This window comes from Triticum urartu, chromosome 5A (assembly GCF_056163025.1).
Source record: "Triticum urartu cultivar PI428250 chromosome 5A, HENAU_Tu73, whole genome shotgun sequence".
Classification (NCBI taxonomy): domain Eukaryota; kingdom Viridiplantae; phylum Streptophyta; class Magnoliopsida; order Poales; family Poaceae; genus Triticum; species Triticum urartu.
The window spans coordinates 579875956-579948044 of record NC_141877.1 but is presented as its reverse complement, the minus strand read 5'-3'; the positions used below and the strand labels follow the sequence as shown (position 1 = coordinate 579948044).

Sequence of the window (72089 nt, the reverse complement as noted above, 5' to 3'; positions counted from 1 at the left end):
AATTAAGGCACGAGAAATGCGCCAGACCCGCGAGACGTACTGGAGGACAAGGCAAGACAAACAAGATCGATCTACGGATCGCGTAGGCGCCCTACGGCACGTGACGATGATCTTCACTCCGGATACAACAAATCCGGCCGGGCCGAACACAACAGACATAGCTCTTCCGAGCTGCGTCGTGATATAGCCCCGTACAGAGGCGCCGCACACCCGCTATGCTTCATGAATGAAGTAATGGAGCATAAAATCCCAGAGGGTTTCAAACCCGTAAACATCGAATCATACGATGGCACAACAGATCCGGCGGTATGGATCGAGGATTATCTCCTTCACATCCACATGGCACGCGGCGATGATCTACACGCCATCAAATACCTCCCGCTCAAACTTAAAGGACCGGCCCGGCATTGGCTTAACAGCTTGCCAGCAGACTCAATCGGTTCTTGGGAGGACCTGGAAGCCGCATTCCTCGACAACTTCCAGGGCACTTACGTGTGGCCACCGGACGCCGACGACTTAAGCCACATAATTCAGCAGCCAGAGGAATCGGCCAGACAATTCTGGACACGGTTCCTAACAAAGAAAAACCAGATAGTCTCCTGTCCGGACGTAGAGGCCCTAGCAGCCTTCAAGCATAACATCCGCGACGAGTGGCTCGCCCAGCACCTGGGACAGGAAAAGCCAAAATCTATGGCAGCCCTCACGACACTCATGACCCGCTTTTGCGCGGGAGAAGACAGCTGGCTAGCTCGCAGTAACAACTTATCAAAGAAACCTGGTAATTCGGATACCAAGGACAAAAGTGGCAGGACACGTCGGAATAAGCAAAAACGCCGCGTTAGCAGCGACAGCAATGAAGACACGGCAGTCAATGCCGGATTCAAAGGCTATAAATCCGGTCAGTGGAAAAAGCCATTGAAAAAGAATACTCAGGGCCCGTCCAGTTTGGACTGAATACTCGACCGCTTGTGCCAGATATATGGCACCCCCGAAAGGCCAGCCAATCACACTAACAGAGATTGTTGGGTGTTCAAGCAGGCAGGCAAGTTAAGAGCCAAAAACAAAGACAAGGGGCTGCACAATGACGACGAGGAGGAGCCCAAGCCGCCGAACAACAATGGACAGAAAGGTTTTCCCCCACAAGTGCGGACGGTGAACATGATATACGCAACCCACATTCCCAAGAGGGAGCGGAAGCGTGCGCTACGGGACGTATACGCGATGGAGCCAGTCGCCCCAAAGTTCAACCCATGGTCCTCCTGCCCGATCACTTTTGATCGAAGGGACCATCCCACTAGCATCCGTCATGGCGGCTTCGCCGCATTGGTTCTCGACCCAATCATCGACGGATTTCATCTCACAAGAGTCCTCATGGATGGCGGCAGTAGCCTGAACCTGCTTTATCAGGATACAGTGCGGAAAATGGGCATAGATCCCTCAAGGATTAAGCCCACAAAACGACCTTTAAAGGCGTTATACCAGGTGTAGAAGCCAACTGTACAGGCTCAGTAACACTTGACGTGGTCTTCAGATCCCCGGACAATTTCCGAAGCGAAGAGTTAATCTTCGATATAGTCCCGTTTCGCAGTGGCTATCATGCCCTGCTCGGACGAACCGCATTCGCAAAGTTCAATGCGGTGCCGCACTACGCATATCTCAAGCTCAAGATGCCAGGCCCTCGAGGAGTAATCACGGTCAACGGAAACACCGAACGCTCCCTCCGTACGGAGGAGCACACGGCGGCTCTCGCAGCGGAAGTACAAAGTAGCCTTCTTAGGCAATTCTCCATTCCGGCCGTTAAAAAGCCAGACACTGCCAAGCGCGCTCGGAGTAACCCAAAACAGAACCGCCTGGCACACTATGAGCAAGCGTAGCAATGCGGCCCCAACCCCAGCTCTCACGACATAGCGAAACCAGTACCTCGCGTACATAACTACGCCCTTGAGATACCATGGGCACAGGGGAAGGGGCACAATAACGGCATGCCCAAAATACGGCTTAAAACGTACTAGGGGCTGCTGGATTCTTTTTTTAATTTTTTCTTACTTTCAGGACTCCATACTTCGGACGACCTGTTCGGCAATTCGACTGCCGCACAAACGATGCAAGCTCCAGGGAGGCAGACAAGCCATGCCGCATTATGGAACTCCTAGGTGGTCTCTGTTACGAGCGGTATACCTGTTTTAAATACAATTCCGCGGCCTGCCCCTGGTCAGGACATACTAAATAGTCCAATATCTTTTGCTTATCGCACCACTTGTATCGTTCGGCTTTGATAAATAGCCTCTTTATAAACAATGCATAGCTTTCTGTCTATTTTTTGCATTATCATCTTTTCATATATATGTTTATGACATGCTGCACCCGTACACTGTGGTACGGCAAAATACGCCAGGGGCTTTAGTACCCATTAATATGGCATGAGAAGTCTGTACACTTTCACAAGTGCAGCACCCCGAACTTATAGCACTATATGCATCGGCTCCGAATCATGATTTGGGTCAATAGTTGGGTTTGCCCGGCTCCTATGTTTTGGTGCCTTATGTTCCGCTATATCGGCTAAGGTAGCACTAGGAGAACCACTGCGATTGTGCCCCGGTTGAGCTGGGCTAAGCACCTCAGTGGAGAAAGCTAAAACTGACTGTCATGATGTGGCGAGAGACCGGTCGCTGTTCGAGAGGTTTTTCGAGTCCCTAAAGGCTTATGCCGCTTCGAGCGAGGAGCTGGATTTGTCCGGGCAAGGCGTGGATAGCGCCCCGAACTCGGTCTTCCGAACTAGGGGCTTCGCCGAAATTTAAAATTATAGAGTTCTATGGCTAAGTGAGAGTGTTCAAGCATTATAGTCCGATTGCCTGGTTCGTTGTGCTGAGCGCCTCCCTCGAAGGACCCAACTATGGGAAAAAGAGCGCTCAGGTTTATCCCGAACACCCCAGCACTAGTGGCACGGGGGCAGAAGCCGACAACTGGCCATCTCTCAATTTTTGATAAACGGCCGCACAGAAAGTAATATTTTAAATTCAATAAGCATTGCTTAGCGCATATGAACAAGTTTTCAGCGCACAAGATAAACATGAGCGAGTTCATTCAAAAATTACATCCTTGGTACATTCATCCGCCACAAGGCGGGCACCCGCAAGAACATCCTTATAGTAGTTCTCGGGCTTGCGATGCTCCTTCCCCGGCGGCGGCCCGTCCCTCACAAGCTTCTCACCGTCCAGCTTACCCCAGTGCACCTTTGCACGGGCAAGGGCCCTACGGGCACCTTCGATGCAGACGGAGCGCTTGATGACCTCGAGCCTTGGACAGGCCTCCACCAGTCGCCGCACCAGCCCGAAGTAGCTCCCAGGCAGGGCCTCTCTGGGCCACAGCCGAACTATGAAGCCCTTCATGGCCCGTTCGGCCGCCTTGTGGAGCTCGACCAGCTGTTTCAGCTGGTCGCTCAAGGGCACAGGGTGTCCAGCCTCAGCATACTGAGACCAGAACACCTTCTCCGTCGAGCTGCGCTCTTCGGCTCAGTAGAATGCGGCGGCGGCGGATACGTTGCGGGGAAGATCTGCGAATGCCCCTGGAGAGCTCCGGATTCGGGTAAGTAACAAGTACTTTACTTTTATACTTCTGCTTTGCATAAAGAATGCCTTACCCGCCGCTATCTTTTTCATCTCCTCCAACTCTTGGAGGGCCTTTTGGGCTTCGGCCTTGGCGGACTTGGCAGTCTCAAGGGCCACCGCGAGCTCGGACGCTTGCGTCCTGGACTCAAGCTCCAAACCCTCATGTTTCTTCATGAGAGCCTGAAGCTCCTACTACACCTCGCCGACCTGGGACTCAAGTTTCTCTCGCTCGGTGCACTCCACGGCCGTTTTCTTTTTGGCCTCGGACAGTGCCTGCTTGAGGGTCGCCACCTCAGTCGTGGCCCCTACAATAAGCAGTACAATCCTGTTATTTTTTGCAATCACGTCTTTCTATAGTCACTTTTCCTGTAAGGTATTTCTTACCTTCTTTCTCCTCGAGCTGCCGTTTGGCAAGGCCGAGCTCTTGCTCGGTCCGCTCGAGGCCCTGTTTCAGGGCACCCACCTCCGCAGTCAGTGCGGCGGTGGCTAGCAGCGAAGCCTGCATAAGCATATTGACTCTTTGTTGTTAGACTCCTGCGAAATTTAGTAGATCCTATATTCGGCTTTTCTTTCCGAACGCCAAACAGAGCATCAGGGGCTACTGTCTATGCGGTTATATTTTTACATATTTTTACTTACCTCGAAGCCTGTTAGAAGGCTAGCGCAAGCTTCAGTCAGTCCGCTCTTGGCGGACTAAACCTTCCGGATCACCGTACTCATAATAGTACGGTGCTCCTCGTCGATGGAGGCGCCGTCAAGCACCTCCAGCAGATTGTCCGGCACCTCCGGTTGGACGGAGGCTGCCGGCTCAGAAGGCTTACTCCTCTTGGAAGGAGTTCGCCTACCGCGGTCCGGAACTGCTGAAGATTCCGGTGCGGTGTCCGGCTCAAAGCCGGACTTGGAGCCCTGGGGGGTCTTGTCCCCTTTACGCCTGGGGTCCGGGAGGTCGCCTTGCGGCTCCTCCAGGACCACCTCCTCCTGCCCCGGAGCTCGTCGCGACGCCACTTCGGCGTCGTCCGCAGTGCAGGGGGAGACAGCGGGCGGAACTGAGTTCACGTCCGATGAATTCAGGGAGCCGCTCGACGACTCGTCGAGTTCGGCCCGGGGCGGGCTGCATAATTATATTCGACATTAGGGAAAGCTATGCAACAAAGGACATCATGAGTTACTCTGATATCCGAACTTACGATTTCGCCGGACGCTTGGCCCTGTCTGGCCACTCCTCTTCGTCCTCTTTGGCGTCGGGGAGGTAGTCCGGCGGAGGGGTCTTCCTCTTCCTGGACCCTTCGGCCTCCCCCGTTGGGGCGACCTTCCTCTTCTCTCCTCCCTCCGCTGGGGGGAGAGTTTCCTTCTTCCTCCTCCTCGTTTTCACGGGCGGAGGGCGTCTCGGACTCGTCGGATGACGAGTCCGACACCACCATATTACGGGCACTCTTTCGAGTCCCCGTGGTCTTCTTCTTCTTGGCCTTATTCTCCGGCACCACATAAGGCGCCGGAGCCAGCATCTTCACTAGGAGAGCTGGGGCTGGGTCTTTGGGCAGCGGAGCCGGACAGTTAATCGGTCCGGATATCGCCCGCCAAGCCTGTCAAAGGTAAGGGAGTTTAGATCCCGCATAGAGTCAAACTATGGAAAAAGCTTAACATCATGTAAAAGGTGTAGATGGCTTACCTCGTTAGCATGACGCTGCGAGCTGTATCCGCGGTCCTCGGAAGCGGATGCAGGAGCCTCGGCGCCCTTAAATAGCAGCCTCCAGGCGTCTTCGTACGTCGTGTCGAAGAGCCTGCTGAGGGTTTGATGCTGCGCCGGGTTGAACTCCCACAGATTAAAATCCCGTTGTTGGCACGGGAGGATCCGGCGGACGAGCATAACCTGGATTACATTAACAAGCCGGACTGGCTTGTTCACCAGGGACTGGATGCATGTTTGCAATCCGGTCACCTCTTTTTCGTCACCCCACGACAGGCCCGTCTCTTTCCAGGACATAAGCCGCGTGGGGGTCCGGATCGGAACTCGGGGGCTGCGGTCCATTTCGGATCGCGCGGCTCGGTGATATAAAACCACCCGGCTTGCCATCCCTTTAGGGTCTCCACAAAAGAGCCCTCGAACCATAGGACGTTGGCCATCTTGCCCGCCATGGCGCCTCCGCACTCCGCCTGGCTGCCGCGCACCACCTTGGGCTTGACGTTGAAGGTCTTGAGCCAGAGGCCGAAATGGGGGCAGACGCGGAGAAAAGCCTCGCACACGACGATAAACGCCGAGATGTTGAGGATAAAGTTCAGGGCCAGATCGTGGAAATCCAGGCCGTAGTAGAACATGAGCCCCCGGACAAATGGCTGAAGTGGAAAACCCAGTCCGCGGAGGAAGTGGGGAAGGAATACTACCCTCTCATGGGGCCTTGGGGTGGGGAGAAGCTGCCCCTTCTCGGGAAGCCGGTGCTCGATGTCCTTGGACAGGTATCCGGCCTTCCTTAGCTTCTTAAATTGGCCCTCCGTAACGGAGGAGACCTTCCACTTGCCTCCCGCTCCGGACATTGCTGGAGAAGGTTGAGGTGGGAAGTGCGGGCTTGGGCGCTGGAGCTCGAGTGCGCAGGAGATGGATAGGCAAAGGAGGAAGAGGGCATAGGTAAAAAGGTGGATCCTTATCCCCTTATATGGGCGGATGCGGTTGTGCGTCCCCACCAGCCTAGTAAAACTCGCTTGCCTCCCAAGCGCCGTGATAAGTGGCGCGATTGGGTTACCCACGTCCGTATTGATGAGAATCCCGTAAAAGGGGGTACATGATCTCTACTTTGACAAGACGTGCCAAGGAAACCGCCTGCAAAACGTGCTGAGGTGGAAAAGTAAAAACGTAAAGGACTTGGCCGTAGTATGTTGACACACTGTGGAATACATCAGCAGATTTGATTTGTGTTAATATTATTCTCTCTATGGCAATATGTGGAAGCTTATTTTGCAGAGCCGGACACTACTCTTGGTGTTTACAAATCTTCTATGAAGGACTTGGAGGAGGAACCCGCCTTGCAATGCCGAAGACAATTTGCGCGCCGGACTCGTCGTCATTGAAGCCTGGTTCAGGGGCTACTGAGGGAGTCCTGGATTAGGGGGTGTTCGGGTAGCCGGACTATACCCTCATCCGGACTCCAGGACTATGAAGATACAAGATTGAAGACTACGTCCCGTGTCCGGATGGGACTTTCCTTGGCGTGGAAGGCAAGCTTGGCGATGCGGATATTCAAGATCTCCTACCATTGTAACCGACTCTATGTAACCCTAACCCTATCCGGTGTCTATATAAACCGGAGGGTTTTAATACGTAGGACAACATCATCATACAACAATCATACCATAGGCTAGCTTCTAGGGTTTAGCCTCCTCGATCTCGTGGTAGATCTACTCTTGTACTACCCATATCATCAATATTAATCAAGCAGGACGTAGGGTTTTACCTCCATTGAGAGGGCCCGAACCTGGGTAAAACATCGTGTTCCCTGCCTCCTGTTACCATCCGACCTAGATGCACAGTTCGGGACCCCCTACCCGAGATCCGCCAGTTTTGACACCGACATGAGTGATGAGACCTTCTAGGTTGTAGAAGGGCCCAACCAGATTGGGTTCAGCTTCTCGTGTGCCATCAGCACGTGGCGCAGAGGGGCCTGGGTTGAAGTCTAATCCCAATGACTTCTTGTTTTCCTTGGCAGAGTTCTGTGCAAACTGATAGTTGCGCTTGAAGAGATTGTCTTCACGACACCATAACAGAGAGGATGGGTCGGCATTAGCAGGCTGAGGTCCACGAAGCATGCAGGGGTAAAAGCCTTGAGCAATAGCTTCGGACTGTGATTTGGGCTGAAGACCTTTGTATATGATATCTCCCTAAGGGCCCTTGATGGCACTCTTCTCAGCATATTCGTCGGTGATGGATCTGTACTTGAACCATTCCTCTGCCCAATGTCTTAGAACCCATTGGATTCGGTTCTTGCGTTCTCCATAGGTCTCTTCTGAATCTGACTTGTATAGCTCATAGAGATCTGGTGGCAGGTCCTTAGCAGTGTTTCCACGGCGCTGTCTGCCTCCCTTCCTTGCAGATTTTTCTGATGCCATGAAGTTTAAACTGAAAGGCTTCAAAACTGTCAAAGTCTTCCATCTACTGGTCAGACAAGAATTGGCTTCAGGAGAATTTATATGATGCTGTAAGAATTCTGCAAATGAATGCAGACTATGAGAACCAAGGGATTCTCCCACGGACATGTACCTGTGACAGCATTAAGGTGCGAGGGAAGGGGAAGAGGTCATATGCATTCTCATAAGATTTTGAAGATAAATCAATTTAGAAGACATTGACCTCATAGTGCGAAGACATTCACTCATAGATAGAGAGTTGGTTCCAGATTTGTACGAATCCACGAATACGTACAAGTGAGGAATCTAACTACTTTGTGAAGCATAAGTGAACATACTAGGCATATTATGAGATGCAGTATGAAATAGATCCAACTTGTGTGAACAGAAACTGCTTGTGGTAGAAAGTGATGAATCTATAGGATCAAAGGGGCCGTAAAAAGGAGTTTTATTTACCACACGAAGAACTTATAGACGGAGTGGGTGAGGAGGCTGAGCAGTTAGATCGTCCGTGCCCTAACTTGGCGACGAAGGACACCTACGGCGACGGCGGAGAAGACGATGTCCGCGGCCGGCATGAAGACGGCGTCGGTGAGGTTGCGGCAGCTAAGTGCTTCGTCGCCGGCGTCGTCGAGGGCTAGAGTTGGCGCTAGGGTTTGTGCGAGAGTGGAAGAAGGGATAATGACTGTGGTGAGGCGTGTATTTATAGGGATAGGGACGGCATAGTGTTATTACATAGGTGCCCCTGGCGATTCACATCTGAAGGACACGTGGCTATCATGCAACACATCGGAGGTTGTTCCACATTCTCACGCACGCCTGGATTGTCGGGTGGTCGTTCCCACTTCTCCGGGTTTTAGGTGAAAAGGATTTGGCATTGAAAACAGATTAATGTTTGTCTCTGTGTCTTCCGCTGACAAGGATGCAGAGAAGACATTTTGACAGTGTCAATAGAATGCATATGATTTGGATAGATAGACTTAGGAAAGAAGCATAGAGGGGTTAGGGTCCGATCACATTCACTTAGTTCAAAAGATTCAGCAAGAAGCCATAGCTATAAGTGAATGATGTAGAGGACAGAAACCAAATCAGTACGTTGAAGATAAACAGGAGAACTTTTTAATCATTGAAGACAAACAAAATGCGAAGACTTTGCGAATGTAACGCCATGAGATAGACACTTTAAAGGGAAGAATTTTGGTGGTGGCGTTACCCACCGTATAGGAAGTATTAGACCCAGACACGGCACACAATTATCGTGGCGCTCCGAAGTCAAATTCCACATTAATATATTCACACTCAGAGTGTAAGTCTTCATTGATTGAAGATATACTTTACTTCGTGTGTTGCACATCTATGTCATCAACATGCTTAAGTGTTAGGATGTGTGCCTGATCACAGGACATTTGAGGATTTCAAGATATTCATCTCACACCGTAACTTGCAAAACCTCTTCTCATCCAAGGGCTTGGTGAAGATATCTGTTAATTGCTCTTCAGTGTTGACGTGTATGATATCAATATCTTCCTTCATAACATGATCTCTGAGAAAGTGATGACGAATTTCAATGTGCTTTGTCTTCGAGTGTTGAACTGGGTTGTTGGCAATCTTGATGGCGCTTTCGTTGTCGCAGTAGAGTGGCACTTGCTTCAGATGGATGCCATAGTCTTTGAGTGTTTGCTTCATCCATAGAAGCTGAGCGCAGCAAGATCCAGCAGCAATGTATTCAGATTTAGCAGTGGAGAGAGATACACAGTTCTGCTTCTTTGAAGACCAACATACAAGTGATCGTCCCAGAAAATGACATGTGCCTGATGTAGACTTGCGATCCACCTTGTCACCAGCATAATCAGCATCTGAGAATCCAACTAGATCAAACTCTGAGCCCTTTGGATACCATAATCCTAGTGTTGGGGTGTGAGCCAAATATCTGAGAATTCGCTTCACAGCTAAGTGATGCGATTCCTTTGGTGCCGCTTGGAACCGGGCACACATGCAAACACTAAGCATGATATCTGGCCTAGATGCACATAAATAAAGCAAGGAACCAATCATGGAGCGGTATACCTTTTGATCGAACTCTTTACCATTGTCGTCGGGACCCAAATGATGTTTGGCTCGCATTGGCGTTGTGTAGCCTTTGCAGTCTTGCATTCCAAATTTCTTTAGGCAATCTTTGAGGTATTTCTCTTGAGATATAAAGATGTCGTTGCGTTGCTGATGTATTTGAAGACCAAGGAAGAACTTCAGCTCACCCATCATGGACATCTGATATTGCTCTTGCATCATATATCCAAACTCTTCACTATATTTCTGATTGGTGCAGCCGAAGATAATGTCATCCACATATATTTGGCACACAAACAGTTCACCATCATATGTCTTTGTGAAGAGAGTGGGATCGAGGGAACCAGGTTTGAAGCCTTTGCTCTTCAGGAAGTCTTTGAGTGTGTCATACCAAGCCCGAGGGGCTTTTTTGAGGCCATACAGTGCCTTGTTGAGCTTGTACACCATGTCAGGATGTTTTGGATCTTCGAAGCCAGGCGGTTGTGCAACATACACTTCTTCTTCAATCTTGCCATTGAGAAAAGCGCTCTTCACATCCATTTGATACAGAAGAATGTTATGATGATTTGCATAGGCCAGCAGTATGCGTATGGCTTCAAGCCTAGCCACATGAGCAAATGTTTCATCGAAGTCAATCCCTTCAACTTGAGTGTATCCTTGAGCAACGAGACGAGCTTTGTTTCTGACAACTTGACCATGCTCATCTTGCTTGTTGTGATATATCCATTTAGTGCCTATGATATTGTGCTTACGAGGATCAGGACGCTTAACCAGTTCCCATACATTATTCAGCTCAAACTGCTGGAGCTCTTCTTGCATAGCTTGAATCCATTCAGAAGCAGCTGGTGTCGTACCCTACAGTGCAGTTAGGGGGATAGGCTTCATGAAGAGAATTGTGAAGCATAAACATTTGACGAGCAAGTGGATTATGAAAGCTTAGATCGAGGTTAGGACTGATAGGGCAAGTAGCAAGCGACTCAAGAACAAAATACATAATAAGACCATTTGGGCATTTGATCTTGCGCCCTACAAGATGTTTAAGGTCCCCAGCAATAGCTTCAGACGATTTTGGTTTTCGGCTAGAGACCTTTCCCTGCAAAAGAGAGTTAAGCTTTCTTAGCCACCCACATCTTCAAGGGTGGCTTCGAAGCAATGAGTCTAAGTGCAGCATCTGAGAACTTTGGCTTTGGAGCCCTAGCAAAAAGTCTTGCAGGTGGACAATAGTACTCATAAGAATAAGCAGAATAGTTCTTGGTCTTATGAACATGGCAATTTCATGAAGCGCGCTCATATTCATAGGTCTGAGTATGGCTTCCCTGCAAAACATTTGCATTAGTGCGACTCAGGTGAGTCCTTTGTCTATATGAAGCCTTTGGACCATATGAAGCCTGTGGTCTGGGGTTTGTCTTCTTCACTCGTGGTGTCATGACAACATTCACAGGAAGATTCTCCAACAACCTTTTCGGCACCCATACTTTCTTCATAGGTGGCCCATTCCTGTAGTTAGTACCAATATACCTGGCAAACACTTCACCATTCTGATTCTTAAATAGTTTATAGTTTGCATCAAAGGATTCATCAACAACAATGGGATTAGCACAATTGAAGCCTGACAGGGTGGATGGATCCACTGAGGGTTCCTTTGCAGCAACCCATGTGGTTTTGGGGTACTGCTCAGGTTTCCAGTAAGAGCCATCAGCATTCATTTTCCTTTCAAACCCAAGACCCTCTTTCCTAGGGTTTCGGTTCAGAATTTGCCTTTTAAGAACATCACATAGTGTCTGATGCCCTTTGAGACTTTTGTACATCCCTGTTTCAAGCAATGCCTTCAACCTAGCATTCTCATCAGCAATAGCAGTGGTATCCTCAGTAGAGGGGTTAGTTACCACATCAACAGTTGAAGATATTGCAATAGTAGCAGCAGTGGAACACCCAGCAACAGAAGTAGCGTTGTCACGCTCAATGCATTTAAGACATGGTGGTTCAAATCCTTCCTGAGCGGAACTGATCTGTTCGGCGTGAAGTGACTCGTTTTCCTTTTGAAGATCTCCGTGAGCCGCTCTCAATTTCTCAAGATCTTGCTTCCTTTGAAGATAGTCATAGGAAAGATTTTCATGAGTTGTTGAGAGCGTTTCATGACGACTTTCAAGTTCCTCATACTTAATGTGAAGATTTTTTATGTCTTCAATTAAGGACTGAGATCGAGTCATTTCAGCGTCTAACAGGTCATCGCTTTTGTCTAACAGTTTTTGAATATGTTCCATAGCTTTCTGTTGTCCAGTTGCAATTTTAGCAAGTGTTTTGTAGCTGGGTTTGGAACCACAATCAGAATCATCTTCACTGGATGTTTGATAGTGAGTAGTGCATGTGTTTACCTTGGCACCGCGTGCCATGAAGCAGTAGGTAGGAGCGAAGTAGTCCTTGTCATTTGCATCGGTGTTGGTGATGAAGTCATTGTCTTCAGTGTTGAAGATGGACTTGGCAACGTATGCTGTAGCCAGACTCGCAACGCCAGAATCGGACTCCTCCTCAGACTCCACCTCCGCCTCCTCAGAAGTGGACTCCTCCTCTGAATCCATTTCCTTGCCAACAAACGCACGAGCCTTGCAAGATGAGCTCTTCTTGTGTGATGAAGACTTTGAGAAAGACTTGGAAGAAGACTTTGAGTATTTCTTCTTCTTCTTGTCGTCAGAGTCATACTCCTTGCTCTTCTTCTTCTTGTTGTTCTCATTGTCCCACTGCGGACACTTAGAGATGTAGTGGCCAGGTTTCTTGCACTTGTGGCATGTTCTCTTCTTGTAGTCATGAGCAGAAGCTTCATCATTCCTTGAGCTTGATCGTGAAGACTTTCTGAAGCCTTTCTTCTTAGTGAATTTTTGGAACTTCTTCACAAGCATAGCAGGCTCCTTTCCAATGTCTTCAGGATCATCAGAACTGCTGTCAGATTCTTCTTCAGATGAGGAGATAGCTTTTGCCTTCAAGGCACGAGTTCGCCCATAGTTGGGACCGTAGATGTCTCTTTTCTCAGAAAGCTGAAACTCGTGTGTGTTGAGCCTCTCAAGTATGTCAGACGGATCGAGTGTCTTGAAGTCAGGACGTTCTTGAATCATCAGGGCTAGGGTGTCAAACGAGCTGTCAAGTGATCTCAGGAGTGTCTTGACAACTTCATGTTTGGTAATCTCAGTAGCGCCGAGGGCTTGAAGCTCATTTGTGATGTCAGTGAGTCGATCAAACGTGAGATGGACATTCTCATTGTCATTTCTCTTGAAGCGGCTGAAGAGGTTGCGCAGGACACTGATTCTTTGATCTCTCTGGGTTGAGACGCCTTCGTTGACCTTGGAGAGCCAGTCCCAGACTAGCTTAGATGTTTCCAAAGCACTCACACGGCCATACTGTCCTTTGGTCAGATGACCACAGATGATGTTCTTGGCAGTGGAGTCCAGTTGAACGAACTTCTTGACATCAGCAGCGGTGACACCTTCACCAGCCTTGGGAATGCCATTCTTGACGACATACCATAGGTCGAAATCAATGGCTTCAAGATGCATGCGCATCTTATTCTTCCAGTAGGGATATTCTGTTCCATCGAAGACTGGGCATGCAGCGGAGACTTTGATTATCCCTGCAGTCGACATAGCTAAAACTCCAGGTGGTTAAACCGAATCACACAGAACAAGGGAGTACCTTGCTCTGATACCAATTGAAAGTGCTAGTGATCGACTAGAGGGGGGGTGAATAGACAATTTTTATGAAAGTCTTCAAAACATGGAAGTTTCGAAGACAAGATAGAAATAAACCTATTACCATGCAGCAGAAGGTAGACTACACTCAGCAAGCCATAGTCAAGTATTCAATGAAGTGAAAGCACAATGACTAATAGCAGCTAGGCAGTATAGATCAGGTAGGAAGATAGTGTGTAGCCAATCAGAACAAGCAGTCACTCAGTGAAGACAAAAGATAATGCAATCATACAATGACTTCACCAGGGCCGACAGTAAGTAAAGGAAAGGGAAGGATGAAACAAGTGACTCATTGAAGACAATGATTTATTGGACCAGTTCCAGTTGCTGTGACAACTGTACGTCTGGTTAGGGAGGCTGAGATTCAACTCAGAAGACCGCGTCTTCACCTTATTCCCCTTGAGCTGAGGACACCCAGTCCTCGCCCAATCACTCTGGTAAGTCTTCAAGGTAGACTTCCAAACCTTCACAGACTTCATTCACCGACGATCCATAATGACGCTTGGATGCTCAGAACGCGACGCCTAACCGGCTGGAGGATTCACAGTCCTCAAGTGTAATAAGTCTTCAAATCACACAGACAGGAAGACTTAAGTGATGCCTAACACTCTTTGGCTCTGGGTGTTTAGGGCTTTATCCTCGCAAGGAATTCTCTCTCAAAGGCTTCAAGGTGGGTTGCTCTCAAACGACAAAAGCCGTGCACTAACTCTGAGTAGCCAACCGTTTATGGTTGTAGGCGGTGGGCTATTTATAGCCACTAGGCAACCCGACCTGATTTGTCCGAAATGACCCTGGGTCACTAAGGAACTAACACGTGTTCCAATGGTCAGATTTCAAACACATGCGGCAACTTTACTTGGGCTACAAGCAAAGCTGACTTATCCAACTCTGAATAAGATTTCCTCTCATAGTCTTCACTCGAAGACATAGGATTTTGGTTAAGCATCACTTCAGTCATTCTGACTGGTTCTCTTGGACCCCACTTAACAGTACAGTGGTTCCTATGACTCAAAAAAGAAAAAACACAGAATGACGAAACTGCTAAGTCTTCACGCTCCATAGTCTTCACGCGATGTCTTCTCTTGTCATAGTCTTCAATGTGAATGTCTTCACATACCACCTTTGACTTCAATGTCTTCATACATTTTTAGGGGTCATCTCTGGTAGGAAAACCAAATCAATGAGGGACTTCTACCTGTGTTATCCTGCAATTCTCACAAACACATTAGTCCCTCAACCAGGTTTGTCGTCAATACTCCAAAACCAATTAGGGGTGGCACTAGATGCACTTACACAAACTCAACCGCAACACGAGCACCATCGACGATCCTTAGCTATCAAGTATGACAACGATACCCATACGCCGCCGAGAATCAGGTACTATTATCCAACGGCCGGCGCCTACGTTCACTTTCCTAGCATAAGCACCGCACCTTTGAATTTCTTCAGGGCATCATTCAGTTTTTCATGAGACGTGTTATTCTGCTTGCACCTGTAGGGCCATAATTCTGGCAGTGAACATGTTACATGTGCTAAATTACATACCAATGCACATATAGTTAATATGCTTTAGTTTTGTTCTGATGCCACCTGTTGGTTCCATCAGACTGCTTAATGTTCTCTATGCTTAATTACACATCAGCAAACTAGCATGTGGTTCCGCTGCTTTTTGTTCGTTTTACCCTACATTTTCTGATGCTAGCTATTACATCACTGCTCCGAGCCTCTGTTCATTACTTGTTTGTGTGTTCTTGATCTTCCCAAGTTGCATGACTAATTTGATGCTTCTATTAATTATGGAGCTGCCAACCCCATCAAGCAAAATATTTGTTCTTTTGGGGCTGGCACCTCGAACAAGCATAAAATAGAGGGAAGCAGATATATTGTCGTGTATGCACACACCCTTCTTAATTCGGACCAGTGCATGCGATTAAAATTAATTTTACCTAAATAGATGGTGCAGAATAAACTACAACAACTAGATTTGCAACCACGGGATGCTGACGATATCTTCAAAGAACATTGCAACAGCAGCTAGGCTTCACATCAACATATGGTAAGCCAGTGTGTTTTAGTACATGTGAAATGCAATGTGAGTGGGTTGCTTTCTTGGCTTGTGCCCTCAACGTGTAATCCTACCGAATTACAAATAGTTCAGTTGTCTGCTTTGTTGTATTGCTTGATTCGAATGCTTATTTGTTGTTATGCTATACCTGAGTTGGCCAAATATGTCAGCAGTGCCTGCTGTACTATCGTAAAGAAATGCATGCCTATTTCATTTGAGTCCTTAACTTTTCCTCTCAACTTCATCACAAGACTGTCTTCGTAGTTTATATGAGGCCACACTATTAAGTGCTTTCTCAGATTATTTCAACTGCTTAGATGCCTTGGTAACTTAAATATAGCGGTTGTACACTCCCTTTCAACTAGGGATGTCAAGTGGGTCCCGTTTAATCCTGATTAAAGTCCACTAGTGGTATGATAGTTCAAAAGAGTTTTTGTTTTTTGAGGAAAATGAACTAGGGAGGTAGCAAAAACTAACTAGATGGGACTAGCGGATGTCGTTTATTTGCCACTTACATCCCTAGTTTCATCTTACCATTTTAATTTCTTTTCGGCTGATGCTGCTTCGAACCATTTAAATATAGTTTGCCATGCTCGGCAATAATTCGTCCGTTGTTTACCATGTAAGCTTACTGGCTGGATCATACGATAACTATCTCTTACTGATGTCCAACGGAAACCTTTTAGGATGCCATTCACACTAGGACACAATGTACAACCCCAGAATCTATTTGTGGAAGCAGTGTGCCATCCATGTTACCAGATGGTAGCAGTTCAGAGGAAACACCGCCGAAGAGCAAGCTACTAGAGGCAGAAAGAGATGGTGTGGCTGCCATGAATGAGGTAATCTTTATCTTGAGGCTGGAAATTACGGAATTAGCGGCACGCATTATGCAAGCAACCCAAGAGTTGGAGGAAGTAAGAATGTTGCATTTGAAGACGGAGGAGGTCCTGCTGTTTCTGCTATCTGAAGCCCAAGGTAATCCCGGTTCTTCTTTAGATACCAGTTGAAATTGTCATTAGATTATTGTACTTGCATGTTGTGTCATGTCTCTAAATGGATTATGTTGCAAGACCCCCTATGTTGTCCATGTGTTGTAATGATCCCAAATTTTTTAGGCGAGGTAATCCTCAGTACTTGTATGATTGACATAAGGTGAACTGTTTTTCGTGTGAGCATATTGTATTGGATGAAATAACTGTTTGACTCAGAGTGTATCCAACATACTGAATTCGAAGATCACGACATTTCTAAATCATAATCATATATAAAGGTGGAATAAATCCTTGTTGTGGTTTTGAAGAACTAAATAACAAAAGTATAATTATCTGTGGATATTCGTAATCGAATACAAATTGGATTTGAATTTTGTTTGCCAGGTCCCAGGGCAAACGTGAATGCTAATTCTCCCAAGTTTTGAACGAAGCGGCTAAACACCCACTATAATTTATGGGCTGCCCGAAGCAAGTGTTTGCGAGATGGAAATTACTGTCTACCCCTGACACTTGACATCCTTATCGACTGGATTTACACTGCTGTCGATAGGGGTAGACTAGTAACTTCAATCAGACGTGACACGACGGCCTCTGAGCCCATTCAAACACGGTGGGCGCCAAACATGAGCAGCAAAACACATTTGATTCAAGCTCGTCCGAAAGACATGTGTCTCTTCATCCATTTCCCCATTCATACACGGTGGGCGGCAAAACAAACTCTCCTCGTCCGAAATCGATGTAGGCTAATATTTTAAATAGGGGCAGATGTGTAACTTCCATCAGACGTGACACAACCGCCCTACCTGTCAGCCCCATTCATACACCATGGGCGCCAACCGTGGGCGGCAAAACACCCTCTCCTCGCCCGAAATAGTTACCGGGAAATATTTGGGAGATGTGAGATTACCGTCCTATCCCCAACCGACGCAATGTCCGAAATTTTTAATGGGGGATAAGTTCGTAACTTTCCCCCATTTCATAGAAGCGCGTCCCAAAGTTTGAGATCCTCCCTCCCCTCCATTTCCCCATTCATACACCGTCGGCGGCATGACAACCTCCGCACTGCGGCCAACCTTCTCCGTCCGCCACCCCATCCTCCACCTTGCCGGAGCCGCTACCCCTACCCCATCGTCCACTGCAAGAGATGGACGTCTCTCATCCACGGCGCTGGACCAGGATCCTTTCATCGCCTCCTCTCGCTTCATCGGCGCCATCGTCCACCTTGCCGTTGCCGCTCCTACGACCGCCTCGTCCACGGCAACATGATATATCCCCCGACCCGGTCGTCTGCCGTCTAAAGTCTTCTTCCCCGCCGCCGACAGCCATCGCACCCGCAGCACCCTCAACGTATCAGCATAGGCCTACACGGCGTCGCAAGAGAGGTGGTACTCTTCCATATGTGCTTAAGTTATTGATCTCACCCGGAAAATAGATCGTAATTTTTTTACTGTACTTTTCTTGTCCGTACCAAATCGTAGTGGCTAGTTGAAAGCAAACATTGGTTGCGAAGTAGCTTTGTCCGGTTTGCACCTTCAGATCCGCCATGGCACGGGCACTATACTCGTAAAGCTTATGGTTTCCCCCCTTTATATTCACTACCATCATCGTAGGTGCTTCGTGTTGTGCTAGCACTGCTCCTCAAGACCTCAACCCAAAGCTTACGTGTTGAAATACGAATCTGATATGATGCTCATGTCACTAAAACAGAGAACGTTTAATTGGTCACCTATTGTTCCTATATTCGTTTCGAAGAGCATGTGTGCCACCCACTGGTGCAGCTAGTTCCACTTTCATGATTTTTCTCTTGATGCTAAGGGTTTTCCCCTTTTATCTATTCCCTCCGTTCGGAATTACTTGTCTCGGAAATGGATGTAACTAGAACTAAAATACGTCTAGATACATCCATTTCTGCGACAAGTAATTCTGAACGGAGGGAGTACTCTACTATGATCTGCGTAGGTGCTTTCTGTCGTACTAGCATTAATCCACCCTTCAAGCTAAACAACACAACACTCAGAATTCGAAAGCTTAGTTGTTCAAATATGATTGTGATATGCTACTGATATTAGTTAACCGACACATTTAATTGGTTAGCTAAAGGTCCCACTTGAGTTTCCAAATGCATGTCGCGACATATAGAGAGACGGCATAATTGCATTTCTCTGTCACTTGTTGACCATACTTTCTTGTCCATACCAAATCTTAGTTGTTATTTCAAAGCAAACATTGGTTGTTAACTACCCTTTGCGCGGTTTGCAGCTTCAGATCTGCCATCCCACTACCACGGTCAACACTGTACTCATCATGCTTATGTTTTCCCCATTTTATGATGACCACAATCAGCCTACGTGGTTCGTGTCGTAATAGCACTGCTCCACCCATCGAGCTAAACAAGCTTAGTTGTACAAATTCATATATGATATTATTGCTGATATTAGTAAAACTGAGAGATGTTTAATTGGTTAGCTAAATGTTCCTACTTTAGTTTCGAAATGCATGTGAGCCACATATGGAGAGACCGGAAATAATAGTATTTCTTTGTGCGCTCTGGTTCATCATGGGTGGCCAACCGACATTGTATTGAAAGACTTGTAATATCTTCAATCTGCTTGCTCTTCTGCTCTTCTTTAAGATGATACTCTTCTCTTGCGGTCGACAGGTCAGGTCGAGTTGTTCTCCCTTAGTATATTTTGAATCTGTCAAGTCAGGTCGACTTGTTCTTCTTTACTATATGTTGAAGCTATCATCTGCGAAGTGTCATCACTTCTGGAGCTCTCATATTTTGAGTAGTAGGCCACATTATATTAATGCACACACGAATTACAGCATGCAGGGCATCTTTTAAAAGAATTGCAGAGATAGCACAAAGGGGTTTACAGGGAGGCATTATTGGATTAGAATCACTTCTGCATTACAAAGAAAATCTCACTTGTTTTTATGTTTTCATGCATGTCAGATATTGAACATTATCAAAATGAATATGAGAATGGGCGCACGAGAGGAATATTGCGGAACGATCCACTGGCTAACAAACTTGGCATGGTGGAGGATGGCCTATCTTATTCACCCATCAAGGTGCTTGCTCTAACTTTGCAATGTTGTATTGGTCGCACATATTTTGCATCTGACCTCTTGCATTACTTCTACTTTGTTACACCATCTGCTTAGTTTAAGCATCATATATGAGTATATGCCATACCTATCCATTTTCTGTACCTATTCCATGTGTCGTCACACTATGTTTTTCCAGTCAAATGTTGTTCTTTCGTAATAGATGTCCAAAACGAAGAGGGTGAGTGCAGATCCTCAAGGAGTACAAACTAGGTATTTGGAAAAGGTAGTGATACCTGTTAAATCCGATAGATCAGCAGCCATAGAAAACACAGGCCCAACTGTACCACACTTTACCCCTACTCCAGTGGCCAAACCCCTATTAGAACTGTTGGGAGCCCAGCGTCAGGTATTGTCTATGATATCAATTCAAAATTTGAACTCCTAAATTTCTGCTTGTGCCTTACCTTCTCTCTTGTATGAAAACTAATTTCAGATGAATCTCCTTTCTCAAAGGATCATACGATCTCAAAACAATAATGGGCTCTGCATTGCTCTTGTCAGTACCTCTCTCCCTTTTGCCTTGTAACGCTGTACTTAATTAATTGCTATTTGATTATGTATCATCAGTCTGCACCTGAGCTTCATTATCCTCTGTTTCTTTCAATATTATTTGATCTATATTTACTCTTTGCAAAATGTAGAATAATGGCAACGCTTATAAAGAATTTTCTTTGGGGAATTTATTGAATTATCCTTCCATCAACATGGAGAAGGGCTTTGTCCAGCCTGTGTTAACATGTAATGTAAGTTCATCCTTCTCAAGCCTTCAAACTTTGTTCTAGTATAGATTTGGATAGGCATCATTTCCTCCACTGCTGTTTGCTTTGCTGTTTACATCTGATTGGATATTTGCAACAACTACCAGTTTCAAATTGTAGTTGTAAAAATATGTTCCTTATGCAGAACAGATCCATTTATTTGCTTATATAATTGTGAAACCTGTTACGTGTCTCCTTGTTTCTCTTTCAGACTCGTATCTCTTACGCCAGGCAGAACTTTAGGGATGATAGTGAGCCAAACCATCTTGAGGACAGCGAGATGACCCCAAGGTCCTGTCTTGATGAAGACAGTGAGTTGAAGCTACTCACCAGCAGGTGTGAGACAACCTCTGTGTAGTCGCTGCCTCAATCAGTTCGACTTCTTCAGTCTCAACTTAAAGCGGAAAGGCTTGCTTCAGCTTAGCTCCGACTTGAAGTCAAAGATGCAATGAAGATGTCAGAGGACTGCCGTGCGCACCATCATGCCTTAAATCTAGTGTTGATGCATCTATCGTTGACACAACTGAGGTCTACTCAGCTTCTTCAGCTGTTTGGGGGGGGGGCGACCTGGCCAGGCCTAGTGCCTTCTAAAGTGCTCTCAGTTTTGTATATTCTTTTGTCGGCGCGTTTATTTGCACTGGTGGCGAACTTTGATGCCCAGTGGATGTAATATGTGTGATAGCTGTGATAGCCTAGCGTAAGTTGCTTTCTTATTTATTTCCTTGTTGTCTTGTTTATTTGTTTGCTTGTAGTCATTGCAGTTCTTTTTTCACGGTTTGCTAGTGGCTGCAATAACCTATTTTTTAAAACTAGGCCACAATAACCATGGGCTAATATTTACTGTAGTGACACTGGGCCTCCTATGGGCCGTAGAAACAGTGGGCCTTCTACGGGCTGTAGAAACAGTGGGCCTTCTACGGGCCGTAGAAACAATGGGCCTTCTACGGGCCGTAGAAACAATGGGCCTTCTACGGGCCATATCATCAATGGGCCTTATACGGGCAGTATGATCGATTGGCCAAACATGGGCCAATAACAGGCCGCATTATGGCCGTAAACGGGCTAGAGTTGGAATCGTCCGTTCATGGGCCGACCATAACGGGCCATCGTTAATAGGCCGTATTTGATGACGCTATGAAAACGACCCAATGTATTAACGGACCACAAACGGGCTAACTGTAACCACGGGCTGAATTTGGCCCACAAGCAGAAAATGACAGTAATGGGCCGTAAGTAAACGAATGATGGAAATGAGCCCAAGAATAAATGGGCTCTGAGAAGGCCGAAAGATAACATGGGCTGGAAACGGCTCAACGGAATAACGGGCCGTTAATGGGTATAAAGTGATACACTGTTCATTATGGGCCAGTTTCACCACGGGCCGTTAATGTGTGTAAAGTGATACACTGTTCATTACGGGCCAGTTTCACCACGGGCCGTTAATAGGCCAAGAGTTACATAGGGCCTCATATGGGCCGAAAGACGTTATGGGCCAGAAGTGAAAATGGGCTGGAATCATATTAGGTGGCCCAGATGACGCTACTGGGCCTAATTTGGATAGGGCATAACGGGCCTTGGGTTAGCGGGCTGTAAATGGGCTATATGCGAACATGCCGTTAACAGGCTTTACATGGGCCAGCCCGCCACCTTTTGACCAAGTCAAACGGGCCGGCCTTTTCACAGGAGTGGGCCTCTGTTGGGCCGTGCCACGTGTCGACGTATCATAGGCGCCTTCTGTCCAATGAGTGGATGACATCTGTCCCAACGATGAGCCGACGCGTGTTTCCTCCAGCCAATGATAATTTTACATGTGGAAAATCCCCATTGGTCGGGGCTGTTAACGGGTTATCGGATCCAAAACCCGATCCGATAGCTTAACGGCGTTCCGTTACGGTGGATGCCACGTGTCGGTCACCCTTCACGAAAGCACTTCCGTGACGCGGGATTTATCGTCATGGAAGTGGACACTTCCGTGATAATAATTTTGGTAATGTCATGGAACACTTCTACGACAGCACAGGTATGACTATCTTGATTCTGTCATAAAATCGTCATGGATGTACATGCATGACAAAAAACGCGACCTACTGTGACAAACATGTATCATCACGGAAGTGTATTTTTTTGTAGTGCTTGCGCTTTGGATAGCTCTTTGTGTGGTAACTTCCACCATAATTTTCTTCGTTGTCGAGCACTTTGTTCCACCTACTGTTGAGTGTATTTTGTGCGGCCTTAAGCATTTGCTTCTGCTTCTTTAAACTCCTCGTTGTGGCAATAAGCCTGCTGCGGAGGTTCTCTTGTTCCAAGTGCCTTTCCGGGATAATGTGTGCATCTTCGTCCGGACTGTTTTCCTCCCCAGAGGGGGGTTGATGAGGTTTATCTGCGGCGTCGCCGTGTTCGGACGTCGGATCCGTACTATGTTCGCCGTTTGCAGCTTCATCATGCTCTACCGCCGGGGCAATGTGGTCGTCGTTTCCTGGAGTCGACTGGAGTGTTATTTTCTCTTGCGCTGTTATCGCTGTTTTTGCCGAGGCGGGATTTGGAGCGGCGCCTACGCCGACGCTTTGTTTGCTTCTTGAAGGGGTCATCCTCCGCTGTCTCCTTCCGTTCCTTGTCATCGTTTTCTTTGGGTGTATCCACCATGTATATGTCATGTGATGAAGTGGTTGTCCAGTGCCCTGTGGGCACTAGTTCCTGATCCTTTCCTGCATCGTCGTCCATGCCGTCGATGTCTTCGGAGTCGAAATCGAGCATGTCGGTTAGATCGTCGATAGTGGCTACTAAGTGGGTGGTGGGTGGGGAGTGAATTTCTTCGTCGTCCGTATCCCATTCCAGCCAGACATAGTTCGGCCAAGGTTCCCCTGACAAGGAGAGAGACCTTAATGAACTTAGCATGTCGCCAAAAGGCGAGTGCTGAAAGATATCCGCGGAGGTAAACTCCATGATCGGTGCCCAATCGGATTCGATAGGCACGGACGCAGGCGACTCGGAGCCTATTGTCGGGGACGAATCCAATGGTTCGGCAACACGGCTCTCACAAGGGGTGAAGTCAGTATTCGGCTCTATCGCCACTGAGAGTGTGGCCTCCATGGCGGGGTCTATCCACCCATCCTCGGATGGCGCACTTTGCTCCGGATTGAGGGCCGGAGTAGTTGCAGATGCGATCTCCCGAACATTGTCCGACGGCAGAGTTAAGTCATGCTCGTCGTGATTGTGCGGCGCACCTGACATGGGCTCGAATCCGTCGAAGATCAAGTCTCCACGGATGTCGGCAGTGTAGTTTAAGTTTCTGAAGCTGACCTGATGGCCAGGGGCGTAGCTCTTGATTTGCTCCAGATGGCCAAACGAGTTGGCCCGCAGTACGAAGCCACTGAATACGAAGGTCTGCCCGAGGAGGAAAACCTCACCTTGGACCGCATTGTTACCGATGATCGAAGGAGCCATCAAGCCTTATGGTGACGACACAGTGGAACTCTCAATGAAAGCACCAATGTCGGTGTCAAAACCGGCGGATCTCGGGTAGGGGGCCCCGAACTGTGCGTCTAAGGCGGATGGTAACAGGAGGCGGGGGACACGATGTTTACCCAGGTTTGGGCCCTCTTGATGGAGGTAATACCCTACGTCCTGCTTGATTGATATTGATGATATGAGTATTACAAGAGTTGATCTACCACGAGATCGTAGAGGCTAAACCCTAGAAGCTAGCCTATGGTATGATTGTTGTTGTCCTATGAACTAAACCCTCCGGTTTATATAGACATCGGAGGGGGCTAGGGTTACACAGAGTCAGTTACAAGGGAGGAGATCTACATATCCGTATTGCCAAGCTTGCCTTCCACGCCAAGGAGAGTCCCATCCGGACACGGGACGAAGTCTTCAATCTTGTACTCCCTCTGTTTTTATTTAGTCTGCATATTAGGTTTGACCGAAGTCAAACTTTGCAAAGTTTGACCAAGTTTATAGAAAAATATATAAACATTTACCATAACAAATCTATATGATGTGAAAGTACATTCAGTAATGAATCTAGTGGTATTGATTTTTTATTGTATATATATTAATATTTTTGTTTATAAACTTAGTCAAAACTTACAAAACTTGACTTTGACCAAAGCTAATATGCGGACTAAATAAAAACGGAGGGAGTATCTTCATAGTTCAATAGTCCGGCCAAAGGATATAGTCCGGCTGTCCGGAGACCCCCTAATCCAGGACTCCCTCAAAGGAAATGAGGCCGGGAGGGGGAATGGGCCAGGGGTGTCGGAGCTCTATGTTTCGGGTGTCCGAACTTCCGCAAACCTCCCCCCACTTTGTCTCTAATTTATGGGAGAAATCGTGTCCGGATCGTCCCACGAATCGATACAGGTCCGCGTTGGATGGCTTCCGTGGTCCGGACAGCGTGGTCAGGCTTTCACTACACCTACCTACATGGGAGCAAAATTGAAAGCCAAAAAAACTGAAGTCAAATGCCATTGGGCACACTGGCCAACAAAATACGGACGCCATCCCTACAGTCGACTCAAACGGACAAAAAATGTTTATTTAGGTCAGCGCGTTAGCGCAAGAGCATCTACAACAAGGCATCCCAAGTCCGTCTCACACGCTTGGGCGTATGGCCCGATAAAAAAGAATCAACCCACCCGGGTGCCTTAAACCGGCCTCAAACACCCGGGTTGTTTGGTGCCCCTCATATCCAGCCCAAATGTAGGGCGGCTCGACCATGCCTGGGCACGTCCGCCATATCAGCCCGGTCCACCCCGACCCCACTCTGTCCCCACAAAAACCCCCAATCCAGAAACACTAGCTCAGTTCACGCCGCTATCGCTCCGTATCTTCTTCCCTCCTACTATGATTCTTCGATTTCGATCCACTCCGACGACCATGTCGAGCGTCGGCAGTCGATTCGACTCCGTCCTCGATGTTGACGAGGAGCTAGCCCTCCGCATTGCCCTCGAGAGGTCCAAGGTGGACACGGGGCAACTCCGGATCTGCCGCTTCGCCTCTCCCCCGTCGATGCAGCGCGGACACCGGAGCTGGCCCCTCCCGGCCCACCCGTAGCTTCACGCCTGTTGCGTGGTCCGCGCCACCCCTCCACTGTCCTCTTCCCCCGTCGTACGTTGCTCTGGAAGGGCAGCGGTGGGAGCTAGTGCCCACTCCACCGGCCCGAACGCGCACGCCGGAATCGGAGGCGCGCGTCGTCCGCCATGAGAGGCAGCGGGCAAGGAAGAAGGACGCGGCGGGGTAATTCGTGCACCGCCGCGTCGGGTTGCCAACGGAGCCCGACGAGGACGAGCAGCTCCTCGTTTGGTCTACCGTCGGTCGCTTACGACGATAGGGACAGACGCTCGATGGCTTCGTCGGAAGAACGCCAAGGTGCTCCGGGTTATCATTGAGCAATCGAAGCGCGAGGCGATGGAGGCGGCGACAGGGGTTGCTCGGGTGGCGAGGCTCAAGCGGCAGCAAGACAGGACCGTCCGGCTGCTCAAAGGGCTCATCGTCCTCTCTGACTCCTCGTCTGACGACGACGATGACCACGGTGCCTCCGATGACGACTCGAACGGTACACCACCAGTCGCGGACGCCTACAGCTATACCGTCGACCGAAAGGGTAAAGGGGCTGGCGAGGAAGTGGTGAAGATCCGCAGTCTTCACCTTTAATTACAGGCTTTTAGTAATGTAGTTTAAACTTATATGTCGTTTATGTGCATTATGTGAACTTTAGTGTTCTTTTGGAGATCCGTTGGTGATCTCTTGGTGTCGGAATGTGCATTTCAATGTTCAATTCATGATCAACGTAGTTTTATTCACATTGCATGGTTTACCATAGACATAAGGTATTAGATATGAGATAAACGGATGTAGACGACATGATTGAAGGACTGACTAGTCAGTGCCCGCAAACACGTCCATCCGTATGCGCGGCCGTTTGAGGGTGCAGACCCCATGAGACACATGGTTGCGTTGCGTGGGTGGGAATAAACGCACGCGCGCATGTCCCTCGATCTCGCCTCCATCCGACGGCGCACGAGCGACCGGCGAAACGCCAGATCGGTCGGCCGCTAGGGATCGGTTAGGAAGCGAGATGATCGAACGACAACGCATTGCTGGAATCCATGGTAGTACCAACTAGACGAAATGCCAGGGTGCCGTCACGAACTTTTGCTCTGCTCGCCTCCTTTAATTTTCTCCAGGCCCGCGAAAGCATTTTTGGAATCCATCGACTCGTCCTCCTCTCTCCTAGCCGCAACAAATGTACGTACGGTGAAAACTCTCCGACAAAGATACCATCGGATTTGGCATCTTTCATTCGATGCGGATGCCAGCGCGATCGACACCGGATGTTGGGCGTTGGGGTCGGTCCACTTGCTCCCGGCCATGAATCAGATCCCTGCTTTGCTGTCGATCAGTCCAATCTAATCTAATCTGATCGCACTCTCCTAATCCCAGCCTAAACAGAGAAAAACGACAAACCGCTTCTACCACTTCTCCGGCTAGTCTCTAGATCAGATCTCCGATGCGCTGTACCCCTCTTCCCAGATCTGTCGCCACTCTCACTCCCACAAGCAAAGTAGGCTATAAATGTAAACAGCACACAACTGAAAAAAGTTCAACGGAAAGGCCACGATGCGTTATCACTTATCCCTGCCAGTATAAGCAATCTTGCCAGCATACAAAAGCGACTATTTTACAGGGCACTAAAACCCACCACGTGGTTCACGTGACGTGAAGCTCCCGCCAAGACATGTCCACATGTCATCATGCATCCCAATCCAACCGGTCGACGGGGGCCAAGAGCGACGCCGCCGTGCTCATCTCGTCTCCTCCTCCATGGGTTCTCGATCCAAAGCCAGCGTGGAATCCACGGCGCAGATCGCGTGGGAGAATCTGCTCAACAGCTGCGATGCTCCCCGGCGTGCCGCCGCCCTTTATCCGCACGGATGATATAGCTCTTTGCTTTGCTCACAGGTATATCTACTACTACATGAGAATATATATGAAGGACCATCGAGAAAAACACATTCCAATTCCACGAGCTTCTAGGTGCGCATATGCTTCGTATAAGTTGACTCCATAGGCTTCATAAAACCATAGCATCACTGTCGTCACTTGGCTTCTTCTTTGCATTTGACGTTTCCGCGTCACCTTCTAAATTCTTCTCGTTCCAAATCGATACCCGATCTTCCTTTTCATGGCTAGATATTCCTAGCCCCGGCCACTTATTCACTGCTATTATAAATATGTGTCGTTGTCATCACTCACGATAACTCCTACGTGTCGATTACATGCATGGTAACTATGCGAGCATACAACCGATCTAACTAAATGTAGATTGTTCTCCGTAGTTGTGCTAGAAGAAAAGCCCCGCCGATAAAACCATCCATATCATTTCTTATCGGTCATTTTGACTTGGCAAGCAATAGTCCTATTGGTATACCAATGCCACAACGTGTTCTGTTAATGGTATGCCATGACATGTTAATTGTGGAAGCTCACTTCTATGTCAATAAGGTAAGCACATGTGCATCTCTAGTGATAACGATTCGTTAGGACTATCTTTACTCTTATAACTTCTGGTCGGTGGATGCAGTCGTGTATCACTTACGCTTTTTATACTAGTAGTACGATATGTTACAAAGTGGGTGGGATGGTGAGTTTATCAAGTATAAAAAGTGTCATCGTTGCAAGTAGTGAGTAGTTTTAGACAACCAATTTGAGATCACTAGTTGAGATAAGTCGATATGACATGACCGGTAGAGGAATTTGTTCTTTGTAGCAACACAAAAGTGTTGAGCCGGTGCGATCTATATGTGCAAATTCAGCTATTACATTTGGGAAATGTTAAAAAGCTGGCATTAGAATTTTAACTTTTTCCAGCGAACCGCCAGAAGTGCCAAAAGCATATAAAATTGGGCAAATTTTAGCATGGTCCCTCCTACCTCCATTTTTCACATGAGAGATAGAAGCACACGATAGATCTGAGCCGTTGATTTAATTAAGTAGCTGTCTAATTAATTCTTACCTTCTTATCTTCCATGTGAAAAGAAGAGATAGAGGGCGCATGCTAAAAAACCTCATAAAATTGTCAGGGTTTTTGTAAGAGATTTGCCATGCTCTAAAGGTAAGTATGCCAAGTGCAAAAAAAAAGGCAGAAAATTGCCACACCGCGCAGATAATTTCCATGCGTTTGATCGGGACCTGACGATCCAAAAGGCCTTCGCTAGGATTTTTTTAAATCCGACGTTCACTAGTTATCAAAGTCCTTGCATTTTAGTAAATCCCACTAAAATCTGACATTCTAGTTCCACGAGCTTCTAGGTGCGCATATGCTTCTGTATAAGTTGAGCCCATAGGCTCCATAAAACCGCAGCATCGTTGTCGCCGCTTGGTTTATTCTTCGTATTCGACGTTTCTGCGTCACCTTCTAAATTCTTCTCATTCCAAATCGTAACCCTATCTTCCTTTTCATGACTACATATTCCTAGTCCCACTTATTCACTAGTATCATACATGTCGTTGTCATGACTCACGCGATAACTTTTACGTGTCAATTACAGGTATACTCGGTAACTATGTGAGCACAAAACTGACCTAACCAAATATAAATTGTTCTCCCTAGTTGTACTAGAAGAAAAGTCTTGCCGATAAAACCATCCATATCGTTTTATCGGTCATTTTGACTTGACAAGTAATGTCCTATTGGTATACAAATGCCACAAAGTCTTCCATTAAGGGTATGCCATCCATATTAATTTTGGAAGCTCACTTCTATGTCAATAAAGCTACTCGTAAGCACATGTGTATCTCTAATGCTGTTGATTTCATTAGTACTATCTCTACTCTTATAACTTCTAGTCGGTGGAGGCAGTCGTGTATCACCTTCTCTTTTTACACCAGTAGTAAAATCTGTTGCAAAGTGGGTGAGATGATGAGTTATCAGGTGTCATCGCTATCGAGTAGCGAGTGGTTTTAGACAACCAAATTTGAGATCACTAGTTGATATGATTCGACATGACATGAATGGTAGAAGAATTTGTTCATTGTAGCAACACACAAGTGTTGAGCCGATGTGATGTACATGTATAAATTCAGATATTACATTTGAGAAATGTTAATATCTAGGGTACCCTAATATCTAACGTCAGATTTTTAAGATTTTCTCACGAACGTCCAAAACTGCCATACCAAAACAGAAAATTGCCATGTTGTTTGTAAGAGATTTGTCGTCATGCTCCAAAGCGAAATTTGCCATGTAGTACAAAAAAGGCAGAAAAATAGCCACATTGTGCAGAGTGATTGCCATGCGTTCTATCGGGATCTGACGGTTCCGAAGGCATCCGCTAGGATTTCTTAAAAATCAGAAGTTCGTCGGTTATCAAACTCCTTACGTTTTAGTAGATCTTGTTTCACGCCCATACGAGCTTTGTTTAAAAACATCGATTACAACGTAGACGCGCGTGCGCGCACACACACATTCACATAACACCTACTACCAAAAACAAAATAAAAAAAATGTGGGGCTTTAAGATTTACGAAAGTCACCACAACCGTCTCACACTGAAAGAATAATAATCTACTATCTCCGTCCTGATTTATTAGTCCCTTTGTATTTAGCGTCATATTTTAACCATAGTTTAAAGTAATAAGATATAATTTATATGTAGCAAAATAATATCATCGAAAACCATGTTCAAATATGAATCTATGTAATTTTTCACGGCAGGCATTGACATTTTGATAGTTAAATCTATGGTTAAACTTTGACACAAAATACGAAGAAGATCAATAAACCGGACGGAGGTAGTACACTTCTAGTAGTACATTATTAAAAAACCTAAAGAATTTTGTTTTGCAGTTGCAAAAGAAAAATCCAAGGTATCCACGTGTCACCCTAATAACACGATAAGCACGATGAAATCCGGCTCGTGCGCGCAAGAGCGGCGAGCGTGCGTGTGGCCGGAGGAAAATCCCGGAGGGGGAGCCGAACCACCCGTTCCGTTATTCCCTCACCCACGAACCGACCCGACCTCATTATTGCCCCGCGGCCCCGCCTCCAGCCCCCACCTCCCCTCGCCCCCGGAACTCCCTCCCCCCTCCGCCCTCCCTCCGTCGCCCGCGGTGGCTGCTGGCTTCCGACGCACGCGGCATCCGAATCCGCACCGCACCGCACCCGATCCCCGCGCCACTTGTCCCGCCGCCCAATGCCCGCCCTCCGGTGAGATGGCGCCGCCGCGCGGCGGTGCTCCCACCCCCTCGGATTCCCCCCACTCCATTTATTCTCCCCCTGGCCCGCCAACAACAGCGTCCCGTCATCCTCCTCACCCGCACCACCCCCGCTCGCCTATTTAAGGCGACATGCTCTCCAGGAGGCCGCTCGCCGCCGCCCTACGCCTCGCGCCCCTCTCGCCTCCGCTCCTCCTCTTCTTCGCCTCCTCCTCCTCCTCGTCGTCGTCACCCGCCTCGTGCTCCTCCCCCACCGCTTCGGCCTCGGCCCCCAGAGGTGCGCGCTTCTGACGAGCATTCGTTGATTCCGGGCGTTTTTTTCTGTGTCGGTTTCGCGGTGGCACGCTTAATTTTAGCGATGTCTGTTCCTCTCTAATTTTGGTGCTGCGTAAATATGAGAATGTTGGTTTTGATCCGAGGCCAGTCCTGCTAGTGCTAGGCTGTAGAGGGGCAACCCGGTTTCCGGTCCATGGGCGAATGCTGAAGCATAATCGTGTATGCTTTGCTCTGCTTTTGTGCCCGTCTTAAAGGATTTCGTGGTTCGTATCCGTTTACGATGAGATTTTGGGATTCTTATGTATGGGTTGATCAGGCCTCTTTTCTGAACTGCTGAGTATACTCTGGAATTCATTTCAGTTTGGCTGAATTATGCGGTTTAAATCCTGTTTCCTGATCGTGTCGTTATGGAAGTCTGAATGTGGCAGAGTTTCAGTTATGCCACGTTTTTTGATCGGTTGATCGCTAGACTTTCACCGACCTTGCTTGAATTCCTGGTTGAAACACCGAGTTCTACCACTGAATTACAGTGTGATATCTCTGATGTACTTTGGTCTATTCACCTTGTATCAGGCTGCAGTGCTCTAAGGATGGATAGCGGCGCTGTGGAACCAGCTTCAACCGGGGCAATCTGGTCAACGCCGTCGGTGGAGCCGAGAAGCATTTCCATCGGGAAGCAGATATTCTGCAACAGGTCTCTCAACATGAGGAACATCACCGCAGTAGGATTTGATATGGACTACACTCTTGCGCAGTACAAACCTGAGACATTCGAGGCCCTTGCTTACCATGGCACCATTGAGAAGCTCGTGAAGGATCTCAACTACCCTGAGGAGGTTGATGTCAATAGTTACTTCTCCCATTTTATGTGATTTTAGATTTAATATAGGGACTTGGGGTCTGTTGTCGTGTCAGGATTTCATGGTTGCCTCAAAGTAACTTGAATAGTTGCATTTAACACAGTACCAACATCATGTCTTTACCTGTTTCGACTTTTGAGCAATATTCCCACCTGTGATAGTCCATGATTTGGACCATGAATTTTGTTCGGTAGTATAAATGCATGAAATTTGTTGCTGCTCTGAACCAAAGAATTTTATGCTAGTTATTGCTATTTATCTTAGGAAGGATCACCAATTTCTGCATTAATGTAGTAGCAAAAGGTTCATACTATCAAGTGAATATCTGTTTATTACAGAAGTGTGGAATTCTTTGTGAAGGACATTTAGTTTTTCTTAGGACTAGCAATTTGATGCTGAGACTTGTGGGCTTAATACTCTCTTGGCTTGCAAGTTTTTGTTCTGAATTGGATTTACTCTGTTTCATTCTGCAGCTGTTGACATGGCAATTTGACTGGAAGTATATGGTCAGAGGACTAGTTCTTGATAAGAAAAGAGGAAATATCTTGAAGGTCCGCTGCATTTGCTTGAACTCACTTCACTTTGTTGACTGAAAATGAACTTGTGACACATAGAAACAACATTACTCTGTCTAATAAAAAATGTACATCGTTTTGAATATTGACATGATCTACAAGGCGAAACTTTGACCATCAGTTTCTATGAAAGTACATTGCTTCAAATAAAAATGATTATTCACTAAAAAATGTTTCATATCAGATTTAGTAATATAAATTTCATGCAACCAATGTTGGTAAAAAAATCAGTGCTGGTTAAACTTAAGAATGTTTGACTGATCTCTTAAAAAACTTTTGCAAGCAGTGGGCGTAGGATCAGAATTAAAAAAAAAATGAGAACAAGATGCAGGAAATCCATGGTAGGACTGGGAGCAATTCTTTGTAGTTAGCAACAAAGGGGTCATGCATCCCTATTATTTACAAGTTGATGCCTGGAACCTTTTGTTTGTGCTTGCATGATACTAGTGCTGACCTAATTTCTACCTTATTGTTTTTACTTTTATATCTAGTTTTCACTATAAGATTGCATGTTGTAGTTCCCTATTCATACTTCTTGACAGTTGAAAACACCAATTGTTCACTAAACACTTCCCATCATGTTGAAAATATTCAATCGTCTCTTGATGCAAAAGTTCTGCATGGTAGGAGGCAACTGTTGAAGTGTATATGTGGATTCCCCTTTCCATCAGTTCGGACCTTTGGTTGCATTGGCTAGTGCATGAAGCTTAACAGCAACAACACAAAATAGACCTAGCATAAATTAAATTCCCACTGGTTATTCACTACTTGCTACTGTTGGTTAATTTTACTTTTATACTTTCTGAATCAGTGGTCAGTTTAACTGCCATTTTAACTATGTGTGCAATATCAGATGGACCGGCACAAGTATGTAAAAGTTGCATACCATGGATTTAGGGAGATGTCGAAGGAAGAAAAAGTTGCTGCTTATGGGAGTACATTGATAAGGGATTCCTTCGATGAACCTGATTATGCCCTTATAGATACACTTTTCTCACTGGGTGAAGCCTATCTGTTTGCTCAGCTTGTTGATTTCATGGACAGCAATCCTGCAAAAGTACCTTCAGGCACTGAGTATGATCATTAGATCCATATATGGTTATTATTCTTTCACAAATGATTTGAAAATGATTGCAATGTATGGATATTGGCAAGCATAGGTGAAAATTATGCTTTCACATATGTTTGTCTATTCATTTTCCTCTGTTCCTCTGCCCATATGTAAAATATTGGGCAGACATTTTATTCCATATATTCTGATCTGCATCTTCCATTTTACTTGTATTGATATTGCTAATGTACTTGTTACCTTGGATTATTTTGTTGTTACAGCTATGCGCATATGTATAGAGATGTGAGGTCTGCGGTTGATCTGTGTCATCGTGATGGAACTTTAAAACGAATGGTTGCAAAGGAACCTAGCAGGTAGTTCTGTATAATCTTAAACAACCATGTAGTGGTTATTCTAGATCATAGTGCTAGGCACAACAATGAGTGGACATCATTTTTCTTTCTTTTTTGCAATAATTTGGTATGGTTCTCTTTTTGTTTGTTCACATGCCTATAGACCTGCGTATATTCCCCCCATTGTTATGATGTAAGAATTTATACAATTAGGTTTTAACTGGCACAGCTGATTTGTGTATTCAAACTTGCCAGGTATATCAATGAAGACTTGGCAATTGTGCCGATGCTTCAAATGCTTAGAAAATCTGGACGCTCCACATTCTTGGTGACCAACAGGTATGCTCTTCCTTATATCATTTCAGGTTTGATAGATGTCCACCCAAACCGAGGCAGTTTATTTGATGGACAAATGAAATAATTTGATCATTTGTCTGGCTGCATTTCGCATCTTCAAATTTAAGCTTCTGTCTCTTACTATCTGGAGATGAGCTTGTTTATGCAGTTTATGGGACTACACTGATGTTGTCATGAACTACCTATGTGGGCCATATATGTCAGATGTAAGCTCAAGTCACAACCACAAGTGGCTTGAGTATTTTGATGTTGTTATAACAGGCAGGTTGGTATATCTTGTTTATTTTATTTTATTTTTGTAAATTTATGCTTAGTTATCTTCCTTCTCAACTCAAGCCCATCCTTTCTGAACTTTTCAGTTCAAAGCCAAGCTTTTTTCATGATGATAACCGAACAGGATTGTTTGAAGTTGAGCCTGATTCTGGGAAACTTCTAAATGCTGATCTTCAGGAAAGTAAAGTGGTTTTAATGTCTAACCTGTTTCTATGAACCATGTTTTATAATATATGTGTTCTTTATGTAGATTGGAAGCCCAAGATCAAGTCAACATCAGCCAAAACCAATTCACAAAGTTTACCAGGTACGTGTTTTCCTGATTCTGGATGTGCGTAAAACTCTAAAATTAGAATACAAAAATCTCTCTTATTACTTCCTAATAGTGCAAATGTCTACCTGGTCAATTAGCATTTCGTGAATGTACTTGTAATGGCTACGCTATGTATCTTGCTCTAATAAGCGAAGAAATTATTTTCCAGGGAGGCAATGTTGGTCATCTTCACAGACTACTTTCTGTTGCTTCTAGTTCGCAGGTAACTTTCTGTCTGTTGTAGGTTTGGTACATGTTAGCTGTATTTCTCTGTTTGTGGCTGGTTGCAATGAGTTTCCTGTTTACTTGGAATTCTCCATTAATCAAATCAAATAATGCAATATCTTACCATATAGATCCTCTATGTTGGTGATCACATATATGGAGACATACTCCGCAGCAAGAAAGTTCTAGGTATGTGTTATTCAATCTATAATATTAGTACACTTGAAATTGCCACCTGCTGTTAAATTGATTCAATTTGGTACTTTTGATTGCGTGGAAGCTTTAATGATGTTCTTGTATTTTATAGATAAAAATACACATGCCAATTTGCGTGCATGCTTGATCAATTCAAGTAACTACACAGCACCATCCAATGAATCCTAAGTGCTTTATTCTTTTTCTCTGCACTCATCATCGATGCTGCTGATGGTGTCAAATTCAGTATGAAGTAGATACCGATGCTTAGTTAAAAAGTCGGCCTGTGTTACGGATGTCCTCTGAGTTGTGGTTGGTGGTCGATTCTGCATTTTACTTTCCATTTCTCCAGTGATTATGTGCTGTGTTTATTTAAAAGGTTGGCGGACTATGCTGGTAATACCTGAGCTGGAGCAAGAGGTGAAGCTTCAATCAGAATCAAAGTCTACTCGAAAGGTATAGATATATTACTCAGTAATCCTGAAAATGACTTTTAGCAACATATAATAACTGGGCACAAGCTATAACAGACTTAACTTTGCATGATTCGGAAATAGCAGTCTGTAAGATTTTCATTGTGGTTCCATGAGAGCTGGTGTTGCACCAGAACTGTTGCTTTTAGAACTGCAGCAAAACTTGGTGGCACAACAGCTTTCTAATGGTGGTAAATTTAACTAAACTTTGATGACCCCAAGTTGCATGTGACTGTTCAGATTTGCATGTTAAATTGATTATAATCTTGACCAGGAAAGGGCCTTCTATGTTTTTATCTCAGATTTCAATACAGTCTAATAAGGTTCGCGTTTTTGAGGATTATTAGAACTGAAACCTTTGGACTATAGGTGTTGTTTGCGGCCAGCACTATGGGCCCTGCTTGTTAAATTGATTATAGTCTTGACCCGGAAAGGATTTTATGAGATTTTGTCTGAGATTTGAATAGTCTAATAAAGTTCGTGTCAGAACAAGGAGTTTGTTAGGATTAGTAGAAGTGAAACTTCACCCATGATTACACCCTAGGGATGAATTTTAGTTGGCATATCTGGCCCGAAAGCTTTGCAAACTCAGAAGTTTCCCCTCACATAGGCACAATGTTCTGAGTGTGGTTGCACATCACAAGTAGTACTATGAGAAGAAATTGAGCGGCAGAAAAGATTATTTCTGTATTCATGTTAGGAAAGCATAGCAAAAGGGCGATGAACTTCTTTCTAAAAATATAGCTCCATTGGTTAATACATCATTACGGGAAAATGTAGGCAAGGTGCACATGCAAAATAAATATCTCATTCGCCATAAGTATGCATTCGAGTTTATTTTCCCTTTATTTTCAATCTGTGTGTTGGCAATCTTCTTGATGGCTCTTTTTATGCTTGTCACCCTACTCAGGAGCTTAGACACCTTAGAATGGAGCGTGATTCAGTTGAAGACACGATCCATCGCCTTGAATGGTCTCTTCAGTAAGTAGATCAGTTTTGGTACTTTTCTGCCTTGAGTCAACTCACATTTAAGATATTCTTGATTCAACATTTAAGGGTTTACTTAAATACTTCTATAGATGAACCAAAATTTATAGGAATGATTTTGTGAATCATTACAATTTTTATGCATATGGATCAAATCATCAATGGAAGTAACTCATTATGTGCATACACCAAATAGGGCAACTAGTTTAAGGTTTGGACTTTCGAGACTATTTAATGATCGTGAAACAGTGTTCAGTAGGGTCATAATTCTTTATTTAAATGCAAAGAGAGTACTTTGGAACCTTCCTTTTAGAGGCGTGCTTGAGTTACCTGCATGTCCATGGAAGGAAGGTCAGAACGTGGATGGTAATGATGTTTCAGATGCGAAGCTCATGGTTGTGCAAGTTGCAGGAGATATATGCGGGTGCATACTGCTGCTGAATGTGAACTACTTTGTTTCATAGTTGGCCGTCTTGAGATGAACCACAGTTTCGTCGCGAGCACGCAACAGCTTCGCCGCTGATTTGTTCATCTGTTCTCTGGTGAGAATCGGTCGCTTGTTGCGGCAGTGCTTCTGCTGTTGCGTATGCTCTCTAGTTTGGGTCTTGCAAAGAGAAGTGGCCACAAGTGAACGGAGATGCTAGGGCTGTTAGCATCAATGGATCTAATGTTGCACAAAAATATCAAATACACATATACAACATGACACACACACCTTTATGAAAGATGAAGATCAAGCAAGGTTTTTTTTTACTCAACTTGTGCTCTTTTCTTCATTGGTTGTACGTAGCTGTTATAGGGGTTTAGAATGCCATCAATTTACATATGTGAACAAATACTTGGCAAATAGTACGAAGCATTGGGAATGTATGCACCTATTAACTCTGCACACTCTTAAGAAATTCTCCGATACTTAAACACTAATTTTCCTTGGGGTATTGAATTGACCATTCAAATGCTCCTAGAATAATTCAAGCTGGCCCTCGTATGAATGGTCAAATTGTACCCTTGAAGCTTTAGTGTGAAAGCATTGGACATTTTCTTAGAGCGTGCATGAGGTTAATTGGTGTGTAACTTCATAATGCTTAATATTTGCTTGTTTTTTTGTCCACATATTTAAATTGTTCGCATTCAGAACCCTCATGAAAGATACATATGACCGACGAATAAACCAAGCCAAGTTGAGTTGAAACAATGTTTGCTTTTTGGTTGTCTTTCTGAAGGGTGTGCATCTATTTGTGTATGCGTGTTTGAAATCTTTGTCCATCAATAGATCCTTTGGGGCCAACAGCCATGGCATCTTTGTTCATTTTTTATCACTTCTCTCTGTAGGAGACATACCTGAGAGCAAACGCAGAAGCAGAAACACTACCACAACAAATGACCAACTCTCACCAGCGATGAGATTAAAGAAATCAGCGGCGAGGCTGCTGCGTGCTTGGAGCGACACCGTGGATCTCAAGACAAGCAATTGTAAGACAAAGTAGGCCACATTCAGTAGCAACAACCACCTTCATGTTCCTTCTCTTCTTCGACAGCCTACTCTAGCAGAGCCCCTCCCAATTTGAGTCGTGCCCCACTGCCCCTCCCCATTTGAGTCGTGCTCCACCGCCCCCTGCCCATTTGAGTCTTCCCTGTGCTAAACTACACTCTTATTAGTGTGAAAGAGCAAGTGGTGCATCGCATTCCAAGTTGACTTGGATTTGCAGCGCGAGAGATTTATCATTCACGCTCTTGCACAGTTGATTTACCTCTGCCCTTCCTCTGAATCTTAATCTCTTCCGAGAGTATTGATATTCCACATCGCTTTTCAAAAGGGTGAATGGTAAAATTCCTTACTTAGGAAATTCAATTTAAGTTGAATGTGATGCACCGACCAAATTGTTGTTTCAAACAGAGGTTTTTTATGCTTCATTTTGTTACTGCAACTTGGGTCATTTTCCAATTCAGGCTTCCTTTGGTTCATAGGATAGAAATGTTGTAGGAATAGGAAAATCATAGGAAGTGAGATGACATGCATCTCAATTCCTATAGAGAAAAAGATGTCATTTGATCCATAGGATAGGAATTTTTCCATTGAGTCTTAGCTAATGTTTTTTTTCCTTCCAAAATGTGAAGGATTGATTCCTATCCTATATAGGAATAGGAATCCATTCCTACAAACCAAAGGGTCTCAAAGGAAATTTTCCTATGCAAATCCTATCCTATAGAAATCCTATGACATTCCTACAAACCAAAGGAGGCCTCAATGTCCGTGCTGTCTCCAATTGGCCAATGGTTGTCTAGATCCTGCCTTTGTAGCTTCTTTACCACCACAATATTGATCTCTGCTTCCTCGGTCAATGATCACGTACATTCTTGGCTACCTGGTGGCATTTGGAATGCTCAATGATTATGTCAGATGCTAATACCATCACACACACTTTAAGGATGAAAAACGACGCGTTTCAAGGATCTGTCAAATGCTTTGTGAAAAACTCTGCTTGCTATTTCCTAAGTTTGTCGAACTCCGTTTTACTAACTTATCAAACAGAGAAGGGATTACTTGCAAAAAAAACAAAGGGATTGGGAATGAGGGTTGTGATTAGAGCCGACGAAACTCAGCAAGAAAGCCAGAGGGAAGGAGCATTTAGGTCGAAGGTAAGAAAGGGAAAAAGGTTGCAAGCTCCAAGCTGCTAGCATCGCTTGCAGGGGTGTTGCTCTAGGTCGGCAGCATTTGGGCTAGTAGGCAAGGAGGAATGGGTGGCCTCTCATAGCGGATCTGGCGCTGACCTTCCTGTCTCCAAGTGGCAGTAGCATGCCGACGTTGATGGTTTCTGAAACAACTTATGCAAGCTTCGTGTCAGGCTTCTCCACCCATTTACATGTGTGATGCTTCTCTAACCGGTCATCACCTTGGAGGGCTTGTTCCAAAATGCAATTTACTCTTTAATTATTATTTTGTGAAGAAGATAACATGGCACAAGAGTAATTCAGAAGGCGCACATATATTTGTGCCTTGGCATGCAAGGTATGCAAAAATCACAACAATGACATTAATGAGGCGATGAGCTTAGGTGGAAATTTTGTGCACTTAATATGTAGAAAGACAAACTTTCTAATCATTGTGCACGCTTTAATGTGAAGTTAGTGTTAAACTTTCACTTGCCTAGCGCAAAAAAAATATATGGTCAAAGTGCAATTTTAACGTTTACCACTACCCAGTACCATTTCTGTTTATAGTGCATAAAACAGTTCTGCTTAGTTATTTTTATTTTATATCTAATTCATTATGTCTAACCTCTTTGTGTTTTCTAGATTTGAAGATCTTACAGAGAATGAGAAGGGAAAGTTGTTATCTGAGCATGATAATCTACTGGTAAGTCCTTGTTCTGTTTGTCTTGTTGGTTGGTGGGTATTTAGAAGAAGTTAGTACCCCCCCCCCCCCCCCCCCCCCGATCCATATTAATTGACGCTGGTTTAGTATAACTTTGTACTAAAGCAGCGTCAATTAATATGGATCGGAGGGAGTAGTTGTTTCACATGAATCTAACTGGTAGCATCTACCGTGTCCTCTATATGACTCATGCTGTATAATATAGCTTGCTTTTTAACTCGTGGTAGTTTTTTCTCTGATTGCAGCAAAAGCTGAAGGGTATCCGCTGCCTTCTCCGAGATGCTCAGATGCAACATCACCAGAAGGTAATTTGTCAAGTTACATAACTTTGTGGTCACATTCGTCATTGTGTAAAAATATCCCCTGAAGAAAAAACATAACTATTTGTTTCCGTCCAGTTTCACAAGGTGTGGGGACAGCTTATGAAGACTGGGTACCAAAACTCTCGGTTTGCTCACCAGGTGATGTGCCTGTAAAAAAACATTCACAGTAAATTTTAGCAGTCGACTGAAATGTTCTTACTTTTGCTTGTGTCAACATTCCACAGGTCGAGAGATTTGCGTGCCTATACTGCAGCCAAGTTACAGACTTTGGGTTGTATTCTCCCAACAAGTATTACCGTCCAAGCGAAGATTACATGCCCCATGAGTTCGATGTGCTTGGCCTGTAGAACTAGTTTGTGCTCATGTGGAATCGAAGTTCTCCTTTGAGGTGTAGGCTGAAGCAAGATATGGACGCAATTTTAGCATGATACTGAATAACAAATATTTACCACCTCACACAACAGAATGAGGTCTACCTGGTGAAACTTCACCCATTTTACATGTTTATATACTATAGTTGCTGATAGGAAATTTTACAGGTTTCCTGCTTTGTACATAACATGTTCTAACAGGGGGCAAATGAAACCAACGTTGAATGTTGATCATTTCAACTTTCAAAGTAAATAATTTAATTTGGTTATTACTCCGCTTGGCTATGCTCATCTGAATTTAAAGTGCTGTATAACAATTGATAATATCCCAATGAGGTCTGTAACCCCTAATGAATTTTGAGGGTGAAATTTGAGGGCCATTTGGTTCAATGTTTGAAAGGCTGAGCCATTTGTTTCTCACGAAGCTGTTACTTGTGTGTACTGGTTCGTTCAAATAGCTGGAAATGCTAGAGCTTGACACCACTGCAGCAGCATTGGTGAATGTGTGACCTGACCTTACAGAAGCCCAACCCTAATAGCTCTTACTGAAAACAATTTAATTCTTGGCTATTTTAAGGGTGAATGACAACCTGGAAATGTTAGGGCTTGTTTGGGACTGCTCCACTTCACCAAAATCAGTTTCGCTCCACTAAATTCACTTTGGAGCAGTTTCATCCAGAAGTTGTAGTGCTACCAAAGAGAATGTTTGGCTTCCATCTAGCTCCAGCTTCAAGAATGAGAAATTTGGTGGAAAGGATCTATTTGATTGGTCGAGGGGGGAGAAACGAAGGGGTATCCACTTATTGGTGGCAGTGGTGGATAATTTCCACCCAACTCCAGCTTCTAGAGTTTTTTGGAGCACCTCCTGAAGAGCTTCATAAAAAACTGGAAGTTGTGCCCCAGATTCTAGTTTTTTTATGGAGTGGCATATAGTGGAGCTATTCCGTTTGGCTTGTGTTTTCTGGAGCGGAGCTGAATTTTAAGAAGCAGAGCAGTCCCAAACAGGCTCTTAATGCTCCATTGGGAAGCAGAGACATGGGAAGCTAGCAAAAAGCATGGGCTAGTTAAAAACTTCTACTTCCTCCGTTCCTAAATATTTGTCTTTCTAGACATTTCAAATGACTACTACATATGGATGTATGTAGACATATTTTAGAGTGTAGATTCACTCATTTTGCTTCGTATGTAGTCATTTATTGAAATACCTAGAAAGACAAGTATTTAGGAACGGAGGGAGTACCTGATTTGTATTTGATCATAATCCTTTAGTTGATACAAAGGAAGTTAAACACAAATCCTTTAGATTTGAACATAGCTGGCTTTAAGACGAGTTTTCTTAGAAAAGGTGGAAAGAATCTGAAATGAACCTATCTAGTTTAGATGTGACGCAGAAGAATTTAAAGAAAGTCAGCAAGTATTTGGAAGGATGAGAGAGAAATCTAAGAGGCCAAATACAGATGAGCTGAATGATCTTGAAGAATTGGAAGAGATCCAACCCCTAACTAATGAACATATGGCTAGGAGGAGTCGTATCCAAAGCTCTCTATGTGAATCTTTGGAAGAAGAGCAATACTGGCATAAAAGATTAAGTGAAGACTGAATGCTTAAGGGGGACAACAACACTAGCTGCTTTCACAGGATTGCTAAATAAGGGAAAAATGTATTTTCTCCTTGAATATACATGAACTGCTGATTTGCTAAATCATGCTAGCGAGCTGTACAAAAACTTGTTTGGTCCCACTGAAGGTTTTACCTGCAGATTAAGGAGTGATGTTTGGGTTGTCCATGCAAAATTATTTGAGGACACCAGGGAACTTAGTAGACTCTTTAGTGAAGAGGAAATTAAGAATGTGATAGATGTGTTGAAAACGAATAGGGCTGCAGGTGTGGCTGGATTTCTCATTGGATTATTCAAACCTGTTGTCCTATTATTAAAGATGAAGACGATCTCATGATGTGCTTAATAGAATTAATTTTGGTGACACTGTACATAAATATAGACCTATTTGTCTTCTCCATGTGCTCTTTAAGCCTTTTCCAAAAAATTATGGATGAAAGGGTGACACCATTTGTGGAGAAGCTAATCTCTGTGAGCCAGAATGCTATGAAGGGGAGGAACATCATGGATGGAATTATGTCTCTACAAAAACCTGAATTCTGAACCGCGCAGCTGCGCTCGTTCGCTCGCGCGAGCGCACGGAGCAGAACCGTCCGATGTGATGTGCAACGATTTCGTCCCGACCAGGTGCCCGTTACGGATTGCACGAAACGTGCAGCGAGTGGTGGGCCCGGCCCCTTTATTCCAGGCGAAACCGCTCCCCCCGCGCCGCACCCCCGCTCGTCTTGTTCGAAACCACCCGCACCCCCCGCAGATTAATTCGAACTCCTCTCCCTCTCCCTTTCCCCTCCTCTAGCAACAGCGAGGCGAGGCGGGGTGCTGCAGTGGTGGTTCCGGCGTGGAGTCGCCGGTGCGGGAGGCCGTCCGCGAGCACCGCGAGTCACCGGCTGCAGGTGGAGGTAACCCGCTATTTCCCCCCACCCTGCTCCCCTGTTTTTCTCGCTCTACTCCCCTGTTTTGCGCTCCATGGAGTTAGGGTTTCGGTGAGGGGGCGGGCACGAGGTTGTCCATGGCGTCCCCGGGCTCCACGTCGTGAATGCTTTTTGGGGGCGTCGCGTTGATACGGTGAGGGGGGGGGGGAGGGGGTGGGTTTGTGCTGGGGCTAGGCGGGATCGAGTGGCTGTAAGGGGATACAGGCGACGGAATCCTAGTTACTGGCGCATATGATTCGTTTTTTTGATGTTGCTTGCTTCTCAAGACACAGTTGCTCATAATTTCGATGGAGTTGCTTAGATTTTTTTCCTGTAATTTGTGAGATGGAGGGGAGGGCAAGGGGATGCATCTGACTGGGGGCAGTTGCTCATTTTTTTGATGGCAGTTGCTTAGTTTTTTCGCTGCAAATTTTTGAGAGAGGGAGGGTCAGGGGATGCATCTTACCTGGGTAGTTGTTCATAAATTTGGTGCTAGTTGCTTAGATTTTTTCCTACCAATTTGTGAGGGGGCGGGTCAGGGGATGCATCTGACTTGGGCAGTTCATGGAGGGGTAAGGGGATGCACTGTTTTTTTTTGGGGAAATGGCTTTTCTGATTTGTTGATTTTAGTTTTAGTTATTGTCTAGATTTGCAACACCAAGTTGATATCCTTTTTATAGTGTTGTTTTAAATTTTACCGTGTGAAACATGACGATGCTTATATCAACCATCGAGTTGCGGTCCTTCATTGCAACTATGATTAGGAGATGAGATATCTCTCATGAATATGCGGCAAAGCCTGAGTGTTTTTTGATCTTTTTTTAGCTAATGTGATGAAGATGAACATGTGGCTTTTTTTGATGAGTAGTTTTTTTATGTGCTTTATTTTTAGTTGCCACAAAATAATGAGTAGTTGCATAGTTATCAATACCCAATTGCTTCTGCAAGCACTAGCAATTTAGTTGTTGAGTTATCTCTGGATAGGGAATAAATGGAGTTTTTGTTCATCTACCAGATATAAATGCTTTTGTATCTGGTTGTATCTGTTTTTCATGAAACATGTTTTTTTTGTGTTTTCTTGTACAGAATGGGTCTGAAAAGCAAAAGGCATGCGGGTAGAAGTGATGGTCAAGATGATGGAGAAGAAGTGGCAGCTCAACCAGCAAGGAGTAATGTTGGACGCAAGCGCGGGCGGGCGAATGAGGATCCTGTACGTGGTGGTTGGGCACAGAAACAGGCCACCAATTCTGCCCGGGGTGGTCAGGCGGGGAAACGGGGCACTGATTCCGCCCCTCGTGATGAAGGAGGGAGAAGTTCGAAACGTGCGAAGAAAGTTGCGGATGAGGTATTTTCCTTATGAAAAAATTGAAAGAAGGGATGCATCCTTGAAATATGTAATGCTCAAGTCAGCATGGCATAGGTTTTCTTTTTGTATATGCACTCCTATCATTTGATAAGCAGCAGAATAGCAGTGTAGCAGTTGCCTAGTTTAGTACTAACAGTTGCAGTTCATTTACAGATCTAGTTGCTTATTTTTAGTACAATGAGTTGCTCAGCTTAATATATTGGGTTGCTCATTTTTTTAAATCTGTATGCAGATTGGTAGCAGTGGGCCACCACCGAGGAACAGGGCGTCACCTTCAAGACTTTTTGTCCTAAACAGTGGCCTCGATGATATACAAAAGGATGCCATTGGTGATATAAGCTTTGGGGGTGTGCTTGATATCGGGACAAGAACAATGAAAGGAGATCTTCTGAAGTTTGTGACGAAGTGTTATGATCCAGAGTTGTCGCAGCTTGTTATCCCAGATAGGGGGAAGATCCCAGTTGATGCAGCAAGCGTAGAAAGAATCTGGGGTTTACCCAGGGGGGCAGGGAAGGTTGCATATGAAGTGGAGCCAGGCGTAGTTAGGTTGTTCAATGAGATGTTCGACATCCCGACAGGGCCCGCGCCATTAGTGACCGAGTGGTGCAAAATGATAAAAGATATGTGAGTTGTTGCGGATGACAAGTTCTTAAGCGCTTGGCTGGTTGTTGTTTATAGCTGTTTTCTTGCACCGACGACCAGCTTGAAGGTGTCACCGCGCGCGTACTCAGCTACGCTGAATCCACGTGAGGTTGTGAATTCAAATGTTTGCCAGTTTGTCATCGACCAACTTAGGCTTGCTTTCATGGGTTTGGGAGACAAGAAGAATACTATATGCTGCTGCCTTTTCCACCTAGTGGTAAAATGATCCTAGGCCTTCCCCCTTGTTTTTTCGTTTTTCATTTCGCGTTATATGTTTCAAGCTGAAGTTTGATAGGTTTTTTTCGCAACTAACATGTGTTCTCATTTTTTTTTTCTGAAACAGCTGGTATACCTTGACTCGCTTGACGTGGACTTTAGGACAGTCCATAAGGATTATGTGGATGAGAGGACGGCAACTGTTCTTCCAAGGGTCAAAGCATGGAATGAAGGTCTGATCAAAGCAGTAATTAAGAAGGACAAGATTAGGAAGGGTGTCTATGGAAAGTTACGAGTAAGTGTCACTTTTACTGTCTGAACATAATTTTTCATAGTTGCTTGATTTTTTTATGCAGTTGCCCACCTATAGGGATTGTGTTGCCTATTTTTTAGGAAGCCTAGGCTTGGTGATTAAACTGGAAAAAGGACAAAAAATGAAAACCAATAGGCTAAGAACTACTACTACAAATTCAATCTCCTAATCTGCAAGTATAGATCACTTTTTTTACTGTCTGAATAGAATTTTTTTTGTAGTTGCTTGATTTTTTTATGCAGTTGCCCACCTATAGGGATTGTGTTGCCTATTTTTAGGAAGCTAGTTGCTCTTCATCATTTTGTCTCCAAGTAGTCATACATGTCCAATTACATTAGTCTTTTTAAGCAACAGTTGCCAATAATTTATAGTTTCTGTAGTTGCTCATTTTTTTGGTGGGTTGCTGTAGGTTTTTGTGATGTCCACAACTGCAGTTGCCATCTTGTTTTTGCCCTAAGTTAGGGAGGCAGTTGCTCATTCATTCCCTCCTCTTTTTTTGAATTTTGTTTGTTCTTTTTTTGCTAACTGAGTTTATCATGTACATTTTTTTACAACAAACAGCTCAAAGCTGAGTTCTCGAGATGTGCAGAAGATAGTGTTTTTGGGAGCATGGATCACATCCAGAAGTTTGTTGCTGCGAGGCTTCCTCAAAACTACAACAACAATGTATTTTTCTTTTTTCACCATGGTTTTTGCCTTTTTTCGTAAGAAATGGAGTGCTTTTTTCGTTTATCGTCGTTGTTCTATAGACTACTCATCTTTTCGAGTTTTGTATTTTTGTATTTTTGCAGAAACAAAGGAGGTTGTCCATGCTGGTCCATGATATGTGCTCTGAAATATGAGTCCAAATTGGGAGGTTTGTTCAAGGGGTGGGCAAGTTGGAGGAGGAGGAGGTTGAACCAACAGGCACAAGTGTTTCTAGGGTCGCAAGCATACGTCAATCATCACGGCAGAAAAAGGCAGCGGCAAGTCCGAAACAGCAGAAGGTTGCAAAGCAAAAGAATACAAGGGCCAGTAGCAGTCACTGCAAGGAGACTTTTTTGGAGCCCAATGACGAGGAGGAGGAATCCGACGAGCAAGAATTTGAATCTTCAGAAGAAGAAGAAGAAGAAGAAGAAGAGGAGGAGGAAGGGAAAGATGAGGACAATCCTGAAGAGGAGAGTTCGGATAATGACGGGGACAACAATGACGATGAGGACGATGACGATGACTATGATGATGATGCTCCGTCATACAGCAGCCCGCCAGCAGCCATAGATCATGACAATGATGATTCACAGCACACAGACGCTGACAACTCCCAGCCACCCATTGCCGGTGAAGAAGATGGTGGAGATGAGGAAGACGACGATGAGGACGATGCTGAAGATGAAGAGCAGGATAGGGAGGAGGAGGATGAAGAGGAACGGGACGAAGAGAAGGAGAGAAATGTGGAAGGGGGCAATGATGAAGAGAATGAAGCAGATAAGAAAGAGGGGGAATCAGAGGAGAAACAGGATGATGAAAAGAGTGAAGAATAGGAAGAAGAGGAGGAACACAGAGAGGATGAAGATGATGATGTGGAGGAAGATGGCGGGGGTGGGAAGAAGGATGGCGAAGATAAGGATGATGGCGGGAGTGGTGGCAACACTAGCACCGACCGGCCCAACAAGGGAGGTGGTGATGATGAGGGAGGTGCACGAAATCCGGGGTGGCGTGGGGGCAGTTGTGACGATGAGGTGCCGCTAAGTACCATCATGGAGAGACTCAAGCGCACTGGCAAGGAAAGAAGTGTGGCAGAGGAAACGATGTCCATCGAGAGCACACAAGGAAGCATCGAAAGTGCCGGCAGTTTTTTCAGAGCAGCTTCGTTAGGATGGACATGCGGAAGGAGCCATTTGAGGTTCAGAGTGGGCCTGTCATTTTAGCTGTAGATGTGGTGAAGATTGGAGATACCCAGTACAAACAGAAATAGGTCATTCCCGAGACCCACGATATCCCTCTTTTCCCGATGCCTGCGATGCCAACTGAGGAAATTTTCTCCATGATGGATTTGCGCCCTGAGATGATGGTAGATGAGTTGGAACTACCAGGTTTTGGCCAAAAAGAGAAGGAAAGAAAGCTTGCAAGAGGAGTTGGAGCGGCTGCCACAAGGAAAGTCAAGAAAGTGAGCCATAAGACAGTTAATGCATGTGTTATGTCTCCAAAAGGAAGAGAGGATGCGGCTGTTCAAAGTGCCGCAACTACGACAACCAGCCAGCAAGCTCCGACAGTTCATAGGCCGACAGATGGAGCGGCAAGTCAGAAAGCAACATCACCAGCAAAAAGCAAGGTTTATCAGAAAAGAGCAGCAAAGAAGCAGAACACAACAACTGAACAGAAAAAACAAGCAACTGGTGAATCAGCAACGACTGAAAACAGGGCAAGTGCTGAATCAACAAAGAGTGAAAACAGAGCAACTGCTGAATCAACAAAGACTGAAAACAGAGAAACTGGTACTACTTTTGAAGCAACTCAGCAAAAAACTCAAGCAACCAGAGTGAGCATGCAGGCAGCAACTGCCCAGGAATCAGCAACCCCTCCCACACAAAGTACAGAGGCAACTGCTGTGCATGAGGAAGCAACCCTTGAGTAGGAGCAAGCAACCGGCCAGGACTCAACAGACAAGCCTCCGGTACTCCCCAACAAGCAAGCATGTTCTGCAAAGGGGAAAGAAATTTCACTGGATGATGTTAGGGACATCAACAAGCTCCTTGAGAAGTGTGTGAGCCCAGGTTCGACGCCACCACTCGCGAGGAGTAATTCTGATGGCACCATACCTGTAATACGGACATCAAATGCCATCAATCTACCAGCAAACGAAGGAGCATGCGATTCAGGTGAAGAAGCACGTTTGCTGCAAAGATCAAAGTCTGGGAGCGCTGTGTGGGATGATTACTGTCCAGCTCCACCTTTCGATCTTGGCATAGATGAGCCAGTAGGAATAACAGGCGAGGAGGGCAAGGCAGCAGAGGATAAGGGGGTTGCAAACGCAGCTGCCACCGGTGACATTGAGTGGGGAATTGACTGGGGCAATATGGACTTCGATGAAGTTGTCGAGGGGGCAGTGAAAAATGCTGTAGGTCAGAGTGCGGGGCACATGTCACCTGCCGGTTTCAGCACGCCAACCGAAGTTGCAAAAACTACCGTTGAGGGGGAATCATCTGGCAAAGGTGCAGCCAGCAGCTCTGAAGCCCCTGTTCCTGAGAAGCGCGAGAGGAGGATACAGAAAGCTCCACCATCACAAAGGTCACCATATGTGAATGTAGAAATGAGGAAGGATTTCACATGCAATGCAGAGTCAAACAAAGTGTATGCACTTGTTATGTTGTTTGGAGGAGGAGGAGGGACGAGAAGGACGTCGCAGGGTGATGATACAACGTGAGTGTTTGTTCCAGTAGCCACTTTTTTCCCTGCTTTTTTCCTTTTTTGCATGCAATGATCTCTCCTATTATTATTATTTTTCTTAACAGAGCTTTTCTTCTTTATTCTACAGGCCGCAAATCATAAACTATCGTGGTTACTTCTGCACAATCAAGGAGCTTGCTCAATCAATGAGGAAGGCAGGATGGATGAAGACACATGTCTTTGAGTTGGGGATTGAAGCAATCATGTACAACAGACAGGTGGGGTCCAAGAAAATAATCATGCATGTTAGGTTTTCGGTAAGAGAAATAAAAACCCACAGTTTTCCCTTTTTTATTTTTTGGCACTGAAGTTTTTGTTGCTTTATTATCTGATTCTACATTTCTCCACAGACCTGGCTTCAAAGGCTCGATCTACATGTGAGGGAGCTGCATGATAGATTCAAAAATTCAAACCGTTTGGATGAGCAAGACATGGTATGGTCCGTGTGTTTTTACTAGTTGTCAAACATGATAAAAGGCTCTATTCTATTTTTTCTTTAGATTTTTTTCTAGAAGTTGATGTCAGGAAATCATAGGAGTTGCTTGAAATCACATGATAAGTTGCTCATAAAAAGCCACTGAGTTGCCTGATAAGCCAGTTTTGCAGAAGCTTCATACACATTTTGTCAGAAGTTTTTTGATGTTTTTTCAGTGTTTTGAGAGTTATGCCAGAAGTTGCCTAAAATTCTATAGAGTTGCCTAAAAATCATAGGAGATGTTGCTCATACGAACATATAGAGTTGCCCAAAAACATATCAGTAGTTGATGTGTTTTTTGGTATGCTGACATGGTTTTTTTTCTTCAAGGTTATGATTCCTGTGCTTGAAAATTTAGACCCAGAGAACCCCAATGGTGCACACCACTACTGGGTACTCAACATCAATATGAGGGACAAAAGGTTCGAAGTGTTTGACTCTTGGAGGATGTTAAAGAAAAGCAAGAGGCTGGATGATGTTGCAAGGGCTATTGTAGCTGCAGTTCGTGTGTTGTGGGACAAGTACTATCCAAAACAAGCAAAGACAATGGACAAGTTCCCGCTTGTGAATATCGATGCACCAAAGCAGATTGTATCATAAGGACCAACCCACATACACACATATCGTTGTTATAAGACGTAGTGTTTTGCTTTATTTTTTGCAAGTGCTTTCTTGACATTTGTTTTTTTTGCAGTGGTGACTGTAGCATATTCGCGTTGATGAACGTGTTATTGTGGAACGGGACGTGGCTCCCGAACTATGGACAAAGCGACATACCAAACACCAGGAAGAAGATGACCATCTCCATGCTGAAGTGTGACCTGAACAAGATTCAATGGCAGGAGATCCTCAAACTGGCCAACAAGTGAACAAATATCTAGGTGCATTTTTTCCTGATCAATGTGTTCCATTAGAGAATATCAAATGCGAATACTAATGTGTTCCATTACAAAACTCACAAAAGATTGCCCCAAACCACCTATAACATGTTTGCTTAAATCACAAGCGTCCATAGGATTTTGCATGTTTTACGAGTAAGGAATATAAGCACAAATGTCAAGCATCCACGTCCACACAGTCTCCAATTTGTGAATTTAAAGCTAGGAAAACACATAAATTAAAACAAGTGCATGCAAATGATTTCATCGTTTGCTTTTTTCTTGAAAGCTGGCAGTTGCTTGATTTCCCTTCTACATTTGCTCAGAAACCAGACCTCAGTTGCTTCATCTACCAGGACACTGTTTGCTCTTTTTTTCCTTACTTTTCCGCTAGTTTTGCAAGCCCAGGGGGGTCATTATCTTCGTGTGGTAACAATCACATCAGCTTCCCTAGGCACGTCGCAGCAGTGTGATCGATTGATTCACAAATGCTGCACTTGTTCTTTTTCTTAGGGTGTAGTTCCAGGGCTGATTTGAAGCGCTTGCTGCGGCTGCGCCCTTTTGTGACTGAACGAGGTGGATCCATAGGAGCAGGGGGGCAGGAGGTTGGTTTGAAGTACTGGGGGCATTAGGGTTTGATGCTTCCCTAGAACGAGCCGCTTCCCAGGCTGCCTTTAGCCTCTTCTTCCTCAGTTTATTCAGCTTAGTAACCTCAGTATCTGCTACTTTCATGTGCCTCCTAACTGCAACGGCTGCCTCATCACTAGTCATTGCCTTCTTGGCTAGTTTTGCAAAATCCATTGTCATAGTCACTTTCCGAACTTGGTTCTCTGACTCAGCGGGCAAGTCATGCGGAGGGTCCTCGCTAGGTGGCGGTGGTGCACTTGGCACTGCATGTTGCGTCCAGCGGCGCTTGATGTAGTTGTTGGAAATATGCCCTAGAGGCAATAATAAATTAGTTATTATTATATTATATTTCATTGTTCATGATAATCGTTTATTATCCATGCTAGAATTGTATTGATAGGAAACTCAGATACATGTGTGGATACATAGACAACACCATGTCCCTAGTAAGCCTCTAGTTGACTAGCTCATTGATCAATATATGATTATGGTTTCCTGACCATGGACATTGGATGTCGTTGATAATGGGATCACATCATTAGGAGAATGATGTGATGGACAAGACCCAATCCTAAGCCTAGCACAAGATCGTGTAAGTTCGTATGCTAAAGCTTTTCTAATGTCAAGTATCATTTCCTTAGACCATGAGATTGTGCAACTCCCGGATACCGTAGGAGTGCTTTGGGTGTGCCAAACGTCACAACGTAACTGGGTGGCTATAAAGGTGCACTACGGGTATCTCCGAAAGTGTCTGTTGGGTTGGCACGAATCGAGACTAGGATTTGTCACTCCGTGTAACGGAGAGGTATCTCTGGGCCCACTCGCTAGAACATCATCACAATGTGCACAATGTGATCAAGGAGTTGATCACGGGATGATGTGTTACGCAACGAGTAAAGAAACTTGCAGGTAACGAGATTGAACAAGGTATCGGGATACCGACGATCGAATCTCGGGCAAGTATCGTACCGATAGACAAAGGGAATTGTATACGGGATTGATTGAATCCTTGACATCGTGGTTCATCCGATGAGATCATCGTGGAGCATGTGGGAGCCAACATGGGTATCCAGATCCCGCTGTTGGTTATTGATTGGAGAGTTGTCTCGGCCATGTCTGCATGACTCCCGAGCCCGTAGGGTCTACACACTTAAGGTTCGATGACGTTAGGGTTATAGGGAGTAGATGTACGTGGTCACCGAATGTTGTTCAGAGTACCGGATGAGATCCGGACGTCACGAGGAGTTCCGGAATGGTCCGGAGGTAAATATTTATATATGGGAAGTCATCATACGGTCACCGGAATAATTCGGGGGGTTACCGATATTGTACCGGGACCACCGAAGGGGTTCCGGGGGTCCACCGGGAGGGTCCACCTGCCCCGGAGGGCCCTATGGGCTGTGTGTGGAGAGGGACCAGCCCCTTAGTGGGCTGGGCGCCTCCCCCCTTAGGGCCCATGCGCCTAGGGTTTGGGGGAACCCTAAAGGGGGGGGCGCCCCCCTTGCCTTGGGGGGCAAGGCAACCCCCCTGGCCGCCGCCCCCTCCTCAGATTGGATCTAAGGGGGCCAGCCCCCTCTCCCTTGCCCCTATATATGTGGGGGGGTGGGAGGGCAGCCGCACCCCAAGTTCTGGCACAGCCCTCCCCCTCTCCCAAGTCCTCCTCTTCTCCCGCGGTGCTTGGCGAAGCCCTACAGGATTGCCACGCTCCTCCTTCACCGCCACGCCGTCGTGCTGCTGCTGGATGGAGTCTTCCCCAACCTCTCCTTCTTCCCTTGCTGGATCAAGGCGTGAGAGACGTCACCGGGCTGCACGTGTGTTGAACGCGGAGGCGCCGTGGTTCGGCGCTTAGATCAGAATCAACCGCGATCTGAATCGCTACGAGTACGACTCCTTCATCCGCGTTCTTGCAACGCTTCTGCTTAGCGATCTACAAGGATATGTAGATGCACTCTCCTTCCACTCGTTGCTAGATTACTCCATAGATTGATCTTGGTGATGCGTAGAAAATTTTAAATTTCTGCTACAATCCCCAACAGTGGCATCATGAGCTAGGTCTATGCGTAGTTTCTATGCACGAGTAGAACACAAGTTGTTGTGGGTGTCGATTTTGTCAATTTACTTGCCGTTACTAGTCTTATCTTGATTCGGCAGCATCGTGGGATGAAGCGGCCCGGACCGACCTTACATGTACGCTTACGTGAGACTGGTTCCACCGACTGACATGCACTAGTTGCATAAGGTGGCTAGCGGGTGTCTGTCTCTCCCACTTTAGTCGGATCGGATTCGATGAAAAAGGTCCTTATGAAGGGTAAATAGAAATTGGCATATCACGTTGTGGTTTTGCATAGGTAAGAAACGTTCTTGCTAGAAACCCATAGCAGCCACATAAAACATGCAGCAACAATTAGAGGACGTCTAACTTGTTTTTGCAGGGTATCTATGTGATGTGATATGGACAAAAGGATGTGATGAATGATATATGTGATGTATGAGATTGATCATGTTCTTGTAATAGGAATCACGACTTGCATGTCGATGAGTATGACAACCGGCAGGAGCCATAGGAGTTGTCTTAATTTATTTATGACCTGCGTGTCAACTTAAAGGTCATGTAATTACTTTACTTTATTTCTAAACCGTTAGCCATAGTAGTAGAAGTAATAGTTGAGGAGACGACTTCATGAAGACACGATGATGGAGATCATGATGATGGAGATCATGGTGTCATGCCGGTGACGATGATGATCATGGCGCCCCGAAGATGGAGATCAAAAGGAGCAAAATGATATTGGCCATATCATGTCACTATTTGATTGCATGTGATGTTTATCATGTTTTACATCTAATTTGCTTAGAACGAAGGTAGCTTAAATAAGATGATCCCTCGCAATAATTTCAAGAAAGTGTTCCCCCTAACTATGCACCGTTGCGAAGATTCGCTGTTTCGAAGCACCACGTGATGATTGGGTGTGATAGATTCTAACGTTCGAATACAATGGGTGTAAGCCAGATTTACACACGCAATACACTTAGGTTAACTTGACGAGCCTAACATGTACAGACATGGCCTCGGAACACGGAAGACCGAAAGGTCGAACATGAGTTGTATAGAAGATACGATCAACATGAAGATGTTCACCGATGATGACTAGTCCGTCTCACGTGATGATCGGACACGGCCTAGTTGACTCGGATCATGTATCACTTAGATGACTAGAGGGATGTCTATCTGAGTGGGAGTTCATTAAATAATTTGATTAGATGAACTTAATTATCATGAACATAGTCTAAATTGTCTTTGCAAATATGTTGTAAATAAATAGCTCATGTTGTAGCTCCCTGTTTCAATACGTTCCTAGAGAAAGACTAAGTTGAAAGATATTGTAAGCAATGATGCGGACTTGGTCCGTAGTCCGAGGAGTGTCCTCACTGCTACACAGAAGGCTTATGTCTTTGATGCACCGCTCGATGTGCAAACCCCTACAACGTCGTCTGTGGATGTTGTGAACACCTGACAGACACATCATGATGACTACTTGATAGTTTAGTGCACCATACTTTACGGCTTAGAATCGGGATTCCAATGACGTTTTGAACGCCATAAGAAATATGAGATGTTCCAAGAGCTGAAATTGGGATTTCAGGCTCATGCCCGTGTTGAGAGATATGAGACCTCTGACAAGTTCTTTTGCCAACAAGATGGAGGAGAATAGCTCAGCTAGTGAGCATGTGCTCAGAATGTCTGGGTGCTACAATCACTTAAATCAAGTGGGAGTTAAACTTCCAGATAAGATAGTGATTGATAGAGTTCTCTAGTCACTATCACTAAGCTACTAGATCTTCGTGATGAACTATGACATGCAAGGGATGGAGTTGATCCCGGAGCTGTTCGCGGTGCTTAAGACCGCAAAAGGTAGAAATCAAGAAGGAGCATCAAGTGTTGATGGTTTAACAAGACCACTAGTTTCAAGAAGGGCAAGGGCTAGAAGGGAAACTTCATGAATGGCAAACCAGTTGCCGCTCAGGTGAAGGAACCCAAGATTGAACCCAAACCCGAGACTTAGTGCTTCTATTGTAAGGGGAACGGTCACTGGTAGCGGAACTACCCCAAATACATGGTAGATAAAAAGGCTGGCAACTTCAACAAAGTATATACGTGTTATTAATGTGTACCTCACTAGTACTCCTGGTAGCACCTGGGTATTGGATACCGGTTCAGTTGCTATTATTGGTGACTTGAAGCAAAAGCTACGGACTAAACGGAGACTGGCTAAGGGCAAGGTGACGATGTGTGTTGGAAGTGTTTCCAAAGTTGATGAGATCACCATCGCACGCTCCATCTGCCTTTAGGATTAGTATTGAACCTAGATAAATGTTATCAGGTGTCTACGTTGAGCATGAATATGATTAGATCATGTTCATTGCAATACGGTTATTCATTTAAGTTAGAGAATAATGGTTATTCTGTTTATATGAATAATACCTTTCATGGTCATGCACCCTATGTGAATGGTTCATTGAATCTCGGTCGTGGCAATACGCATGTTCACGCCAAAAGATGTAGAGTTAATAATGATAGTACCACTTTCTTGTGGCACTGCCGCTTAGGTCATATTGGCGTAAGATGCATGAAGAAACTCCATGTCGATGGATGTTTGGAGTCACTTGATTTTGAATCGCTTGACACATGCGAGCCATGCCTCATGGGCAGGATGACTAAGACCCCGTTTTCAGGTACAATGAAACGGGCAAGTGACTTGTTAGAAATCATACATGCTGATGCGTGTGATCCAATGAGAATTGAAGCGTGCGGTGGATATCGCTATTTTTCTCATCTTCACTGACAATTTGAGTAGATATAGGTATATTTACTTAATGAAGCACAAGTCTGAAACGTTTGAAAAGTTCAAGCGATTTTAGAGTGAAGTTAAGAATCATCACAACAAGAAGATCATGTTCCTATGGTCTGATCAAAAGGGGATTTTCTGAATTATGAGTTTGGCAATCACTTAAGACATTGTGGAATTGTTTTGCAGTTGAAGCCACCTGGAACACCACAGCGTAATGGTGTGTCCGGACGTCATAATCGAACCTTATGAGTTATGGTGCGATCTATGATGTCTCTTACCGATCTACCGCTATTATTTTGAGGTTATGCATTAGAGACAGATGCATTCACTTTAGATAGGACACCATATAAGTCCGTTGAGACGACGTCGTATGAACATTGGTTTGGCAAGAAACCAAAGTTGTCGTTTCTTAATGTTTGGGGCTGCGATACTTAAGGCTTCAGCCGGAAAGGCTTGAACCCCAAAACGGACAAATACATCTTCATAGGATACCCAAAGGTAACAGTTGGGTATACCTTATACCTCAGATCCGAGGGCAAATTGTTTGTCGCTAAGAAAGGGTCCTTTCTCGAGAAGGAGTTTCTCTCGAAAGAATTGAGTGGGAGGAAGATAGAACTTGATGAGGTTGTCGAACCTTTACTTCAACCAGAGAGTGATGCAACACAGAAAGATGTTTTCTGTGGCACCTACGTCTGTTGAATAGGAAGTTAATGATAGTGATCATGAAGCTCCGGATCAAGATGCTATCGAACCTCGTAGGTCGACAAGGATATGTACTACTCCTGAGTGGTACGGTAATCCTGTCTTAGATATCATGTTGTTAGACAACAATGAACCTACGAGCTATGGAGAAGCGATGGTGGGCCCGTATTCCGACAAATGGTTAGAAGCCATGAAATCTGAGATAGGATCCATGTATTAGAACAAAGTATGGACTTTGGTGGACTTGCCCGATGATCGGCAAGCCATTGAGATAAATGGATCTTTAAGAAGAAGACGGACGTGGGCGGTAATGTTACCCCCTATGAAGCTCGACTTGTGTGAAAGAGTCTTTTCACAAGTTCAAGGAGTTGACTACGATGAGAATTTCTCACCCGTAGCGATGCTTGAGTCCGTCGGAATCATGTTAGCATTAGTTGTATTTTTCGATTATGAAATCTGACAGATGGATGTCAAAAACAAGTTTTCTTACCAGTTTTCGCAAGAAAGAGTTGTATGTGATACAATCAAAGTTTTGTCGATCCTAAGGATGCTAAAAGGTATGCTGGCTCCAGCGATCCTTCTATGGACTAGAGCAAGCATCTCGGAGTCAGAATATATGCTTTGATGGAGTGATCAAAGCTTTTAGGTTTATACAATGTTTGCTAGAAACTTGTATTTACAAGAAAGTGAGTGGGAGCACTACAACATTTCTGATAAGTATATGTGGATGACATATTGTTGATCCGAAATAATGTAGAATTTCTGAAAAGCATAAACGGTTGTTTGAAGAGTCATTTTCAAAGGAAGACCTGGATAAAGCTGCTTACATATTGGGCATCAAGATCTATAGAGATAGATCAAGACGCCTGATGATACTTTCAAAGAACGCACACCTTGACATGATTTTGAAGGAGTTCAAAATAGATCAGTCAAAGAAGGGATTCTTACCTGAGTTGTAAGGTGTGAAGTTGAGTAAGACTCAAAGCTTGACCACGGCAGAAGAAAGAGGAAGGACGAAGGTCGTCCAATATGCTTTTGTCATAGGCTCTATACGGTATGCCATGCTGAGTACCGCACCTGATGTGTGCCTTGCCACATGTCTGGCAAGAGGGTGCAAAGGTGATCTAGGAGTGGATCACTAGATAGCGGTCAAAATTATCCTTAGAGGAATAAGGAAATGTTTCTCGGTTATGGAGGTGATAAAGAGTTCGACGTAAAGAGTTACGTCGATGCAAGCTTAACACCTATCCAGATAGCTGTGAGTAGAGATACCGGATACGTATAATGGAGCAACAATTTGGAATAGCTCCAAGTGGAACGTGGTAGCAGCATCTACGATATGACATAAAGTTTTGCGAAATACATAGGGATCTGAATATGGCAAGACCCGTTGACTACAACGTCTCTCACAAGCATAACATGATCAAACCCAGAACTCATTGAGTGTTAATCACATAGTGATGTGAACTAGATTATTGACTCTAGTAAACTGTTTGGATGTTGGTCACATGGCGATGTGACCTGTGAGTGTTAATCACATGGCGATGTGAACTAGATTATTGACTCTAGTGCAAGTGGGAGACTGTTGGAAATATGCCCTAGAGGCAATAATAAATTAGTTATTATTATATTATATTTCATTGTTCATGATAATCGTTTATTATCCATGCTAGAATTGTATTGATAGGAAACTCAGATACATCTGTGGATACATAGACAACACCATGTCCCTAGTAAGCCTCTAGTTGACTAGCTCGTTGATCAATAGATGGTTATGGTTTCCTGACCATGGACATTGGATGTCGTTGATAATGGGATCACATCATTAGGAGAATGATGTGATGGACAAGACCCAATCCTAAGCCTAGCACAAGATCGTGTAAGTTTGTATGCTAAAGCTTTTCTAATGTCAAGTATCATTTCCTTAGACCATGAGATTGTGCAACTCCCGGATACCGTAGGAGTGCTTTGGGTGTGCCAAACGTCACAACGTAACTGGGTGGCTATAAAGGTGCACCACGGGTATCTCCGAAAGTGTCTGTTGGGTTGGCACGAATCGAGACTGGGATTTGTCACTCCATGTAACGGAGAGGTATCTCTGGGCCCACTCGGTAGGACATCATCATAATGTGCACAATGTGATCAAGGAGTTGATCATGGGATGATGTGTTACGCAACAAGTAAAGAGACTTTCCGGTAACGAGATTGAACAAGGTATCGGGATACCGATGATCGAATCTCGGGCAAGTATCGTACCGATAGACAAAGGGAAGTACGGGATTGATTGAATCCTTGACATCGTGGTTCATCCGATGAGATCATCGTGGAGCATGTGGGAGCCAACATGGGTATCCAGATCCCGCTGTTGGTTATTGACCAGAGAGTTGTCTCGGCCATGTCTGCATGACTCCCGAGCCCGTAGGGTCTACACACTTAAGGTTCGATGACGCTAGGGTTATAGGGAATAGATGTACGTGGTCACCGAATGTTGTTCGGAGTCCCGGGTGAGATCCCGGATGTCACGAGGAGTTCTGGAATGGTCCGGAGGTAAATATTTATATATGGTAAGTCATCATACGGTCACCGGAATAATTCAGGGGGTTACCGGTATTGTACCGGGACCACCGAAGGGGTTCCGGGGGTCCACCGGGAGGGTCCACCTGCCCCAGAGGGCCCTATGGGCTGTGTGTGGAGAGGAACCAGCCCCTTAGTGGGCTGGGTATCTCCCCCCTTAGGGCCCATGCGCCTAGGGTTTGGGGGAACCCTAAAGGGGGGCGCCCCCTTGCCTTGGGGGGCAAGGCAACCCCGCTGGCCGCCGCCCCCTCCTCAGATTGGATCTGAGGGGGTCGGCCCCCCTCTCCCTTGCCCCTATATATATGTGGGGGGTGGGAGGGCAGCCGCACCCCAAGTTCTGGCGCAGTCCTCCCCCTCTCCCAAGTCCTCCTCTTCTCCCGCGGTGCTTGGCGAAGCCCTGCAGGATCGCCACGCTCCTCCTTCACCACCACGCCGTCGTGTTGCTGCTGGATGGAGTCTTCCCCAACCTCTCCTTCTCCCCTTGCTGGATCAAGGCGTGGGAGACGTCACCGGGCTGCACATGTGTTGAACGCGGAGGCGCCGTGGTTCGGCGCTTAGATCGGAATCAACCGCGATCTGAATCGCTGCGAGTACGACTCCTCCATCCGCGTTCTTGCAACGCTTCCGCTTAGCGATCTACAAGGGTATGTAGATGCACTCTCCTTCCACTCGTTGCTAGATTACTCCATAGATTGATCTTGGTGATGCGTAGAAAATTTTAAATTTCTGCTACGATCCCCAACAGTAGTGTTCAGGTATCTCATTAACGCCAAGGTGTGTGAAGATTTTCAAGACATGGCAACAAAGCATGCCGTCCCTATGCCACTTGCAACATTCGCAATCGTAGATAGCTGGCTCTGGTCTCACTGTGACTAGGTACTTCCTCGAGCCATACCCTAGAACTTCTTCTGTATTGGGCTCAAGGTAATAGAAGTTTATTCCAGCGAGACGCACATCGTACTGGCCAATCATCTGAAACTCAGTTCTAAACTTCACATAGATGTCCCTAGTGTATGCTTTGTAGGCATGCCTCTCAATGGGGAAACACGACCATCTTTGTGCCTGACGAAGTTGAGAATTGACTTGTGTGGGTTCACATAGCGCTTCAACACAGCATTGAACCCTTTGCTGCGTTGCGTTGACTGAAGGAATGGGAAGAACCTGAATTTGAAGTAACACGGCACCCATGTAGCCCAATCTTCATAGAGTTTCTCAAAGTGACCATGCATAAGACCTTCATATTTCAATTGAAGTGCAGCCCATTTCCTTTCAAACTCAGCCGGGGTGAAACTGAAGTCAATTCATTCATTGAAGTCTTTTACCAAATCCGGGTTCCTAGCCAACACGGGGCAAAGCTTCTCTTGTGCTTTCTTCATTATATGCCAACGGCAGCAACGGTGAATCGTTGCCGGGAACTTCCTCTTGATATAGATTGTGCCATAGCAATATCTTGGTCCGTGATGATGTTGTCCGGAGCCAAACCATCCATTGCTTCTAGGAAAGCATCAAATAACCAGTCATAACTTGAGGCTAGTTCCTGCCGGACAAATCCACACCCGAGCATTATTGACTGCCCATGTCTGTTGATTCCAATGAAGGGGACAAACGGCATATTGTACATGTTCGTGAGGTAAGTTGCATCAAATGACACGCAATCATGATAAGCCTCCGCGTATGCTTTCCGTGCCGCACCATCCATCCAAAACAAGTCTTCTGTCCTGCCTTCTGCATCTGTCTTGCATTTAAAGAAAGATCCTGGGTCATTTTCCATCACCTTGCAAAAGTAGTTTAGTGTTTCTTCAATGTCAATGCCTTTAGTTGGGGCGTTGAGCTTCGAACAGTGGTTATGGATGGCTTTAGTTGTGTGCGGAACAATCAACTCCGAGCCGTAGTATGATGACATTAACATCATCATTTTTCCTGCCATAAAAAACAGAAACTTGTTTTGTTCAGGACTAACTAACCACAATACAGCGAGCAACATGTTTTTTTATAGATAACATAAAGTAACAATTATGCATAAGCAGAACAAGAACGAAGCCTGTATCCAACCAAGTTTTGTTTTTTGATGGGTGATGTCTCTTATTTTATTTTTCAGAGTTGCTCGAAAAATGAACATAGTTGCCTCAGTTTACTTTTCAAGTTGCCAGTTTTCCCCCCTGATCAGGGCTGGCCATGAATCCTAAGCAGCTTATACTAGGATAGGAAACAAACCCAAGTAGTTGAGGTAGGAATAGGCAACACCAAGGTGTTTCTGTTTTGGGTCTTGATTTTTTTAATTACCAGAGTTGCACAAAAAATGAACATAGTTGCATAAAAAAAGAACATAGTTGGCTCAGGTCAAGGTACTTGATGCAGGAGTAAGTAACAGTTCTGTGGGTAAAAAGACTTAACACAATGTGAGTTTTGTACCTGCTGTCAAGTTGCAGTCATTTAGGTGAGTCAGTAGTTTTTTCTGTTCCAGCGGGATTCCTTGGTGAGAACGGAGGTATTTCAAAAGCGATGGCTTATCAATCAGTGGATGGTTATGATCTGCAATAAAAGTGATAACCTCCCATCTGTCATCTTTAAGTTTCACCACCATCTTAGCACGGCATTTTGTTTGCTTCACATTTTCTCGTTTCCTCTTCTTCTTGAAAGTGTGTTCCTCGACATCATCTTCAACATCTTGTTCAGGTGAGCATGGACACGTAGTGTTTTTACTCGACGAGGGAACATCCGGGATCCCAACCCTCTCTACTGGTTTGCGGAACTTGTTACAGCAGAATTGCTGTTTTTCCACCACACCTGTGTAGGCCGACCTGTAAGACGTGTTTGACTTGATTGAAAAGCCCTCCATCAAAGCATAGCGATTGTAGTGTTCCCTCGCATCCTCTAATGTGTCAAAGTGCATGCCAACATAAGGTTGTTGTGGCCGTGATCCAGCTTCTTCATCTTCCAACTCATGTGCCTCATGAACTAAAGTATTAGCAGGAGCAACCATAGGTGGGGGAGCGGCAACACGGTTGTCCGGTACATGAGTAGTGTTAGATCCAACATTGGGGTCAGGAGACTCACCAACCTCCTCCTCCATTTGTTGATGTTCCTGTTCACCCCCTGCATGCAAGAAGGGTGCACCCAACTCGACTGAAATGTTGATGGACTCTACGTCAAGCGGTGGTTCATTCAGATCAATCATCATGAACAATCAACCTGCAACAAATTGTGTGTTAGCCCACCACAAAAGCATGCATGACCTTTTATGAACAAACTAGTTGTAGAATACAAAAGGAGCAACTATAAACACTTGTTTGGGCAATTATAAAGTAAAACAGAGGCAATTCACATCTTCTTTTTTTCCTCAAAAGTTTTCCTGTTCTCTTCTTTTGTTTCCTTATATGTGTTATGTTTCTACCAGTATGACACAGATATACAACAGCAAAGAGCATGCATGACCTTTTATGAACAAACTAGTTGTAGAATATAAAGGAGCAACTATAAACACTTGTTTGGGCAACTATAAAGTTAAACAGAGGCAATTCATATCTTCTTTTCCTCAAAAGTTTCCTGTTTTTCTTCTTTTTGTTTTCTTATATATGTGTTATGTTTTCTTCTTGTTTTTTACACGACATGCGCTGATTCATTTGTGCCTTTTTTTAGCAGCAGATTACAACTTTCCTACCACTTTTGATGATTGAAAAGAAACAACCAATGTGCATATCTGACGGAGAGCTTACCAGGAGCAGGAGGCCTATCATTTGGTGTAGTTTATGTCTTTTTTTAGTGAGACCATATGGAATGTAGCAAAGTATCTTAGTGTGGGATTGTTTGAATCTGTTTTTTTACGACGCGACCTTTGTTTTGTGTGTTTGTCGTTTGTGTCTTCTTTTTAGCGAGAACCATACTGACGTAGCAAAAGCTGTGCGTTAACACATGCAAGTTAATACCTTCTATCTATGTCTATAACTTGAGTTTTTTATGTTCTTTTGATAGTTCATGCTTTAATGCACATGGAAGTTGCATGTGTTTTAGTACTAGAGTTGACATGTTCTCACATCTGGTAGAAGAAACCCTAGAATTTCTGAAACTGCTACAGTTGCATAGCTCTTTTTTACCAGAGTTGCTTCAAAAATGAACATAGTTGCTTCAGTTAATTGTTCGAGTTGTCAGGTTACTTTTTTTTCCTGATCAGGGTTTGCTCATGAACCCCAAGCACCTTATAATAGGATAGGAAAGAAAGCCAAGCAGGTTTCGTGTTGCAATGCACCTGCACAAACGCAATGGTCCTGCATTTTTCTTTCCCACTAGAGTTGCTCTTTTTTTTGTACTGGTGTTGCTTTTTTGTATCATAACAGTTGCTCAAGATGCGTACTGGTGTTCCCACTATAGTTGCTTTTTTCACGAGATCAAAACAACGAAGTAAAATCTGGACTAGTTGATGTTCAAGCAGGGTTGGTTGAGTAGGGAAGTTGCATGTGTTTTAGTACTAGAGTTGACATGTTCTCACATCTGGTAGAGGCAACTCTAGAATTTCTAAACAACTACGGTTGAACAGCTTTTTTTTACCAGAGTTGCTTCAAAAATGAACATAGTTGCTTCAGTTAATTGTTCGAGTTGTCGGGTTACCTTCCCTGATTCAGGGTTGCTCATGAACCCCAAGCACCTTATAATAAGATAGGAAAGAAAGCCAAGCAGGTTTCGTGTTGCAATGCACCTGCACAAACGCAATGGTCCTGCATTTTCTTTCCCACTAGAGTTGCTCTATTTTTGTACTGGTGTTGCTTATTTTGTATCATAATAGTTGCTCAAGATGTGTACCAGTGTTCCCACTATAGTTGCTTTTTTCACGAGATCAAAAGAACGAACTAGAAACTGGACTAGTTGATGTTCAAGCAGGGAAGGGGCAGCGGTGGTTGAGTAGGGAAGAGAGAGGAGTCGGGTGGAGGTGGTGCTTACCTTTTTAGGGGCAGGTAGGTCTGGTTTTTTTCTCTCCAGATCTGATTTTTGGAGTAAGGAGGAGGAAGGAGGTGTTCCTGCGTCGACTTTGTTCTTCAAGACGCCATAGATGGGGCAGATCTTGTTCCGATGTTGTTTAGAGGAGGAAAGGCAGGAGCAAGGAGGAAGAAGGGGACCCGTGCGTGGGCTTGTCCTTCAAGGAAAAGGAGGAGGGGGTTGCGTGAGGCGTCCGCAAGGGGGAGCGTGGGTGGGGGTGGGGACCGAAGCCTGGGGGACGACGGGTGCGAGGAAGCGAGGGCCAGGAGGGGGGACCAGGTGTGATCGGGGCGCGCGCGTGATTCGGGCGGGCTTGGGTTGGTCGATTTCGCGCGCGGCGGGGTGCTTTCCTTTTCTGGCTGTCTGGTCGCGCGCGCGGGCGGCTCCTTCCTTTTCTAGGAGAGCACCCGGGGCTGTGATCGGGCGCCCGTGCCCCCACGAGCCATGTCCCTACAAAAAAGCCTACATGAATTAATAAGAATGAAACAACAAGGGGTGACTTCCTGTTTCAGAGCCTGAAAGAAAAATGATTCAATGATTTGCGGATGAATTGCTTTCATACAGTTGTGAAAGGAGGGACAATTAATGTTAAATTGATTTCGTGGGGAATTTTTGGCAGCTTCAAAGGTGAGACAGGGAGACCACTTTCTCCTTTCCTGTTCAATATTGCTGCAAACTGCTTACAAAGGATGGTGCAACTAGCTCAGAGTAGTGGACAGATTGTTGGGCTGGTCCCACATTTGATTAACAAAGGAGCTGGAAATCTGAAGAATGCAGATGATGCTATTCTGTTTATACAAGATGATGTTGACAATGGAAAAAAAAATCTGAAACTGCTCCTATACCTGTTTGAAAAAATGTCTGGCTTGAACGCCAATTTTCAAAAAAGTGAGGTATTGATGGTATTGCGTGATGACGAAAGAGACAAATGTATGTTGATCTCTTAAATTGCCAACCTGGATCCTGGCCTATCAAATACTCCCTCCATTCCAAAATATAAGTATTTTTAAAGATTCCAACAAGTGACTACATACGGAACAAAATGAGTGAATCTACACTCTAAAATATGTCTACATACATCCGTATGTTGTAGTCCATTTGAAATGTCTAAAAAATTTATATTTAAGAACGGAGGAAGTATATGGGTTCCCTGTGTGTGAATGTGTGATAGTAGGCTACATGTAGCTGAGGAAAAATATATACAATAGATTGGACGACAAGGAAGCATAGGACTCTATCCCTTGGTAGTAGAGTGAAAATAATAAATGCTTGCCTGACTAGTATGCTACTCCCTCTGTTCGGAATTACTTGTCGCAGAAATGCATGTATCTAGACGTATTTTAGTTCTAGATACATCCATATCCAAGACAAGTAATTCCGAACGGAGGGAGTAGTATACTATTTCTCTATGTACATGTTCTCTAAAACAAATATGTGAAGAATGGAGAAAGCTATAAGGAAGTTTTTTGCCAGTTGAGTAGTAAAAAAAGGAGATACTACATGGTGAGATCGTATATGATATGTAGGCCCAAGAGGAAAGAGGGTATGACATAAGAAACCTTGAAAGATTTAATATTAGCCTTTTATGCAAATGGTGGTGGAATCTAGTGAGCAAAAGGGGATGTGGTAAGAGATAGTTAAGAAAAAAAGAATGACATCAATGTGGATTAAAAATATGGTTAGAGATTCTCCATGTTGAGCCAATATGTTGATAGTTAAACAGTTGCATGCTAGAGGAAGAGGTGTAACTTTGAGGAGTGTCCAGCAAACTGATTTTCGGTGTTATGCCTGGTATGATAATACACCTCTGAGATCAGTCTCGTGAGCTCTTCTTGATTAACGATGAAAATGGAAAAAACATGAAACAGATGACTGATAGTGGGTGAAGTTTTACTTTCAGAACATGGCTAAGAGTGAGTAGATGATCCAATTGCATAGGTTGAGGATCATGCTACAAAATGTCAACCTGACTAGTGGTGTTGATTATCCTTGGTGGATCTGGAACAAAAATGACAAATTCACTGTCAAAACCATGTACAATCATCTGTTTGATGCTTGTCCCGACATATCCTTTAAACACCCTGCCCGTGGAAAGCTAGAATCCCACTAATAGTTAAAATTTGCCCATGCCTAGAACTTGAGAGAATCCGCTACTTTTCTTTTGTTGTTTTGCTATGAAATATGTTTGGGGTGTGATATGCAAAGCATTGGTGCTCGGAACAAACCTGGCTGCTTCTCGCAATACTTCTGGTGGATCCCCATCTTCTTACCTAGAAGTAGACAAGTAAAAAGTGTGGGTTTGGTTGTTATATGTTCGACTATCTAAACTACACAATAGAGCATGCTTTGATAAGAAGCTGGTTCAACCTGACTAGTGGTGATGATTATCCTTGGTGGATCTGGAACAAAAATGACAAATTCACTGTCAAAACCATGTACAATCATCTGTTTGATGCTTGTCCCGACATATCCTTTAAACACCCTGCCCGTGGAAAGCTAGAATCCCACTAATAGTTAAAATTTGCCCATGCCTAGAACTTGAGAGAATCCGCTACTTTTCTTTTGTTGTTTTGCTATGAAATATGTTTGGGGTGTGATATGCAAAGCATTGGTGCTAGGAACAAACCTGGCTGCTTCTCGCAATACTTCTGGTGGATCCCCATCTTCTTACCTAGAAGTAGACAAGTAAAAAGTGTGGGTTTGGTTGTTATATGTTCGACTATCTAAACTACACAATAGAGCATGCTTTGATAAGAAGCTGGTTCAATCTCCTTTGGAGTTCATATGTTATGCTTCCTCATTTATGCAATATTGGGCAGGTTTACAAAGAGTCAATTACGTTGATGGTGTTAGAACTTGGCGCAAACGATCACTTTGATGCTAAAAGTTGCGGTGTACATCAAAGTGGTGCAAAAACTCGGCTTGAACGTGCAAATACAATGCTAATCACGTTGGTATATGGAATCTGCGCTGACTAGATGTGTGGGTCCCGCTGTCAGCCACTGGCCTGGAAGAGGGGACGTGTGCCCTGATTTTTTTTAAAAACCTCGGAATATATATTTTTGCAAAAAAGTATATATCGACATGTCATTTTACATCTTTAATAAACGGGCCCGCTGGTCAAAATAAACATGAAAAAGGCAAGCTCAGGACTCGAACATGTAAACAAAAGATAGAGTGCTAACCTGTACAACCAGTACGCTAGGGCGGTCACGACGTTCTCAAAGGATAACTATCCTATATGTATTCACCAAGGTTTTTTAGCAACATGAATTTAACGGGTACGCATCTGAAGTTTAAATGGGCTACAGATATTGCGACCCATTTTGCACGCACTGTTTTCTAAAGATATATTTATAAAATGTAAGTTATCAAAATTATGTTTAAATGTATGTGTGCTATAAATTTTATACAAACAAACCATGACTAGTAAATAAAAACATTTAAATATACACCCATGTACTATATAAAATATTGGTTAATACAGAAATTAAAATTTATTGTAAATAAAAATGTTCATGTGTTATTTTTAAAACATTGGTACATTTAGTTTAAAAACTACCAAGCATACAAACGAAATACCTTATTTAAAAAAAAGTCGTGTATTATTTCAATAGACACTGGTATATTGAAAATATTTATGAATTTTAAAAATGTATAACTTTTCTAAAATGATACGATTTCTTTTAAAATTACATTTAAAAATATTATTTTTATTATAAAAACATTTCAATAATTATAAGAACATTTCTATAGTTCAATTTTTATAATTAAAAGTATTCATAATTTTAATTTTAAACTTTTGATATGGATATTCAATCGTGTATAATATTCAAAATATATACTGTTTTCGAATATAAGTCATGAGTAAAAAATATAGACATGTGAATAATTATAGATATTAAGAAATGTTTGTATTCATCATTTTAAAATTTAAATATAAGCCATGAGTGTATACTTTTTTTGTATTCATTAAACAGTGTATCTAATATACATTTTAAAATGCATATTAACTAAACTAAATATTTTATATATACATGGGTATATATTTCATTGTTTTATTTACATTGTATTGATAACACACAAATATTGGAACATTATTTTTATTACTTACGTTTTAAAATATCTTATAAATATCGCTTGTGCAAAATGGGTTGCAATATCTACAGCCCATTTAAGCTCCATAAGTGTCATTGCTAAATATTTATCCTGTCGTCATCATTGATTTCTAATCCACGTGAAGGGTGAAGTGGTTAGCCGGTTGTTTTGGTAGCCTGTGGTCGCGGGTTCGAAACCTGCCCGCAATCTTTTTCTATTTTAATATTTACAGGCGGGACCCACTGGTCATAGAGAAGTAAAACGCCACATCCATATGGTTTTTTTGTCAAAAAATTGAGGGGGTTTTAGAAAAAAACATTCTTCCTGGTTCATTGGCTGACAGCGGACCCCACGCACCTAGTCAGCACAGATTATGTATACAAAAGGGGATATGCACTGTATTTGCACGTCCAAGCCAAGTTTTTGCACCACTTCGATGTACACCGCAACTTCTAGCATCAAAGTGATCATTTACGTCAAGTTCTAGCACCACCGGTGTAATTGACTCTTTACAAAATAAAGGTGATCACGCGACGCTGGAACAGGGCTCACACGGGCCGCAATAATGGGAGTCATAAATGGTTTTGGGGACCTAACAAATGACATATGAATGAAAAAAGAAATAGATTAAATGGAGCTGAAATAGAAAATATCCCCAGATGAACCCTACCCAACCCTGGCAATTGAAACAGAGCAACTCACCTCGCTACACAAAGAATCAAGGTCAAATCCTTTGAAAGAGTCAGCCCCATCTCCCAATGACACCAATGCGGTGGCGGCACCGGCGGTGGTCAATCCAGGGTGACGACGATGGCGGGAGAAAGTGTGGAGAAGCTAAATGGGAAATGTAAGAGCGTGGAGGAAGCGGATCTAAGGGCGTGCATTGCTGGACTTTACATAGGTATTCCTCTTCACAACCCTATAGTTTTAGAGATTGATTGTGCGTTTGTACGTAGGGATGGCACCCGCCGGATTTGGGTACAGGTGGAGCCACCCCATACCCTTACCCGTAGCCCCAAACCTTACCCATCACCTGTATTCATACCCGTCAGCGGGTACAATTTTTTCCCATGCTCGTCACTTGTCAGGGTAAATGGGTATCCGCAGGTAAAATTACCCATATTTGCAACACATCAATTTGAGCATTACATAGTCACAAACAACTTATAATGATAATAATTTATAAAGAACAACACTTCATTTGGATTTACACACAAGAACAACACTTCATTCGAACAATTGCACTCTAAAGCAATTGGATTTACACGCAAGAATCCCTACAGAAATGTTCATCTGATAAATAACGCTGCTATTTTTTAGTATTTCTGAAGCTAAACGAACAACTCGTCACTCTTGCTGCAGCAAAAGAATTCACGGTTCAGATAATCACTTTACACACGGAGTGCTCATAGCCGTATCTATGTGCAAAATAATGAATTATCAGAAAGAGGTGGATGCTGTGGTAACAATCGCTGTACACACATAGTGCTCGTCACTATTTTGCTGCAGCAATAACCATGACATGCTCCCTCTTTCTGAAACCTCATGGTTCAGCTAAGACTTAAGAAGCTCGCAATGACACAGAGAAAATCGTATTCATCACATCATCTATATACACCACATCTACTCAGAAATCAATGCTCATCTACATGAATGCATCACATAATCTATGTACAAAAATATCTCCAAACTGTAAGATCAGTGCTCATAATCATAAAATCATAAAGAAATCGATACTCGCCTAGCCAAAACAGCCTTGCTCCTGTTCTTGCGCTTTGCGGCAGCAGATCGACCATTGCTAAGCAGGCTAGGGCGTCCCTGCTTCACGGACGTCTTGGACATAGTGCTGCGATGGTGTTGCACCTGGAGCTTGAGGTGGAAGACCTCGAGGTCGGCCGGGGAGTTGTCTCTTTCCCGGCGCGCGAAGACGGAAGGCACCATAAGACGATACGGTTGGGCTTGGGCTCGGGTTTGGCGTGTTGTGCTCCTGGTTGTGGACCTGTGGTGGTCGCCGAGCTGCAGCTCCTCGCGGTTCCCATCCACGCGCGAGCTATCATCATCGTCCGCTGGGTCTATGGTGGTGGCGCGAGGCAACAAGCGGCTGGAGGCGATGGCGCTAGCGGCCGGCAGTGAGAGCCGAGAGCCCGAGAAGATGAGATCGATCTATTCTGCTGGGTTGGTTGATCTGAAGAAGGAAGCTCTTAGCTTATCTAAGCTGATTAATAACTTTCAATTGGCTAAGATTAGTCGGTCGGCGAATGTGGTGGCTCATTTCATAGCAAAGTTTAGTTTTGACAATAGATCCGATGGTATTCTTATTAATGATGTTCCGCCCTGTGTGATGAATTTTGTATCGAATGATTGTAAGTTTACTGGTTGATTAATTAATATAAGGTGATGTTAAAAAAAGGGAAATGTAAGAGAAAAAAGGATGCCCTGTCGACTGCCTCCCCGCGCCGGCTGTTGTAGTCAAGGTAGGCCCAAGCAGTCAGAATTGCTATTAAACCGAGCAAAACGCCGAACCAGTGCTACGTGTATGTGCATACGAGCTCCAAAAGTGATGGTTTTGCGTCGTTTTAATCATGGATGATAGTACTATGTGTTAGCCTAGCTCCAAACGTGGTGGTTTTGCGTAATTTACTTCACCTGCCACGCCTGTAGGCGGTTGCAAGCTGGCTTCAATGAAATGAAGTTGTTATCGCATAAGTACAAAGTATGAGCGGGACGCCCTAGTCAAGTGAACGTCAACGCATACAATTTTCCTACACAACCACTATCCACTCTTGGTTTTCTATGAGCAACGGTCCAAAAATATAGATTTAAATTTGGAGCAGGCACCAAGGTCTGGACAGAGACCTGAAAAGTCTTCGAGGGGTGGACGTTGTGTCCCAACCAACAGAGTCGCGCGCGATCGCGAGGTACATCCTGCGCAAGTATAGGACGCCGGGGTCGCCGGACCTGCTGGGAGAGAACGGCGGCGCCAAGGGGGCGGCAATGGTGGACGTATGGACGGAGGTGGAAGCGCAGCAGTACCACCCGGCCATCTCGCCCGTGGTGTTCGAGTGCATCATCTTCCCCGTCATGCGCGGCGCCGCCACGGACCAGAAGGTCGTCGACGAGAGCCTGGAGCGGCTGAGGGGGGTGCTGGGGACGTACGAGGAGCGGCTGTCCGAGAGCAGGTACCTGGCCGGGGACTCCTTCAGCTTCGCGGACCTCAACCACTTCCCCTTCACCTTCTACTTCATGGCCACCCCGTACGCGGCCCTCTTCGACGAGTACCCCAGGGTGAAGGCCTGGTGGGAGGACCTCATGGCCAGACCTTCGGTCAAGAGGGTCTGCGCCAATATGCCCACCAAGTTCTAGTTCCATCACGTTGTGTCATTGTGTGTGTGTCGGAGTGAATTTGCTGTGGAATAAACGAACGAATGAATGTTATGTATTGATCATGCCGAATAGGTTTTGTTTTGGTAAACTTCTTCTGGGCAAGCACACAGAGTTGTGGAGCATGTTGTCATGATTGTGATTCTATGTCTGAATATATGTCTGAATATGTTAAGAGACTAGATCGTTGATGGCGTGCGTTGCCGCGCCTGTCTATTTGTACAATGAAATGGTAGAAATTTTGGTAAATACATGGCCATATAAAATAATTGAACTTGCCTAAACATAACCATACATTAGTTGGTAGTACAAGGAAATCTTATATAAATATATATATATACACTCGGTA

The 72089-nt window shown here is 44.7% G+C and overlaps 2 protein-coding genes and 1 pseudogene across 7 annotated transcripts; 2 read left to right on the top strand and 1 right to left on the bottom strand.

The window, feature by feature from the left end:
• The first annotated feature begins 30540 nt into the window (after positions 1–30540).
• LOC125510731 (HAD-superfamily hydrolase, subfamily IG, 5'-nucleotidase) lies at positions 30541–40926 on the top strand. 6 transcript variants are annotated; one of them, XR_015602728.1, is made up of 17 exons: positions 30542–30961; positions 31534–31796; positions 32294–32371; positions 33249–33469; positions 33728–33820; positions 34055–34138; positions 34305–34421; positions 34516–34606; positions 34680–34736; positions 34912–34965; positions 35099–35156; positions 35542–35618; positions 36546–36616; positions 37955–38095; positions 39920–39980; positions 40244–40303; positions 40397–40425. XR_015602728.1 is itself a non-coding variant. In XM_048675981.2 (17 exons), exons 1-17 carry the CDS (start codon positions 30817–30819, stop codon positions 40666–40668), a joined length of 1716 nt encoding a protein of 571 aa, XP_048531938.2. In that variant the 5' UTR covers positions 30543–30816; the 3' UTR covers positions 40669–40926. The 6 variants fall into 6 exon arrangements, 3 of the variants coding, with proteins under 3 accessions (XP_087377950.1, XP_087377951.1, XP_048531938.2); XM_048675981.2 differs by lacking the exon at positions 37955–38095 and adding an exon at positions 40546–40926 and having other exon boundaries at positions 30543–30961; positions 40397–40459; XR_007284733.2 differs by lacking the exons at positions 40244–40303; positions 40397–40425 and adding an exon at positions 37034–37164 and having other exon boundaries at positions 30541–30961.
• Positions 40927–60665: 19739 nt separating this feature from the next.
• LOC147973030 (protein FAR1-RELATED SEQUENCE 5-like) lies at positions 60666–62471 on the bottom strand. Its single transcript, XM_087524538.1, has 2 exons — positions 61703–62471; positions 60666–61210 (listed from the first exon to the last, which is right to left on the bottom strand). Exons 1-2 carry the CDS (start codon positions 62469–62471, stop codon positions 60666–60668), a joined length of 1314 nt encoding a protein of 437 aa, XP_087380664.1.
• Positions 62472–71196: 8725 nt separating this feature from the next.
• LOC125530038 (glutathione S-transferase 1 pseudogene) lies at positions 71197–71762 on the top strand (annotated as a pseudogene).
• The last annotated feature ends 327 nt before the right edge of the window (positions 71763–72089 follow it).

Bases quoted from the DNA above. Each gene is read 5' to 3' on its own strand.
- LOC125510731 (XM_048675981.2), top strand. From the start codon at position 30,817: ATGCTCTCCAGGAGGCCGCTCGCCGCCGCCCTACGCCTCGCGCCCCTC. The intron at 33,470-33,727 runs GTATGATCATTA...TTGTTGTTACAG, and splicing joins AAAGTACCTTCAGGCACTGA to CTATGCGCATATGTATAGAG. The intron at 39,981-40,243 runs GTAAGTCCTTGT...CTCTGATTGCAG, and splicing joins CTGAGCATGATAATCTACTG to CAAAAGCTGAAGGGTATCCG.
- LOC147973030 (XM_087524538.1), bottom strand. From the start codon at position 62,471: ATGATGATTGATCTGAATGAACCACCGCTTGACGTAGAGTCCATCAAC. The intron at 61,211-61,702 runs GTACAAAACTCA...TTTTTATGGCAG, and splicing joins TGACTGCAACTTGACAGCAG to GAAAAATGATGATGTTAATG.